Below are 72,089 nucleotides of genomic sequence, written 5' to 3' on the forward strand. Positions count from 1 at the left end.
GACCTGGGTTGAATCGCTGTTGAACCGCTCGGGGTTTCCAATCTTGGGTTCGGAGCAGCGGCTGCAATGACCGGGGCAGGTAACTCGGGGGGCAGGGCTGGTGGGCAGACTGGCTGGGGTCAGGTTGGTGAGGAGTTGAATGATCATGGCGAGTTGTTGTTGCTGCTGCTGGGACTGCTGCTGGTGCTGCTGGAACTGCTGATGCTGTTGGTGGCCGACCTGAAGCAGAGAGGTGATGTCGCCGCTCATGCGGCTAGCTCTCTCTCAGTGTGTTCCAGGCGTAGCATGGCGGTGGGTTGCTCAGGTTCTTCGGTTTCCATGTCGGGGGAAGTGTGCGCTGAGTCCATGATGGTCAGATCGTACTGTCACGGTTCAGACAGACGACAAGAGGACCACAATTGCGTCACACCAGAAAGTTTATTTAAACTTAAGGGGAAAGGGATGTAGGGAGTGAGTGAAGGCTCCAGGGGTTATCCCGTCCGATGTGCTGGGTCTGTGCCTCCCCCCAGTGGCAGCGAGTGCGTCCGATGACGCCCGGTGGTTGGTGGTCCAGAAGTCCTGGGGGGAGGAAACACAGACACAACGAGGGCGGAATGAAACCAGGCAGCAGTACAGTTCAAGGGAAATCCAAAATACGTAGTAGCAAGGCAGAAGGCTGGTCAGAGTTACCGGGATCGAAGAGTAGTCAGGAGTCGTAATGGCAGAAGCAGGTCTGGATCTCCTGAGGCAGAAGAGTATCCAAAAAAACAGGCAGGTCCGGGGTCACAAAACCAGGGGTGAGCCAGAAGCGCGAGCAAACAGGTTCGGGTGTGAGCTTTGCAGACGATCTGACAAAGGAGAGCTGAAAGACAGGGCTATAAATACTGGGAGAGGTTAGTGGGTAATGCAGCGCAGCTGGCAGAGTAATCAGAGCCGAGCAGAGCAGGGACAGGTGGAGCTAGTTAGGCTGAGTAGAGAGAGTGGTGAGCAGAGTGGAAGAAAATTAAGGTGGTAACCCGGTGGAGTGAGAGGCTCATGACATGCACAAGTACAGTGAAATGCCTTTCTTGCAAGAGCTAACCCCAACAATGCAGTAATCAATAACAATGTAGAACAAAAACACACAAGATATAAAAATAAGAAAAACATGATAAAGTAAGTAAGCATACTATATACAGGGTCAGTTCCAATACCATATTTACAATGTGCAGGGATACTGGAGTGATAGAAGTAGATATATATAGGGGTAAGGTGACTAGGCATCAGGATATATGATAAACAGAGTAGCAGCAGGTATATGCTGGTCCAAAAGGCTCCTTAACAGCTTCTACCCCCAAGCCATAAGACTGCTGAACATTTAATAAAATGGCCACCCGGACTATTTACGTTGTTTTTACACTGCTGCTACTCGCTCTTTATTATCTATGCATAGTCACTTTATCCCTACCTACATGTACTAATTACCTCCACTAACCTGTACCCCCGCACATTGACTTTGTACTGGTACCCCAAGTATATAGCCTCGTTATTGTTATTTTATTGTATTACTTTTTATTTTTTACTTTAGTTTATTTAAGGCCCAGTGTGCATAGAGACAGTGCAAAAATAAGAATAAAATATAAAGGTCAACTCAGATAGTCTGTGTAGCTATTTAGTTAGCTATTTAGTTAGCTATTTAGTTAGCTATTTAGTTAGCTATTTAGTTAGCTATTTAGCAGTCTTATGTCATGGGGATAGAAGCTGTTCAGGAGCCTGTTGGTGTCAGACTTGATGGACCAGTAGCGCTTGCCATGCGGAAGCAAAGCGAGAACAGTCTATGGCTTGGGTGGTTGGAGTCTTTAACGATTTTCCGGGTCTTCCTTTCACACCTCCTGATATAGAGGTCCTGGATGGCAGGGAGTTCAGCCCCAGTGATGTACTGGTCAGTCCGCACCACCCTCTGTTGCGCCATGCGATCGAGGGCGGTGCTATTGCCATACCAAGCTGTGATGCAGCCAGTCAAGACGCTCTCAATGGTACTACAGCTGTAGAACCTTTTGAGGATTTGAGGGCCCATGCCAAACCTTTTAGACCTCCTGAGGGGGAAGAGGCGCTGTCGCGCCTTCTTCATGGCTGTGTGCATGTGGACAGTGGCGGCTCCTGAAAAAATTCTCAGGAGGGGCAATTTTTCTGATGATTTAGGTGACCTACACACATTTTAAAAAAGATATGTCCAGCAACAACATGAAGACAGGGGCAGCATATAAGTCAATACCAGAAGCATTTATTGACTGATCTGGGGAGATGGATTCCAGTTTCTGTGACAGATTATAAATAATCTCTGATGCCTTTGTTATATTAGCTTTTGGTTGAATGTACTGTCGTAGTAAATATATAATGTTATAGCTTGGTCTGACTAAAATCTTGTGCATGACCCATTTTGTGTTGGGCGTTTGTTTTCAATCAATGCTGTTCCTATCCTATAACAATGGACAAAAAGAGTCCTATCTTGTCAGCCTTGTCAGCAGGTGGCCAAGGAGTGGTGATCCTAGCTGACCTAAGACAGGACACTTTTAGTTTACTTGCGTGCACGAACGAGTCCGTGCACGCGATTCCAGATATCTTTACCTCTGAATAAACTGCCTTTATTATACCATATCCACCCTGTCCAAAGTCTCTACTTGGTCTCAGTTCTCCAGTAAACTTGTGATTATCAACAGTACACAACGGTAACAAACAATTGGGGAACTCACGGGGCAGATAGTAACCACTTAAAAGGAAGCGATTCCCAAACCTTCCATAACAAAGCCATCACCTACAGAGAGATGAAATTGGAGAAGAGTCCCCTAAGTAAGCTTGTCCTGGGCCTCTGTTCACAAACACAAACAGACCCCACACAGCCCCAGGACAACAACAACAACAACAACACAATTAGACCCAACCAAATCATGAGAAAACAAAAAGAGAATTACTTGACACATTGGAAAGAACAAACAAAAAAACAGAGCAAACTAGAATGCTATTTGGCCCTAAACAGAGAGTACACAGTGGCAGAATACCTGACCACTGTGACTGACCCAAACTTAAGGAAAGCTTTGACTATGTACAGACTCAGTGACCATAGCCTTGCTATTGAGAAAGGCCGCCGTAGGCAGACCTGGCTCTCAAGAGAAGACAGGCTATGTGCACACTGCCCACAAAATGAGGTGGAAACTGAGCTGCACTTCCTAACCTCCTGCCAAATGTATGACCATATTAGAGACACATATTTCCCTCAGATTACAGCGATCCACAAAGAATTCGAAAACAAACCCAATTTTGATAAACTCCCTTATCTACTGGGTGAAAAACCACAGTGTGCCATCACAGCTGCAAGATTTGTGACCTGTTGCCACAAGAAAAGGGCAACCAGTGAAGAACAAACACCATTGTAAATACAACCCATATTTATGTTCATTTATTTTCCCATTTGTACTTTAACTATTTGCACATTGTAACAACACTGTATATATACATAATATGACATTTGAAATGTCTTTATTCTTTTGAAACTTCTGAGTGTAATGTTTACTGTTAATATTTATTGTTTATTTCACTTTTGTTTACTATCTACTTCCCTTGCTTTGGCAATGTTAACACACGTTTCCCATGCCAATAAAGCCCTTAAATTGAATTGAATTGATAGTAAGGTCGCAATGACACAGAAAGCAGTTCAATGTCGGGGTACAGAGTCGCTCTCTTACCAGGATCGCGGTCCGCTCTGACCAGGGTGAAGCCGGCCGCCTCCACTTCTCTGTCCGGGACTCTGTCATCCAGCTAAGTCTCCCAGCTGTATTGGGATTCCGCTGCCAGCAGCGTCATTATTTAGTCCGTTCGTTGCGGGTATGTACACGATCAACAAGATCAGTCCAAAACCAACCACTGGAAATCCATGGTTGGCAGAATGTTTGTAAACTAAGTCTACAAATTAAAAACATAAAATAACGCCACACTGCAGGTCACAACATAGACGCTTCTAGCCGCCATTGTCTTAGTTACGTTCAACGTTACGTCACGTATGACGAAAGCGCGTAAGTGCATGCCCACAGACACCCATAGAGAATGTATTGAAAGCTTTGAAATTTGAAAAAAATAGATTTTACATGACAGGCTATGAGAGACTTCTGGGCGATTTTCAACTTGACTGAAATCGCCCCAAAAACGGGCGGGGCCATTTGAAGCACGACTTTAGCCTGATTTGACATTTAGTGGCTGGCAGATCAGACGTGAACACTGATAACTACTGTTGCCGTGATATAATTGATTAGAAAAAAAATCCCTTCCTTTTCCCGTTTGGCAGTGCGTCGCCCATATCGCCCTATTGAAAGGCCGTCCCTGCATGTGGACCATTTTAAGTTCTTCGTGATTTGGACACTGAGGAACTTGAAGCTCGAGACCCGCTCCACTGCAGACCCGTCAATGTGGATGGGGGCATGCTAGCCCCCGTTTCCTGTAGTCCACGATCAGCTCTCTGGTCTTACTGATGTTGAGGGAGAGGTTGTTGTTCCGACCCCACACTGCCAGGCCACTGACCTCCTCCCTGTAGGCTGTCTCATCGTCGCCGGTGATCAGGCCTACCATCATCGTGTCGTCAGCAAACTTGATGATGGTGTTGGAGTCCTGCGTGGCCACGCAGTCGAGGGTGAACAGGGAGTACAGGAAGGGACTAAGTGTTGAGGGTCAGCGTGGCGGAGGTGATGTTGCCTACCCTCACGCCTGGGGTCAGCCCGTCAGGAAGTCCAGTTGCAGAGGGAGGTGTTCAGTCCCAGGGTCCTAAGCTTGGTGACGAGCTTGAAGGGGACAATGGTGTTGAACGCTGAGCTGTAGTCAATGAACATCATTCTCACATAGGTATTCCTCTTATCTAGGTGGGTGAGGGCAGTGTGGAGCGCAATTGAGATTGCGTCGTGTATGGATCTGTTGGGGCGGTATGCAAATTGGAGTGGGTCTAGGGTGGCTGGGATGATGGAGTTGATGTGTGTTATAACCAGCCTCTCAAAGCACTTGATGATACATTAATCATATTAAAGAGAACTCATTAACTTGAATCAGCTTCATCATTGGGGGGTTGGGGGGTGTGTGGGGGGTGTTTGTGGTAAGATACTGAGTGTCAGTTCCTCAGCCTTTTACATTACTCGTCTGATGTCCTGGCCCCAATCTATAGCTCTGTAGAAAGGGTTGAATAAGTATCAGCAACAAGGTGAAAGATGCTCTTATATTTGACCCTCAACACAGAGATCCACAGAACATTTAAACACAGCAGCTATAAAGCAATAGAGTATATCACTTTATAGTACAAATGGCACCCTATTCCCTACACAGTGCCCTGGTCAAAAGTAGTACACTATATAGGCAATAGGGGTGCAATTTGGGATGTGGAACAAGTATCTGTAGAGCCAGTTAGGATGTTGTTCCACTTTCCTGCCACTAGAGGTCACAGGTCTCCTCTGATATTGGGCTCTTGTCAAAGATGGTAGTTCTGTAGATAAGGAATAGGCTGCCATTTGGGACGACCTGAACATGGGCTCCTCATGAGGTCACTGAGACAGAGGCCAGTCTGGGAAGACTATGTTTATCTATGCATCACCATTGGGTATTTATATCCCACACCACCTGTGTGCTATGTGTATGTGTGTGTGAGTGCACATCTACAAGTGTGTGTGTGTTTATGCATATCTGTGTGTGTGCGTGCGCGTATGTGTGTGTGTGTGAGAGAGCGCGTGTGTGTGTGTGTGTGCCTGATAGTACTTGCGTGAGCGAGCAGCCATGCCCTGAGGCCCTATTTTAACCCATCTCCTCAGTCTCATTGTCTGTCACAGTTCCAGCCCCTCAAATCATTAATGTCTGAATCAGCTGGAGACTGGGAGGAGGAGAGGAGAGGAGGAGGTGGGGGGGGAGAAGTGAAGAGAGGTGTGAATGGAAAGAGAAGAGAGTGATAGTAACTTAAATTGAACCCACTTGTCATAAGGACTACATAACACTGTCATAACACTGTCATAACACTGTCATACCAACAATATAAAGATGTTATAAACAATTATAGAGCTTTAGCCTTTGGTTCCCCTGCTTCAAATACGATTTGTGTCTGTATAGTGATCTAGTGTGTGTGTGTGTGTGTGGACTTGTGTCTGTGTGCGTGTCTGTGCGCGTGCCTGCATATATATACCTACAGGTGGGTGGTCTGTCTGTTCTATGTAACAGACTGTGTGTATTTATGGCAGAGAACTGAAACACTGTAGGAGGAGGAGGAGGAGGAGGAGGAGGAGGAGGAGGGTGAGGGGAGAAGAGAGATAAGAGGATGGAAGAAGATGGGAAAGGCGTGGAGAGGATGAGAGGATGAGAGGATGAGAGGTACATAACAGGTCATAAAGTGCAACTGAACAAAGCATCAAACCTCAAGCACCGAATTATAAGGAATCTTTAATAAAAGATAGACGTGTTACACCCTAGCAAAGAGGATACAGACACAGACACATGATGCGCGCGCACACGCACACACACACACACACACACACACACACAGACAGACACACAGATAATGAATGTCTTACTATACTTGTGAGGACTTTTCGGGGACCAACAATTGATTCCCATTCATAATCCTATTTTCCCCTAACCCTAAACCTAACCCTAACTCCTAACCTTCACCGTAACCCTAATTCTAATTCTAAACCTAACCCTTAACCTAATCCCTAAACCTAAAAGCCTTTATTGTAAGTGAGGACCGGCAGCATTTCCTCACTTCCCTGAATTTTAGTTGGTTTACTATTCTTGTACCCACAAGTATAGTAAAACATGACACACACACACACACACACACACACACACACACACACACACACACAACAAAACACTGCTCTAGGAGAGAAGGCAGAGAGCACCAAAGGGACAGAGTTATCATCAAGGCCTTAACAGTCAGAGCTGTAAGACTAGTTTAGGCCTGGATTCAATCCGTGGCGTGCTACACCGCATGTCACTATACAACCAGCAATGCAGCTTTTAAAGGCATTTGCCCCGACATTCACGGAGATCGTATTCATGGTAAACATCTTGTGGGCCTCCATTTTTAAAGATTGTTATAGTGCGTGAAAGGATTGAATCCCAGCCTTAGTCATTTACATATTTGGCAGGAAATGGTGACGGTTGGCTGTGATTGGTTAATGATGCATACAGCATACAGAACTATAGGGTCAGGAATTTTCCTGGTAATGAAGGTCACGTGGTCTAGAAAAACTCCAGGTCCTGATATATGACATCATGACACCCACACACACACAGTAATAATGAAAGGAGAGAGAACCAACAGTGTATTTACAAAACATCGTCATTCTTTTTGGCCTTGATTCAGAGCAGTAAAGCTATAAGTACGTACACCACGCAATAAAGTATGTCAAATGTTGCTATCACGTAATCACCACAGATTTTTGAGTTCTTGAATGTCAAAGAGGGAAAAACTATTCTGATTCGCTGGTCTCTCATGGGTTTTGTTGCTTTATGTGAGGCTACGTTGCTATGTGAACGACCAGTCGCAGTCATAGCCTATCAGACGCTACGCTGGTGATCCACCCGCCCACTTTCACACTCCCCTGTTGTGACTTCCTAGACTTTATTAGGATATAATATCTGTCACTTAGCAGATGCTTTTATGCAAAGCCACTAATAGAACAGTGTCAATGAGTGAATACAGTATGTTTTTAATATGTGTGTATGATCCTTGTGAGAAGTGAACCAGTTACCTTGGATTTGCTAGCGCCACACTCTTACCAACTTTGGGGACGGTGAGGGAGAGGGAGAGGGAGAAGGATGTAGAGAAAACACCTTACAGAACAGAGCTGTGACACCAGGTCAATATCATAGAATTCTACATACAGTTCATCAACGTCATGGCAACTGGATAGAAAAAAGGAGGCAGACAAGAAAGGAGAGGAAAGAAGGGGAGCAGGAGAATAAGGAAGGAAACAAGGAGAGGACGATTAAAGCACATCCCTGTCCAGGAAGCTCAAGAGAATAAAAGAGAGATCAGGGGAGGAGAGAAAAGAGAGGAGGAAGTGGGAGAGCAGGAGAGAAAAATAAGGTTAAAGGTTGAACAGATCAGATCAGGAGCGGATTTAAAAGAAGAGAAGGAATGAGAGGAGGAAGAAAAGCAGACCGGAGGAAGAGAAGGGGTGTGTCCCAATAACCTGTCCTTCTTCCTGAAGTGTGCACTCGTTCACTACTCCCCACAAATGTAAAAGCATTGGAGTAGTGTAGGTGTGGGCTACAAGGAGGTTCCATATACCAATCATTTCATTTCAAATCCATGAAGGGAAGTGAACAAGTGCACACTTCGGGAGAAAGGGGGGATTATTGAGGCGCAACCATGGAGATTGAGTAATAGGAAGGGAGGAGCAGGGTCAAATGTCAGGTCAAAGATGAGAGGTGAGAGATCAGGGGTCAGAGGTTAAAGTGTTCCCTCATCCAGCAGTTTGTTGATCCCGTTGCAGATCTTCCTCAGGTACAGTCTGTACTCCTCTCCGTCGCCGTACAGCTCGGCCAGGAACTCCCCGTGGGCGAAGTGGTTGAACACGTGGTCGATGCGAGTGTGCGACCGCGGGGTCAGGTGCTGCTCCACCAGCGCATGCAGAAGGTCCCGGCATTCCAGCAGCAACTCTGACAGAATGCGGTGGTCGAACGTGTAGTCCACCTCGTAGAAGCTGACCGCCGTCATGGCCGCCTGGTTCATCTTCTTCTTGAAGCGTTCGACCGTGTCCAGTTCGTCTGGGCTGAACTGGTGGTTGCGGTACAGGATGCCGATCTTCAGGGCGATCTTGATGACGTCTTTGACGATCTTGTGGGCCTCCTTCTTGCTCTTGGTGAACTCCCGGCTTGCCTTGTACAGCTCATCCAGGATCTCACTGCTGACGTCGTCCGTCAGGAGGTTGGCCACCACCATGGTCGCCATCTTGGATAGGATCTTCTTCTGCGCCTGGAGGGCCAGGGAGCGGGAGTTGAAACTCTCCTGGCCTGGAGGGGGGAGAGAGGGTGGAGAAGGAGCGGAGAGAGAGGGAGATGGGGAGGAGAGGAGGGTGGGGCAAAGAGGGGTGGGGGAGAGAGTGAAGTAGGGGGGGAGAGAGGTGGGGAGAGGGGGATGGAGGAGGGTGAGGTAAGAGGAAGGAGGAGGAGAGAGGGGAAGGGGGGAGATTGGGGGAGTAATGGGAGAGAGGGAGAGAGAGGTGGAGAGGTGGAGATGAAGGAGAGAGAGAGTTAGTGTTTAGCTCCATAGCCCACCCAGTCAAACACACATTCCTCTCTGTCTTTCTGTTTAAAGTTCTTGTCAAAGAGAAGGACAAATCAGCACCAAACACACAGAGAAGAAGAGATGCTTTATACTAACCCTCCTTTTAAAGTCATAGTCAGGCACTTCTTACAGTGAACACATACTGTAAACTCAGAGTACAGGAGTCAAACTCATAATACTTTGTCACATAGGTCTACAGTTAACTGTGCTTGTCAGACAAGCAGCAATTATATTAGTAGCATTAAAGGGGAAGTCTAAAGAGGATCAGTACCTGGATCAGTAACGGTTAAATTAAGTAGGTACAGTAAATTATCTGGAAAACCAAACCGTCTGAAAGAGGAATTTTCCTTTCCTTCACTTGCAGTGAAATGGCCGACACACACACACACACACACACACACACACACACACACACACACACACACACACACACACACACACACACACAGTGCGATAGTCGTGATAGCTTGGCGTCATTTACCTCTTACATTCTCTAACATAAAAAAAAACATAAAACCTCTCTGGCTATTTTCTCTCCAGTCAAACAACACTTATGTTACATAATCATTCCACTCCTTCATACTACAGTAAAACTACAGTGGTCTGACTGACTGGTAGACTGAGGAGGATAGTGATTGACTGATAGACTGAGGGGGACAATGACTGACTGATAGACTGAGGGAGACAATGACTGACTGGTAGACTGAGGAGGATAGTGACTGACTGATAGACTGAGGAGGATAGTGACTGACTGATAGACTGAGGGGGACAATGACTGACTGGTAGACTGAGGGGGATAATGACTGACTGGTAGACTGAGGGGGATAATGACTGACTGATAGACTGAGGGAGACAATGACTGATTGGTAGACTGAGGAGGATAGTGACTGACTGGTAGACTGAGGAGGATAGTGACTGACTGGTAGACTGAGGAGGATAGTGACTGACTGATAGACTGAGGAGGATAGTGACTGACTGATAGACTGAGGGGGACAATGACTGACTGGTAGACTGAGGGGGATAATGACTGACTGGTAGACTAGAGGGGATAACGACTGACTGATAGACTGAGGGAGACAATGACTGACTGGTAGACTGAGGAGGATAGTGACTGACTGGTAGACTGAGGAGGATAGTGACTGACTGGTAGACTGAGGAGGATAATGACTGACTGGTAGACTGAGGAGGATAATGACCCTGTGACTGAACAAATGAATGAATGAATGAATGAAAGAAAGAATGAACAATAATACATAGATAGATAGATAAATGAATGAATGAATAAATGAATACATAAATACATGAATAAATACATAAATTACTAAATCACATGTGTCACATGTATGAAGAACAGAAGCTATAGCTGGCTTGTAATGAAGAGGAAGACTAGAAACAGACTTCCCTTCAGAGAAATGCCAGCAGGCTAATATATAGCATGTGTTTGAGTTTGTGTGCATGTCAGGCACGCCACACACTGCACACACACACACACACACACACACACACACACACACACACACACACGCAATGGGTTTTATTTTGATCCCACCCAGCACCAAATTACACACCACATATCAACCATTATGATTAAAGATGAGAGAAATGAAAATGCTTTTTTCTTCTTGGCTTTTTCTAGTTTCCCTGAGTAGGAATTTAGCCTGGGGAGGGAGAGAGAGACGGAGAGAGACTGAGAGAGACGGAGAGAGGCAGAGAGAGACGGAGAGAGACAGAGAGAGGCGGAGCGATATAGAGAGGCAGAGAGAGACAGAGAGAGACAGAGAGAGACAGAGAGAGACGGAGCGACAGAGAAAGACGGAGAGAAACAGAGAGAGACAGAGAGAGATTTAGAGATAAGCCTGACATATCCCCTCCTTTCTCTTTTGCTGGCCTGTGCAGTAGCCCCATATCTGCTCTCTTTCTCTCCAACAAGATCTCACAGTTTGACCAATTTGACTTCAGATTCCGACATTTGTCCACGTGTCTCCAAACGTCCAATGTGTTTTGGACATCCTGTGTTGCTCTGCTGCTGTCGCGCGCCTCGCGGCTGGTTAGGTTAGGCAATAACTTCAGGCATAAATAATGAGTGCATGTCACTGGGATTAAGCACGTTTCCCTCGGAGCCGGAGCTCGCAGCTAATATTCTATTTTATTAGAATAGAACATTGTCTGTATCATCAACAGCCTTTCTTTGGAATCGTAAACACACACAAAGTGCACACATACGCAAGCAGGCACACACACATAACTGCTATCTATATCTGTCACAGCCATCGTTTCCCTGTAACTAACATCCCGCAGTTCTGAATCAATCCTTTGTTCTAGTGTGCTTCTCATTTCCCCCAGTCCTCTGGAGGGTTATGTGTCTGTTATGAGGCTCTGACTGCATCTCAAATGCCACCCTATTGCCTATATTCCACTATAGGTCCATAGGGCTCTGGTCAAAAGTAGAGCACTATATAGAGAATAGGTTGCTATTTGGGACGCAGCCTCAGAGTAACATAACATGATAGACAACTTGTTGAAACAATCGTATTTCAAAACAACAGAAATATAATTGTAACACTACTACAAGTTTGACAAATGTCACAAATCCAAAGCAGTGAACCCACACTGTGGTAGGCTATGTTGCCGTTTGATTGAACCCACACTGTGGTAGGCTATGTTGTCGTTTGATTGAACCCAGACTGTGGTAGGCTATGTTGCCGTTTGAACTCTGATGTTTCACACCAAAGATAAAAGAGGAGCAGAGGAGAGAACCTGACAAAAGGAGGTGTGAGAGAAGTGACAGAGTGTGTGAGAGGGAGGAGAGAAGGGGGAGAGAGAGGCAGAGAGCGAGAGAGGGAGAGAGAAGGAGAGGGAGAGAGAAGGAGAGGGAGGGAGAGCGAAGGGAAAGAGAGAGGGAGAGAGGAGGGAGAGAGCGAGAAAGGGGAGAGAGAAGAATAGAGAGGGAGAGAGAAGGAAAGAGAGGGAGAGAGAAAGAAAAGGATGGTAATAGGAGGGAGATAGCTTTTAGCACAGAAGTGAAGAGGGTATAACAGGGAATTGGTGTGTGTGTGTGTGTGTTTGTGTGTGTGTGTTTGTACGTGTGTGTGTGTGTGTGTCCTCTCAGACCTGTAGCTAATGCAGGCAGGGTGGCACAGAGTCCTCACCTCTCTTGTGCTTCTCATAAGCAACTTGATCTCACAAGCCCAGGTCGATATTTGACATTTATCCAACAACTGCAAACCTCTCATCTCCCCATCTGTTGATCATATGGTTGTCTGGAAAGAGAGAGAGAGAGAGATGCCTCTCCTGACCTGAAGTAACACTGTAGCCTTGGCACACAGACACAGACAATATACAGTATACAATATGATACACTCTATTGTTCAAGAGGAAAGTTGTCTTGGACATACCAGACACTGATTACTATCTACACTCTGCTTGTTTTGAAAGATGTGTGTAGTTACAGCAGCTATAAAACAGGCATTATACTCTCTTCCCCACTCTCTCCTTTTATTCCCTCCCTCTTTCTCCTCCTCTCTTTCACTTTTTCGTTCATTCTTTCTCAATCTATTGTTCAGCTGACTGAAGTACGGAGATTCTAGTACAAGAGTGCACACACACAAACACACACTAACACACACACACACACACATGATAGCTGTCACTCAAAATGCCAAAAGTAAAACCAAGTTTAGGTATTAACTACGATTGGTTAAGGTAAAGGGTTAAGGTTTAGCATATTGAATATGCTATCCTCGTAGCAGTGCTGTAGCTCACGGTTTAAGCCTGTCCTCAACCCCAACCCCAACCCCAACCCCAACCCCAACAACATCCCCAACCCCAACAACATCCCCAACCCCAACAACATCCCCAACCCCAACAACATCCACAACCCCAACAACATCCCCAACACCATCGCCAACCCCAACCCCATCCCCAACCCCATAGCTCGTCGCGAGCCTACTAGATGTTAATAAGTGCTTGCGTTGCCCCTAGTGGCCGTTAGGAAATTGCAATGAAAAAAATGACACCCCATGCCATAATTTCACCATTTGATATATGCCAAAATATGCCATAATTCACTAGAGTTTGGCCTGGAATTAGAGCTAGCTAAGTATATCCATCCAACTAAATTAGGTGTTAATCTTATGTTATATGTGACAACTAAATGTTCCATGTCAACGTTTAGTACATGAACTGTCAACCAGCATTGAGGAGATGATAGCTGTGTTAGTAGGTCTAGCCAGAGACTAGATAGCCTGTCTCTAGCTATGTTAGCTGGCTAGCAGAGACTAGATAGCCTGTCTAAATGGCTAAGAGAGCCTGTCTCTAGCTATGTTAGCTGGCTAGCAGAGACTAGATAGCCTGTCTAGCTACGTTAGCTGGCTAGCAGAGACTAGATAGCCTGTCTCTAGCTATGTTAGCTGGCTAGCAGAGACTAGATAGCCTGTCTATAGCTACGTTAGCTGGCTAGCAGAGACTAGATAGCCTGTCTTTAGCTATGTTAGCTGGCTAGCAGAGACTAGATAGCCTGTCTATAGCTACGTTAGCTGGCTAGCAGAGACTAGATAGCCTGTCTATAGCTATGTTAGCTGGCTAGCAGAGACTAGATAGCCTGTCTATAGCTATGTTAGCTGGCTAGCAGAGACAATATGTCTTTGTTCCAACCACTGTTTTCAGAACGCTGAGTCAACACCTTCTGCTGCGTTACATCAGAACACACATCCCCGGAACCCTGCCAGGCCCGGAATGCTGATCTCCGACTCCGGAACGGGCGGTGGAATGGGACGTAAGGTTTGTTTTGGGAAGGTTCCCAAGTCATCATAGGATGGAGTTATTAGAAACAGCAGCTAAGACAAACTAGACTGTTACTGAATAAAGCCCCCAGGCTGGGATGGACTAATTACACTCACGACTGCACTGTCTGTGTGTGTGTGTTTGTGTGTTCTATGTTTCTGTGAGAATCAGTGATGCACCATTAATAGTAACAGAAACATGATCATCCTTCTCCAGGTCCCTTTTGGAAAAAATTGTGTTTGACCAGATACAATGCTATTTTACATTAAACAAATTGACAACAGACTTTCAGCACAGTTATAGGGAAGGAAATTCAACATGCACGGCACTTACACAAATGACTGATGATTGGCTGAGAGACATTGATGATAAAAAGATTGTGGGGGCTGTTTTGTTAGACTTCAGTACAGCTTTTGACATTATCGATCATAGTCTACTGCTGGAAAAACGTATGTGTTATGGCTTTACACCCCATGCTAAATTGTGTATAAAGAGTTACCTGTCTAACAGAACACAGAGGGTGTTATTTAATGGAAGCCTCTCCAACATAATCCAGGTAGAATCAGGAATTCCCTAGGGCAGCTGTCTAGGTCCCTTACTTTTTTCAATTTGAGTAAAGCAAGTGTGTCTACAGTGGGGAGAACAAGTATTTGATACACTGCCGATTTTGCAGGTTTTCCTACTTACAAAGCATGTAGAGGTCTGTAATTTTTATCATAGGTACACTTCAACGGTGAGAGACGGAATCTAAAACAAAAATCCAGAAAATCACATTGTTAATGCATTAATGCATTAATTTGCATTTTATTGCATGACATAAGTATTTGATACATCAGAAAAGCAGAACTTAATATTTGGTACAGAAACCTTTGTTTGCAATTACAGAGATCATACGTTTCCTGTAGGTCTTGACCAGGTTTGCACACACTGCAGCAGGGATTTTGGCCCACTCCTCCATACAGACCTTCAGGTTTTGGGGCTGTCGCTGGGCAATACGGACTTTCAGCTCCCTCCAAAGATTTTCTATTGGGTTCAGGTCTGGAGACTGGCTAGGCCACTCCAGGACCTTGAGATGCTTCTTACGGAGCCACTCCTTAGTTGCCCTGGCTGTGTGTTTCGGGTCATTGTCATGCTGGAAGACCCAGCCACGACCCATCTTCAATGCTCTTACTGAGGGAAGGAGGTTGTTGGCCAAGATCTCGCGATACATGGACCCATCCATCCTCCCCTCAATACGGTGCAGTTGTCCTGTCCCCTTTGCAGAAAAGCATCCCTAAAGAATGATGTTTCCACCTCCATGCTTCTCGGTTTGGATGGTGTTCTTGGGGTTGTACTCATCCTTCTTCTTCCTCCAAACACGGCGAGTGGAGTTTAGACCAAAAAGCTCTATTTTTGTCTCATCAGACCACATGACCTTCTCCCATTCCTCCTCTGGATCGTCCAGATGGTCATTGGCAAACTTCAGACAGGCCTGGACATGCGCTGGCTTGAGCAGGGGGACCTTGCATGGCGCTGCAGGATTTTAATCCATGACGGCGTAGTGTGTTACTAATGATTTTCTTTGAGACTGTGGTCCCAGCTCTCTTCAGGTCATTGACCAGGTCCTGCCATGTAGTTCTGGGCTGATCCCTCACCTTCCTCATGATCATTGATTGCCCACGAGGTGAGATCTTGCATGGAGCCCCAGACCGAGGGCGATTGACCGTCATCTTGAACTTCTTTCATTTTCTAATAATTGCGCCAACAGCTGTTGCCTTCTCACCAAACTGCTTGCCTATTGTCCTGTAGTCCATCCCAGCCTTGTGCAGGTCTACAATTTTATCCCTGATGTCCTTACATAGCTCTCTGGTCTTGGCCATTGTGGAGAGGTTGGAGTGTTTGAGTGTGTGGACAGGTGTCTTTTATACAGGTAACGAGTTCAAACAGGTGCAGTTAATACAGGTAATGAGTGGAGAACAGGAGGGCTTCTTAAAGAAAAGCTAACAGGTCTGTGAGAGCCGGAATTCTTACTGGTTGGTAGGTGATCAAATACTTATGTCATGCAATAAAATGCAAATTAATTACTTAAAAATCATACAATGTGATTTTTTGGATTTTTGTTTTAGATTCCGTCTCTCACAGTTGAAGTGTACCTATGATAAAAAATTACAGACCTCTACATGCTTTGTAAGTTGGAAAACCTGCAAAATCGGCAGTGTATCAAATACTTGTTCTCCCCACTGTATGCATGCAGATGACTCAACACTTTACACGCCAGCTACTACAGCGAGTGAAATTACTTCAACACTTAACAAAGAGCTGCAGTCAGTTTCAGAATGGCTGGCAAGAAGTAAGCTAGTCTTAAATATTTCAAAAACTAGAAGCATTGTATTTGGGACAAATCATTAATTAAACAATAAACCTCAACTAAATCTTGTACTGAATGTGACTAAACTGCTTGGAGTAACCCTGGATTGTAAACTGTCATGGTCAAAACATGTTGATGCAACAGTAGCTAAGATGGGGAGAAGTCTTTCCATAATAAAGCGCTGCTCTGCCTTCTTAACAACACTATCAACAAGGCAGGTCCTACAGGCACTAGTTTTGTCGCACCTGGACTACTGTTCAGTCATGTGGTCAGATGCCACAAAGAAGGACTTAGGAAAATCATAATTGGCTCAGAACAGGGCAGCACGGCTGGCCCTTAAATGTACACGAAGATCTAACATGCTCAAAGTAGAGGAGAGATTGACTTCATTGCTACTAGTTTTTGTAAGAAATATTGACACCAATGCATACCCCACAAGACATGTCACCAGAGGTTTCTTCACAATCCCCAAGTCGGGAACAGACTATGGGAGGCACACAGTACTACATAGAGCCATGACTACATAGAACTCTAATCCACATCAGGTAACTGATGCAAGCAGTAGAATCTGATTTAAAAAACAGATAGAAATACACCTTATGGAACAGCGGGGACTTTCAAGAGACACACACACAGGCACAGACACACGCATACACACACACATGATAACATACGCACTATACACACGTACACATGGATTATGTATTGTAGATATGTGGTAGTAGAGTAGTGGCCTGAGGGCACACGCTTAATGTGTTGTGAAAAGTGTTATGAAATGTAATGTCATGTCATATTTTTTATTGTAGATAACTGCCTTAATGTTGCTGGAAGAGTAGCTGCTGCCTTGGTAGGAACTAATGGACCCCAGGAAGAGTAGCTGCTGCCTTGGTAGGAACTAATGGACCCCAGGAAGAGTAGCTGCTGCCTTGGTAGGAACTAATGGACCCCATGAAGAGTAGCTGCTGCCTTGGTAGGAATTAATGGACCCCAGGAAGAGTAGCTGCTGCCTTGGTAGGAACTAATGGACCCCAGGAAGAGTAGCTGCTGCCTTGGTAGGAACTAATGGACCCCAGGAAGAGTAGCTGCTGCCTTGGTAGGAGCTAATGGACCCCAGGAAGAGTAGCTGCTGCCTTGGTAGGAACTAATGGACCCCAGGAAGAGTAGCTGCTGCCTTGGCAGGAACCACTGGGGATCTACAATAAATACAAATAACACAGCCTGTAGCTCCGTCCCAAAACAGCCCCTAGCCCATACCTCTTTGTTGTGGAGGGAGCCAGCTGCGTAAGTCATTTAGCAGACTATGGTGTGTGTGAGTGAGCGTGTTTGTTTGCACGTACGTGTGTGTGTGTGTGTGTGTGTGTGTGTGTGTGTGTGTGTGTGTGTGTGTGTGTGTATGTGTGTGTGTGTGTGTGTGTATGTGTGTGTAGGCCATCCCTAGCCGTTCCACTCCTCTGTGTGTAGACATGAAAGACATGGGTTTAGTCAAAGCTTTCCACAGTATAGTGGCAAACTGAGTGGTGCTATTACAATACAGTATATATGTACACCCAGACAGTCCCTTTACATCAGCAAAACCAAGTAACCATCATGTTTATGCCTGTACCTGTCTATGTGCCTGAGGGAGGGGTCTGGGAGTTGGGTTATTAAGTTATTGTCTTGTGTGTGTGTGTGTGTGTGTGTGTGTGTGTGTGTGTGTGTGTGTGTGTGTGTGTGTGTGTGTGTGTGTGTGTGTGTGTGTGTGTGTGTGTGTGTGTGTGTGTGTGTTGATGATATTTTGCAGTAGGACATTCATAGACCCTGGTTTCTGCTTACGCACACATCATCGGACAGATGTATCAGGTATCTGGTGTCAACAGAGTACTGACGCTGTTCACACACACACACACACGTAGCTGACACTGTTTGGGGTTACCAGTGACAACAGAACCATGTTTATCAGTGGCCTATCAAGGTCGTCCGCACCTATCACTGGGTTATTGTGGCCAGACACTCATGCACACGTGCACGTGCATGTGCACACACACGCACACGCAAACACACACACACACACACACACAACCTGTGTGTGTCATTTAGAGTGAGCATCAACATAGAGAGAGAATACAAGGTTGTGGCAGCTTGACGTTGAGAAGGTCACCTAGCATCTCTCTCTCTGGGTATCAGCACAGTCTCCTTACTGTGTGTGTGTGTGTGTGTGTGTGTGTGTGTGTGTGTGTGTGTGTGTGTGTGTGTGTGTGTGTGTGTGTGTGTGTGTGTGTGTGTGTGTGTGTGTGTGTGTGTGTGTGTGTGTGTGTGTGTGTGCATGTGTGTGTGTGTGTGTGGTGGCCATCTGTGCATGCGTGTGAGTGTGCATGCCGCTGGGTGTGTATGTCTACACCCAAGTCTGAGACCCATATTTACCTAGTTCTACTCTGCTGACAGCTTGTCAATGGTGTTTCATCCAAACATTATGAGTGTAGACACACCACTAATACAACACAGGTAAAGTCCCACCTGTAGGAAGTTAGCGTTGTTTACTGCTACGCTATATAAACCCCCCCAAGGTGCTCGGAACGTCTCTGTGAAGGACAACTGTCCTGCTGCTCGTTCAGCTTTATAAACACAAAGACAAGCTGTATATCTTTTTATATTGCCTGTTGCTCCCTAATTCTGTATTTTACATAGAGTCTCAGTTTGTTGGAGAAGTGTGGTTGAGTGGAAAGAAACCTGCCTGTTTAGTGTGCTGGACAACTCGCTGTCTGAGATCTTCGTGATTGTTTTGAACATCCCTCGCCAGTCCAGTTGTAACACTGCCATCCAATCTCTTCCCAGCAGATTGGGACCCTGACCTTGGACCACCAACATCATCAGTCGTGTAGTTTAACCTTTGTACTGGACTTTGACGCGCACTGCACCAGATTTTTTTTAGGACGCTTGAGGACTGTATAAGTGAATCTGTATATCACATAACACGTTTGAGAATTGTGTGTGTACTGACTCCAGGATTCAATCAGATTGCGCTTTGTCGGCTATGCGCTATTTAAAGGTGATATCCGATATAGCCGACATATGAAGTGTTTACCGTTAATGCGTTCTTCACGAACACAGGAACATTACCTTTAAGAGGTGTGTGTTAGTCTGTATGTGAGTCTGGAGTTACCAGTAAATATAATAAAAAAAAATAGCCATAGCAGACGTTTATCCAAGCGATACAGTGTTTTGTGTTGGGCCCGGGGATCGAACCACTACCTTGGCATTACAAGCGCCGTGCTCTACCAGCTGAGCTACAGAGGACCACAGAGGACAACAGAACCATGTTTATCAAGGCTTATCAAGATCGTCCTCACATATCACTTGTTTATTGTGGCCAGACACACACACGCACGCACGCACACACTCACACACACAGAGAGAGAAGAGAGAGGACGCAAGTAATATGCAATTGAGAATCTCCCAATGGCTCTCCGTCGCCATTCTATTTCTATAGTGCAGACACACGTGGCTCTGGCCACACCACGGCTAATGGAAGGATAGTGTAAAGGGAAAAGTTGCAAATCTGATGTTGAAGAAAGACAGATCTTACTTCATATATTGTATAAGGCACCTTCTCTGATGCCTTATCAGTCATCCACATGACAGTCAGTGGCCTTTCTCAGAGATGGGAGACAGAAGGCTTATCAACATAAAGAAAATGTCAGCTGAATATAGATTCAGATGGAAACGCTAAGCTATAATAACACAAAAGTACTGACAACTCTCTATTTCCTCTCATCTAGCTATCCTGGCCTTCCACAATGTTCCACCTTTTTGAAAAAGTTTACGAATCTCCACATACCTTCTCAAAGTCTCACAATTTCAAAAGTTTCCCTGACGGCATTTACAAGTGTTAAGGAAAACATTGGTGTGATTCATTCACAGGTAGTATTTGGAGGATTACCAACCCTGATTAGTTGTGTTAAAGGGAAAGTTTGGGATTGTTCAACTTGATGTTACATGGTTCCACACCCTGAATGTAGGAAAACTGTAAATCATAGTTGGATTTTCTTTAAACAGCCACTGTGTCACGGTCGTCTATGTCGTCTAAGTATGACCAAGGCGCAGCGTGTCCAAGAAACATGACTTTATTAATAAACGTTATAGAACTACAAAACAAAAGACGACTCAATGAAGTCCACGGTACACTGACCGAAACGGAACAAAAACCCACGATTCCCACAGGAAAACATTCAGATTAAATATGGCTCCCAACTCAGAGATAACGAGCCGACAGCTGACACTCGTTACCTCCGATTGGGAGTCATAGACCAAACCTAGAAATGAAGCCAACAGAAAAGCAAACATAGAAATACACCCAAACCCAACATAACAAAATACACCCTGGCTCAAATACAAAAGTCCCGGAGCCAGAGTGTCACAGTACCCCCCTAAAAGGTGCGAACTCCGGGCGCACCCAGCATACAGTCTAGGGGAGGGTCTGGGTGGGCGTCTGTCCACGGTGGCGGTTCTGGCCCTGGTCGTGGTCCCCACCCCACCTTAGTCACTATCCGCTCCGTAGCCTCCTCCACATGACCACCCCCAACTAAACCCCACTGGATTAAGGGGCGGCACCGGACTAAAGGGCAGCACCGGACTAAGGGCAGCACCGGACTAAGGGGCAGTACCCGGACTAAGGGGCAGCACCAGGATAAGGGGCAGCACCGGGCTAAGGGACAGCACCGGACTCAATGGCGGATCCTGGCTGGCTGGCTCTGGCGGATCCTGGCTGGACGGCTCTGGCGGATCCTGGCTGGACGGCTCATGGCTGGCTGAAGGATCTGGCTGCTCATGGCTGGCTGACGGATCTGGCTGCTCATGGCTGGCCGCGGATCTGGCTGCTCGCGGCTGGCCGACGGATCTGGCTGCTCATGGCTGGCCGACGGATCTGGCTGCTCACGGCTGGCTGACGGATCTGGCTGCTCATGGCTGGCTGACGGATCTGGCTGCTCATGGCTGGCCGACGGATCTGGCTGCTCATGGCTGGCCGACGGATCTGGCTGCTCATGGCTGGCCGACGGATCTGGCTGCTCATGGCTGGCTGACGGATCTGGCTGCTCGCGGCTGGCTGACGGATCTGGCTGCTCGCTGGCAGGCTGACGGATCTGGCTGCTCATGGCTGGCGGAAAGCTCTGGCTGATCCTGTCTGGCGGACGGCTCTGGCTGATCCTGTCTGGAGCGGAAGGCTCTGGCTGATCCTGTCTGGCGGAAGGCTCTGGCTGATCCTGTCTGGCGGAAGGCTCTGGCTGATCCTGTCTGGCGGAAGGCTCTGGCTGATCCTGTCTGAGCGGAAGGCTCTGGCTGATCCTGTCTGGCGGAAGGCTCCCTGGCTGATCCTGTCTGGCGGAAGGCTCTGGCTGATCCTGTCTGGCGGAAGGCTCTAGCGGCTCCTGTCTGGCGGACGGCTCTGAAGGCTCATGGCAGACGGGGCGGCTTTGCAGGCTCAGTACAGACGGGCAGTTCATGCAGCGCTTGGCAGACGGACAGTTCAGACGGCGTTGGGCAGACAGGCAGTTCAGGCGCCGTTGGGCAGACGGGCAGTTCAGGCGCCGTTGGGCAGACGGGCAGTTCAGGCGCCGTTGGGCAGACGGGCAGTTCAGGCGCCGTTGGGCAGACAGGCAGTTCAGGCGCCGTTGGGCAGACGGGCAGTTCAAGCGCCGTTGGGCAGACGGGCAGTTCAGGCGCCGTTGGGCAGACGGGCAGTTCAGGCGCCGTTGGGCAGACGGCAGACTCTGGCCGGCCGAGACGCACTATAGGCCTGGTGCGTGGTGCCGGAACTGGTGGTCCCGGGCTGAGGACACGCATCTCAGGGCTAGTGCGGGGAGCAGCAACAGGACGCACAGGACTCTGGGGACACACAGGAGGCTTGGTGCGTGGTGTAGGCACTGGTGGTACTGGGCTGGAGCGGGGAGGTGGCGCCGGAAATACCGGACCGTGCAGGCTTACTGGCTCCTTGAGCACTGAGCCTGCCCAACCTTACCTGGTTGTATGCTCCCCGTCGCCCGACCAGTACGGGAAGGAGGAATAACCCGCACCGGGCTATGTAGGCGAACCGGGGACACCATGCGTAAGGCTGGTGCCATGTAAGCCGGCCCGAGGAGACGCACTGGTGGCCTGATGCGTTGGGCCGGCTTCATGACATCCGGCTCAACGCTCAATCTAGCCCGGCCGATACGTGGAGCTGGAATGTACCGAACCGGGCTATGCCTGCGTACAGGAGACACCATGCGCTCTACTGCGTAACACGGTGTCTGCCCGTACTCTCGCTCTCCACGGTAAGTCCAGGGAGTAGGCGCAGGTCTCCTACCTGACTTCGCCACACTCCCTTTAAGCCCCCCCCCAAGAAATTTTTGGGTAGTACCCACGGGCTTCCAGCCTCGACTCCGTGCTGCCTCCTCATACCACCTCCTCTCGGCTTTAGCTGCCTCCAGCTCTTCACGAGGGCGGCGATAGTCTCCCGGTTGTGCCCAAGGACCCTTTCCAGCCAGTATCTCCTCCCATGTCCAAGAATCCTTTGGAGCTGGGTCCTGTTGCCGCTTGACACGCTGCTTGGTCCTCTTATGGTGGGTTTTTCTGTCACGGTCGTCTATGTCGTCTAAGTATGACCAAGGCGCAGCGTGTCCAAGAAACATGACTTTATTAATAAACGTTATAGAACTACAAAACAAAAGACGACTCAATGAAGTCCACGGTACACTGACCGAAACGGAACAAAAACCCACGATTCCCACAGGAAAACATTCAGATTAAATATGGCTCCCAATCAGAGATAACGAGCCGACAGCTGACACTCGTTACCTCCGATTGGGAGTCATAGACCAAACCTAGAAATGAAGCCAACAGAAAAGCAAACATAGAAATACACCCAAACCCAACATAACAAAATACACCCTGGCTCAAATACAAAAGTCCCGGAGCCAGAGTGTCACACACTGCAAACTTTAGCTAACCTTTAAGTCACGTCAATTACTTAATCAGTTGATTTCAGTTGATTTGGCCTTGAAATGTTGAAAATGCAACATTTTCCCATATCACTCCCATTGAACTTTAGCTAGTGGTGGCTAGAGTTAACTGAAGACTATGTTGTGCCACCTGTCGTGTGAGTTTTACAGAGAATGATATATATATCTAGTATTACTAATAATGTAATATAATCTGTAGTGCTTTCTCTCCTTTTCTCTAGGAAACTGGACATGCTGTGTTATGTGTTATGTAAATGTAAATGTGTTATGTTCATCTAAGGACTTTTACTACTGTAGCTGCTGTAAGGAGTTTTATTACTGTAACTGCTGTCAGGAGTTTTACTACCTCAACTTCTGTCAGGAGTTTTACTACTGTAACTGCTGTCAGGAGTTTTATTATTATACCTGCTGTAAGGAGTTCTACTACTGTAACTGCTGTAAGGAGTTTTACTACTGTAACTGCTGTCAGGAGTTTTATTATTATACCTGCTGTAAGGAGTTCTACTACTGTAACTGCTGTAAGGAGTTTTACTACTGTAACTGCTGTCAGGAGTTTTACTACTGTAACTGCTATAAGGAGTTTTACTACTGTAACTGCCGTCAGGAGTTTTACTACTGTAACTTCTGTCAGGAGTTTTATTATTATACCTGCTGTCAGGAGTTTTACTACTGTAACTGCTATAAGGAGTTTTACTACTGTAACTGCCGTCAGGAGTTTTACTACTGTAACTGATGTAAGGAGTTTTACTACTGTAGCTGATGTAAGGAGTTTTACTACTGTAACTGATGTAAGGAGTTTTACTACTGTAGCTGCTGTCAGGAGTTTTATTATTATACCTGCTGTCAGGAGTTTTACTACTGTAGCTGATATAAGGAGTTTTATTACTGTAACTGCTATAAGGAGTTTTACTACTGTAACTGCTGTCAGGAGTTTTACTACTGTAACTGATGTAATGAGTTTTACTACTGTAGCTGATGTAAGGAGTTTTACTACTGTAACTGATGTAAGGAGTTTTACAACTGTAACTGATGTAAGGAGTTTTACTACTGTAACTGCAGTCAGGAGTTTTATTACTGTAACTGCTATAAGGAGTTTTACTACTGTAACTGCCGTCAGGAGTTTTACTACTGTAACTGCTGTAATGAGTTTTACTACTGTAACTGCTGTAAGGAGTTTTACTACTGTAACTGATGTAAGGAGTTTTACTACTGTAACTGCAGTCAGGAGTTTTATTACTGTAACTGCTATAAGGAGTTTTACTACTGTAACTGCCGTCAGGAGTTTTACTACTGTAACTGCTGTAATGAGTTTTACTACTGTAACTGCTGTAAGGAGTTTTACTACTGTAACTGATGTAAGGAGTTTTACTACTGTAACTGATGTAAGGAGTTTTACTACTGTAACTGATGTAAGGAGTTTTACTACTGTAACTGCTGAGGGGAGGTATTTAATATCTGACCAAGGGGCTACGGGTTCGAGGGGCTAGTCTGGTAACACCTGGCTCAGCTGTATACTTCACTTCTGCAGTATCACTTTCAGACACACTCACAAACACACACACACACACACACACACACACACACAAACACACACATCAAAACATGCACACACACACACACACACACACACACACACACACACACACACACACACACACATGCCCAGCTGCACTAACATATGCCAGGGGTGTGGGTATAAGGGACGTCTTTGTCACTTCACATCAGTAACCTCTCTCTCTCTCTCTCTCTCTCTCTCTCTCTCTCTCTCTCTCTCTCTCTCTTTTCTTTTTCTCTCTCTCTCTCTCTTCTTCTCTCTCTCTCTCTCTCTCTCTCTCTCTCTCTCTCTCTCTCTCTCTCTCTCTCTCTCTCTCTCTCTCTCTCTCTCTTGCTCTCTCTCTCTCTTCTCTCTCTCTCTCTCTGTCTCTCTCTTCTCTCTCTCTCTCTCTCTCTCTCTCTCTCTCTCTCTCTCTCTCTCTCTCTCTCTCTCTCTCTCTCTCTCTCTCTCTCTCTCTCTATCTATCTATCTATCTATCTATCTATCTCTCTCTATGTCTCGATGTTCTCTCTCCTACCTATGACGAAATATAGAGAGGAATATGGAGAAAGTTAAAGGAAAGGAAAGGGGGGATACCTAGTCATTTGTACAACTGAATGCATTCAACTGAAATGCGTCTTCTGCATTTAACCCAACCCTCTGAATCAGAGAGGTGCAGAGGGCTGACTTAATCAACATCCTTATTAGTAAGTAAATGAGAGAGAGAATTACATGTTCATGCACCTGGAGTGAAATGACTATAACCCTGAGTGCTGCTTTGGAAAATAAACAAAATTAACTTATTTCATTGCGTTTATGTCTTGTGAAGATACTTTCATTAACTAAAGGCTACGGTACGTCCGGTTTTGTTGACATGGGAGTAGCCTTTGTCCTTGAGATGTCCAGTTTTTAAAAGCAAATACAATATACACTTTACAGGTGTTCATACAAACTGTTGACTGGCTGACTGGTAGACTAGTGCTATACACATATTTCTGGAGGCAGAAAAGTCAGCTGGAGTTTGATAGATCACATAATGTTGACAGAAGTGTTCTCTGCGCTACCTTACAAGGCAGTACTGTACCACCACCAGTACATTTCACAGGTGCAGCCTAGGCGGGATACCTGGAGTAGCACATTCAGTATAGTGCTAATGCACTGTTCAGGTGTTAGATATACAATATAAAATAACCAGCTTCCTTGTAGGTGATTTACATATAATGATAGCATCATCACTGAACCTGTACCAGGTAAACAAATCAGCATACATTTTTGCATAACCAAGTACAGCGATTTAATCTAGGGTTACAATAATAGAGTAACACCAGAGATTCCTATAGACAAATCCATCTGTGGTAACAGTGTGTATTCTAGTGTTAGGGGTTGGGGCTGGGTTTGAGCTGGCTGTATAGGGCTGAAGATTGGGGCTGGGTGGTAGCAGATATTTGTTGTGTCATGGCTGAGACTGAGCTCAGACTGAGAACCCAGGAGAGATTCAAGCATTTAGAAACAACCACTCTCTCTCTCTCTCTTTCTTTCTATCAATTAAATTAAATTTCAATTTCAATTCAAAGGGCCTTATTGGCATGGGAAACATATGTTTCATTGCCAAAGCAAGTGAAATAGATAATAAACAGAAGTGAAATTAACTATTTGCACATAATATGATATTTGAAATGTACTTTTGGTAATGTTCACTTTTTTATTGTTTAAGTACAAAAGGGAAAATAAATAAACAGAAATATAGGTTGTATTTACAATGGTGTTTGTTCTTCACTGGTTGCCCTTTTCTTGTGGCAACAGGTCACAAATCTTGCTGCTATGATGGCACACTGTGGTATTTCACCCAATAGATTTGAGAGTTTATCAAAACTGGGTTTGTTTTCAAATTCTTTGTGGATCTGTGTAATCTGAGGGAAATATGTGTCTCTAATATGGTCACACATTTGGCAGGAAGTTAGGAAGTGCTGCTCAGTTTCCACCTCATTTTGTGGGCAGTGTGCACATAGCCTGTCTTCTCTTGAGAGCCAGGTCTGCCTATGGCGGCCTTTCTCAATAGCAAGGCTATGTTCACTGAGTCTGTACATAGTCAAAGCCTTCCTTAATTTTGGGTCAGTCACAGTTGTCAGGTATTCTGCCACTGTGTACTCTCTGTTTAGGGCCAAATAGCATTCTAGTTTGCTCTGTTTTTGCTTAAAAATTATTTCCAATGTGTAAAGTAATTCTCTTTTTGTTTTCTCATGATTTGGTTGGTTTTAAATGTGTTGCTTTCCTGTGGCTCTGTGGGGTCTGTTTGTTTTTGTGAACAGAGCCCCAGGACCAGCTTGCTTAGGGGACTCTTCTCCAGGCTCATCTCTCTGTAGGTGATGGCTTTGTTATGGAAGGTTTGGGAATCGCTTCCTTTTAGGTGGTTGTAGAATTTAACGGCTCTTTTCTAGATTTTTATAATTAGCGGGTATCGCCTAATTCTGCTCTGCATGAATTATTTGGTGTTTTACGTTGTACACAGAGGATATTTTTGTAGAATTCTGCATGCAGAGTCTCAATTTGGTGTTTGTCCCATTTTGTGAATTCTTGGTTGGTGAGCAGACCCCAGACATCACAACTATAAATAGGCAATGGGTTCTATAACTGATTCAAGTATTTTTTGCCAGATCCTAATTGGTATGTCAAATTCTATGTTCCTTTTGTGTTAGGCCTACTGCTGCTAGGTAGCTCTCTCTCTGCTCTCTCCCTCCCCTCTGTCTGTCCTTGATTGCAGGAGTGAAGTCTGGTGTGCGGGAGTCAGGGTTCCAGCTGCAGCTCATTCACCATAATCACCTCAGCCTTTAAGACCCGGTCAAACTTACCACTCATCGTCAGATCATAGTCAAGACGACCATATATTTGGAACCTGACTCCTGCCTCCGCTTCACTCCTGCCACCACCATCCTGCTCTCCACTACCGGACCTCTCTTTTGGACTCACCACGGACACTAGGACATTACGGTACCACACCTGCCCTGACCTGGATCTGTTACCTCCCTGTAACCTGGACTTGCTCTTCCCCTATTATTGGAAACCTGGACTATTGAACATTTTAAATAAACCTGTTAAACCTTCTCTGGCTTGGTGTACTTGTCTGCATTTGGGTTCTAATACTGGTAAATCATAACAGTATGATCTGACCAAACGATGAACCCAGCAGACAGTAGCTTGGATACCACCCCAGAGTGCACTCAAATTTGGACTGCCATAGCCAATCAGGGCATTTTACTTGGCCAACATGATACCCTGTTTAAGACGATTGCTGAGGACAGTCAGGTGCTGCTTAATCAGGTTCAATTACTCACCAATCAAGTGTCTGCCCTTACTACCCCTTCAGCCCAGATCAGAGAGCCTTTTGTTCCTGCTCCAGAGCGCTATGACGGGAACATGGGAACCTGTGGCGATTTTTGACTCAATGCTCGTTAGTGTTTGAACAACAGCCCCCTCACCTACACCTCAGAAAGAGCCCGTGATTGCCTACCTTATCAACTCTACTAGCGGTTCCGCTCGTGCCTGGGGATCCGCGGTCTGGGAGAGTCAGTCGGACATTTGCAACGCTTTACGTTGCCTTCACCACTGAGATGAGGAAGGTTTTTGACCACCCCGTACGAGGCAAGGAGGCTGCGAAACGGTTGTTTTCTTCGGCAGGGGGCTCGCAGTGTGGCGGAGATGGCAGTGGAGTTTCGGACTTTAGCAGCAGTGAGTGGTTGGAATGACGAGGCATTACAAGGAGTGTTCATCAATGCTTTGTCTGAGACTTTAAAAGATGAATTGGTGTCATATGATGAATCGCCTACGCTGGATAATCTTATTTCACTCACCATCAGGTTGGATAATCGGATTCGGGAGCGCCGCCGGGAGAGGAGTGTTAGTTCCAAGCAACCTGTCTGTCATCAACAAACTCCTCCCCGCATCTTCCCCTACGGAGAAAGCCGTGTCTTCCCGAGTCGATCGAGGAGCACTGAACCCGGCCATGGAGGTGGGTCGTGCACGGTTGTCCTCAGAGGGAGCGTGCACGTCGCATTCAGGCTCGGGTCTGCCTGTATTGTGGAGAAGCTGGTCATTTCGTTCCTTCCTGCCCAGTTCGTCCGGGAAAAGGGCCGGCTCATCATTAATGGGAGAAGTTTTGGTGAGCCGAGCAGCGGATTCTTCCTCTTCTCCCCGCATTCTGCTCCAGGCATCCCTCCAGTGGCAGTTCCAGAATCTCTCTGTTAGTGCGCTGATTGACTCTAGTGCAGACGAAAGCTTTTTGGATAGAGAGTGGGCTCAACAAATGGATTTGGAGACTGTTCCTATGGACTGTCCGCTGCAGGCTAAGGGTCTGAATGGACAATTGTTGACCCATATTACCCATCAGACTGTTCCTGTTTGTCTTAGAGTGTCGGGAAATCATCAGGAGAACATTCAATTCCATATTATCGACTGCCCACAGACCCCTCTGGTCCTTGGTATCCCCTGGCTCATAAGACACAATCCACACATTGATTGGGTGACAGGTAGAATTGTTTCATGGAGCACATTTTGTCATGTGAATTGTTTGTGTTCTGCTCTGACTCCTGCCAGTACTGTGCCTCGACCTCCACTGGAGTCCATGGATCTTTCTAATGTTCCTGACGTGTATCATGACCTGGCATCCGTTTTCTGCAAACACAGAGCTACTTCTCTTCCTCCTCACCGGCCTTACGACTGTGCCATTGACCTCCAGCCAGGAGCCCCGCTCCCCAGCAGTCGCCTGTACAATCTCTCCCGGCCGGAGACGGAGGCTATGGAGAACTACATTCGGGACTCCTTGGCGGCAGGTATTATGCGTCCTTCCTCGTCACCTGTAGGAGCGGGATTCTTTTTTGTTGCTAAGAAGGATAAGACCCTCAGACCCTGTATTGATTACCGTGGACTTAACAACATCACCATTAAGAACAAGTATTCTCTGCCTTTGATTAATTCTGCTTTTCCCCTCCTTCATGGTGCTACCATCTTTACGAAACTGGATCTACGAAATGCGTATCACCTGGTGCGCATTCGTAAAGGTGATGAATGGAAGACTGCCTTCAACACACCCTTGGGACATTTTGAGTATCTGGTTATGCCTTTTTGGGTTGTCTAATGCCCCTGCTGTTTTTCAGGCACTAGTCAATGATGTCCTTCGGGACATGTTGAATCGGTTTGTTTTTGTCTATCTGGATGATATCTTGATTTTCTCAGAGTCCTCCCAGGAACATGAACTGCATGTGCGCCAGGTGTTGCAAAGGTTGTTGGAGAACAAACTGTTTGTGAAGATGGAGAAATGTGAATTTCATGTGTCTGAGACCTCTTTTTGGGTTACATCATCGCTCAGGGGGAGTTGCGGATGGACCCAGCTAAGATCTCTGCTGTCACGGACTGGCCAGCCCCCTCTACCCGCAAACAACTTCAACGATTTCTGGGGTTTGCGAACTTCTATAGGAGGTTCATCAAGGACTACAGCCGCATTGCGGCGCCACTCACCGCTCTCACCTCCATCTCACGACCGTTCGCTTGGAATGAAGGGGCCGAATCAGCGTTCGAAGAACTGAAACATCGCTCGCTCGGCTCCCATTCTGATGCAGCCGACCCCGACCGCCAGTTTGTCGTGGGAGGTGGATGCATCCGACACTGGGGTAGGTGCGGTGTTGTCACAGCGTTCTCCTGAAGATAACAAACTGCATCCCCTGTGCTTTTCTCTCAAGGAAACTTTCTCAGGCAGAGAGGAATTATGATGTTGGCAATCGTGAACTGCTCGCCGTTAAGCTGGCTCTCGAGGAGTGGCGACATTGGTTGGAGGGGGGCGGAACAACCCTTCATCGTTTGGACGGATCATAAGAATCTGGCTTACCTCCAGTCAGCGAAGCAGCTCAACCCCCGTCAAGCCAGGTGGGCACTATTTTTGGGAGATTCAATTTTTCTCTGTCTTACCGTCCTGGGTCACGCAACGTCAAGCCTGACGCCCTGTCTCGTGTTCATTCGGCTGTTGATACTGGTAGTAACCCTGAACCCATTTTGCCTCCTACCTGCAGTATTGCGGTCGTCACATGTGACATCGAGGGGGATTGTTAGACAGGCTCAACATCATCAAGCTGACCCTGGGAGGGGTCCTCCTAACCGGATGTTTGTCCCTGAGTCTGCTCGCTCCCAGGTACTTCAGTGGGCTCACTCGTCTCCCCTTACCTGTCACCCTGGAGTTTGCGGACCCTTGACTTTGTGCGACGGAAGTTCTGGTGGGCCACGATGGAGGCGGACACTCGAGCCTTCATTGCTGCTTGTACGGTATGTGCACGAAGTAAGAACTCCACCCAGGCCAGCGCTGGTCATCTACGACCTCTACCTATACCCAGCGGCCCTGGTCGCATATCGCTATGGATTTTGTCACTGGACTTCCCCCCTCGTCTGGAAAGACTGTAATTCTTACGGTGATTGATCGTTTTTCGAAGTTCGCTCATTTTTTGGCCCTACCTAAACTGCCCACTGCCAGAGAGACGGCTGATATTTTGGTTGAACATGTGTTCCGCTCTCATGGTCTACCCACGGATATTGTCTCTGACAGGGGTCCCCAGTTTGTCTCCCAGGTGTGGAAAGCTTTCTGTAAAGCTTTGGGCATTACATCCAGCCTGTCCTCTGGATATCACCCCCAGACCAACGGGCAAGCCGAGAGAGCGAACCAGGAGATGGAGACCGCTCTTCGCTGTGTCACAGGGTCTAACCCTGGGTCATGGAGCTCCATGCTCCCCTGGGTGGAATATGCTCATAACACCTTGACTAACGCTTCCTCTGGTTTGTCTCCTTTTTGTGTGCTCTGGGTTATCAACCTCCCCTGTTCCCTTCTCAAGAGAGGGAACTGGCGGTACCTCGGTGCAGTCCCACATGCGCCGCTGCTTCAAGGTCTGGAGGAAGGCCAGGGTAGCTCTGTCCCGAGCTTCGGCGTACATGCAGAGGCAAGCCAACCGTCACCGGTCCCAGGCTCCCGGTTACTCTCCTGGTCAAGAGGTATGGCTGAAGTCACGGGACCTTCCATTGAAGGTGGAGTCTAAGAAGATGGCGCCTCGCTTTTATAGGACCGTTCAAGATACTGTCTATTGTTAACCCCTGCGCGGTTAAGCTACAGCTTCCTGCCTCCCTACGGGTTCATTCCACCTTTCATGTTTCCCAGATTAAGCCTGTGTCGGTTAGCCCTCTGTGCCCGCCTCTCGTCCCCCTCCTCCGCCCAGGATCGTGGGTGGGGGTCCGGTCTACACTGTCCGGCGACTTCTGGATGTTCGCCGCCGGGTCGTGGTTTCCAGTACCTGGTGGATTGGGAGGGTTATGGTCCTGAGGAACGCTTCCTGGGTGCCCAGGAGCTTCATTGTGGATCCTGCTCTGGTCCAAGAGTTTCATAGGTTACATCCCGATAAACCCCGTCGGCCGCCAGGTGGCGTCCGTAGAGGGGGGTACTGTTAGGCCTACTGCTGCTAGGTAGCTCTCTCTCTGCTCTCTCCCTCCCCTCTGTCTGTCCTTGATTGCAGGAGTGAAGTCTGGTGTGCGGGAGTCAGGGTTCCAGCTGCAGCTCATTCACCATAATCACCTCAGCCTTTAAGACCCGGTCAAACTTACCACTCATCGTCAGATCACAGTCAAGACGACCATATATTTGAACCTGACTCCTGCCTCCGCTTCACTCCTGCCACCACCATCCTGCTCTCCACTACCGGACCTCTCTTTTGGACTCACCACGGACACTAGGACATTACGGTACCACACCTGCCCTGACCTGGATCTGTTACCCTCCCTGTAACCTGGACTTGCTCTTCCCCTATTATTGGAAACCTGGACTATTGAACATTTTAAATAAACCTGCTAAACCTTCTCTGGCTTGGTGTACTTGTCTGCATTTGGGTTCTAATACTGGTAAATCATAACATTTTGATGGCATAGAAGGTCTTCTTGCCTTGTCTCTCAGATCATTTACAGCTTTGTGGAAGTTACCTGTGGCGCTGATGTTTAGGCCGAGGTATGTATAGTTTTTTGTGTGCTCTAAGGCAACGGTGTCTAGATGGAATTTGTATTTGTGGTCCTGGCAACTGGACCTTTTTTTGGAACATCATTATTTTTGTCTTACTGAGATTTAATGTCAGGGCCCAGGTCTGACAGGTCTGTGCAGAAGATCTAGGTGCTGCTGTAGGCCCTCCTTGGTTGGGGACAGAAGCACCAGATCATCATCAAACAGTAGACATTTGACTTCAGATTCTAGTAGGGTGAGGCCGGGTGGTGTTGACTGTTCTAGTGCCCTCGCCAATTCGTTGATATATATGTTGAAGAGGGTGGGGCTTAAGCTGCATCCCTGTCTCACTCCACGGCCCTGTGGAAAGAAATGTGTGTGTTTTTTGCCAATGTTAACCGCACACTTGTTGTTTGTGTACATGGATTTTATAATGTCGTATGTTTTTCCCCCAACACCACTTTCCATCAATTTGTATATCAGCCCCTGATGCCAAATTGAGTTGAGAGCTTTTTTGAAATCAACAAAGCATGAGAAGACTTTGCCTTTGTTTTGGTTTGTTTGTTTGTCAATTAGAGTGTGCAGGGTGAATACGTGGTCTGTGTACGGTAATTTGGTAGAAAGCCAATTTGACATTTGCTCAGTACATAGTTTTCACTGAGGAAATGTACGAGTCTGCTGTTATTGATAATGCAGAGGAATTTCCCAAGGTTGCTTTTGACGCATATCCCACGGTAGTTATTGGGGTCAGATTTGTCTCCACTTTTGTGTATTGGGGTGATCAGTCCTTGGTTCCAAATATTGGGGAAGATGCCAGAGGCTAACGAGGATGTTAAAGAGTTTAAGTATAGCAAACTCTTTAACATCTCTCTCTCTCTCTCTCTCTCTCTCTTTTTCTCACTCTGGGACTATCAGTAATGGCAGCAATCAGTCTGAGATGGTGGCTTGTCAGTAGAGAGAGAGAGAGAGAGGAGAGAGAGAGGAGGAGAGAGAGGAGAGAGAGAGAGAGAGAGAGAGAGAGAGAGAGAGAGAGAGAGAGAGAGAGAGAGAGAGAGAGAGAGAGAGAGAGAGAGAGAGAGAGAGAGAGAGAGAGAGAGAGAGAGAGAGAGAGAGAGAGAGAGAGAGAGAGAGAGAGAGAGAGACAGAGGGCGAGACACTAATAGCATGTCACAGCTGCCCTTGGTCCTCACCTCTAAGATCAACTCACTCACGTACTCCGACACAGAGAGAAAAAAAGAGAGTAAGAGACAGTGGAAGCTGCTGAGGGGGAGGACAGCTCATGAATGGCTGGAATGGAGTCAATGGAGTGGTATCAACCACATGAAAACTACGTCTTTGATACCATTCCATTTACTCCATTCCAGCCATTATTATGAGCCGTCCTCTCCTCAGCAGCCTCCACTGGGAAGAGTGATAGGGAGAGAAATGGGGAGAGAACTGTGACCTCTGATTGGAACATTCACCCTCTTTGTCTTTTCTTGTCTAACCTCACCTTCTCTGTCCTCTCCAGAGAAAGGAAGAGATGGAGGGGAGAGACTCAAAGGCTCGTGTAGGACTAGTGTGTGTGTGTGAGTTTGGGTGAGTGTGTGTGTGTGTGTGTGTGTGTGTGTGTGTGTGTGTGTGTGTGTGTGTGTGTAAACAAGCTTCAATAATGCACAATGGAATATGCTGGGGGCTCTCACCCCTGCCTGCCTGCTCTCCTCTTCTGGGAGTATGTCTGGAAAATGACTTAGTTGAGTTTATATCTTTACTGTGTCTATTTACACTGGATTAGTAAGTTACTATGCTGCTTTGATAGTCAGGTAGGAATTAGCTGAGATCTGATCTACACTGTTCATGGTGTATAGATGTCCATAAGTGTGTGTGTGTGTGTGTGTGTGTGTGTGTGTGTGTGTGTGTGTGTGTGTGTGTATGTGTGTGTGCGCGCGCATGAGTTTGTGTGCGTGTGTGTGTAAGCTGTAATGATAAACTGTGATGGACACTAATAAAAACAGCGGGGTATAAAACGCTAGGCTTCCCTCCCTCCTCCCCCCTTCTCCTCTCCTCTCCTCCTCTCCTCTCCTCTCCTCTCTCTCCTCTCCTCTCCTCTCCTCTCCTCTCCTCTCCTCTCCTCTCTCCTCCTCTCTCTCCCTCTCTTCCCATCCACTCCTCTCCTCTCCTCTCTCTGGCCTGGAACACAAACAGAGAACAGTTTTTCCAAATTTTTTCCAAACTGTCCCTTCTCTATAACTGTGAAGGGAAAGAGAGATAGATAGGAGAGAGAGAGATAGAGAAGGATGGGGGGGGAGAGACAGAGAGAGAGGGAGAGTAGAGAGAGAGGGAGAGTAGAGAGAGAGAGAGAGAGAGAGAGAGAGAGAGAGGGACAGAGAGAGAGAGAGAGAGAGAGAGAGAGAGAGAGAGAGAGAGAGAGAGAGAGAGAGAGAGAGAAATAGAAAGGGAGGTTTTTGTTTATTATCTATTTCACTTGCTTTGGCAATGTAAACATATGTTTCCCATGCCAATAAATCACATTTAAATTCAAATCAATTAAAAGAGAGATTGAAAAGGAGAGAGAGAGTGATGGAAAGGCAGATGAATGAAGACAGTGATGGAAAGAGAAAGAAATGCAAAGTGATAAAGAGAGAGAGACATACCAATTAGGATCTGGCTAAAAATACTTGAATCAGTTATAGAACCCATTGCCCTTTTATGGTTCTGAGGTCTGGGGTCCGCTCACCAACCAAGAATTCACAAAATGGGACAAACACCAAATTGAGACTCTGCATGCAGAATTCTGCAAAAACATCCTCCGTGTACAACGTAAAACACCAAATAATGCATGCAGAGCAGAATTAGGCCAATACCCGCTAATTATCAAAATCCAGAAAAGAGCCGTTAAATTCTATAACCACTTAAAAGGAAGCGATTCCCAAACCTTCCATAACAAAGCCATCACCTACAGAGAGATGAACTTGGAGAAGAGTCCCCTAAGTAAGCTGTCCTGGGGCTCTGTTCACAAACACAAACAGACCCCACACAGCCCCAGGACAACAACAACAACAACACAATTAGACCCAACAAATCATGAGAAAACAAAAAAGAGAATTATTGACACATTGGAAAGAACAAACAAATAAACAGAGCAACTAGAATGCTATTTGGCCCTAAACAGAGAGTACACAGTGGCAGAATACCTGACCACTGTGACTGACCCAAACTTAAGGAAAGCTTTGACTATGTACAGACTCAGTGAGCATAGCCCTGCTATTGAGAAAGGCCGCCGTAGGCAGACCTGGCTCTCAAGAGAAGACAGGCTATGTGCACACTGCCCACAAAATGAGGTGGAAACTGAGCTGCACTTCCTAACCTCCTGCCAAATGTATGACCATATTAGAGACACATATTTCCCTCAGATTACAGCGATCCACAAAGAATTCGAAAACAAACCCAATTTTGATAAACTCCCTTATCTACTGGGTGAAAAACTACAGTGTGCCATCACAGCTGCAAGATTTGTGACCTGTTGCCACAAGAAAAGGGCAACCAGTGAAGAACAAACACCATTGTAAATACAACCCATATTTATGTTTATTTATTTTCCCATTTGTACTTTAACTATTTGCACATTGTTACAACACTGTATATATACATAATTTGACATTTGAAATGTCTTTATTCTTTTGAAACTTCTGAGTGTAATGTTTACTGTTAATATTTATTGTTTATTTCACTTTTGTTTACTATCTACTTCACTTGCTTTGGCAATGTTAACACATGTTTCCCATGCCAATAAAGCCCTTAAATTGAAATTGAATTGAAATTGAGAGAGTGAGAAAAAAGAGCGAGAGAGAGATGGAAAAGAAGGGGACTGGAGACAGTGAAGGAAAGAGAAAGAAAAGGAAAGTGAGAAAGAGAGAGAGTGAAAAACAAGAGAGCGAGAGAGAGATGGAAAAGGCAGATGAATGAAGACAGTGAAGGAAAGAGAAAGAAAAGGAAAGTGAGAAAGAGAGAGAGTGAAAAACAAGAGAGCGAGAGAGAGATGGAAAAGAAGGGGACTGGAGACAGTGAAGGAAAGAGAAAGAAAGGGGTGATAAAAATGGATAAGGAAAGGAAAGGAGAGAGTGAGAGAAAGAAGGGAAGGAGAGAGGTATGCAGAGAGGAATGAACTAGCTCTCTTTAGCATTGAGTATTCTGTCCTGCAGTCTGTGTCTGTCTAAAATCTATATGGGGTCATTGAGGTCAGGCTGTCTGTAATTCTCTCTCTCTCTCTCTCTCTTTCTGTCTTTCTCTCATCTCTATTTTTCCCTCTTCTCTCTTCCCCTTCTTCTCTCTCTTTTTTTTCTCTCTCATTTTCTTAACCTTTCTAATCTCTCTGCATTCTAGGTGCCCCAGCATGTGAGCTTTCTCTCCTTCAGATACATAGAAGACGGAGAAGGAGACATGGGGAAGGAGGGCAAAAGGAGAGAGTGACACATAATGAAAGCGAGAGAGTGAGAGTATGAAAGAAAGAGGTTTTCCGGTTCCTTCTCTAGTCTCCTCAGCCAAGACTCAGCATGGAGTGGCATCATTGACCAAAGCACTGCCAACTCCTCTCTCTCTCTCTCTCTCTCTCTCTCTCTCTCTCTCTCTCTCTCTCTCAATTCAATTCAATTCAAAGGGCTTTATTGGCATGGGAAACATGTTTTTACATTGCCAAAGCAAGTGAAATAGACAATACACCATAATGAAATAAACAATCATAAATAAAGTAAACATTACACTCACAAAAGTTTCAAAGGAACAGAGACATTTCAAATGTTATTATGGCTATGTACAGTGTTGTAACAATGTGCATATAGTTGAAGTACGAAAGGGAAAACAAATAAACAGATAAATATAGGTTGTATTTACAATGGTGTTTGTGCTCCACTGGTTGCCCTTCTCATATAGCAACAGGTCACAAATCTTGCTGCTGTGATGGCACACTGTGCTATTTCACCTAATAGATATGGGAGTTTATCAACATTTGATTTGCTTTCAAATTCTTTGTGGGTCTGTTTAATCTGAGGGAAATATGTGTCTCTAAGATGGTCATACATTTGGCAGGAGGTTATGAAGTGCAGCTCAGTTTCCACCTCGTTTTGTGGGAAGTGGGTACAAAGAGAGCCAGGTCTGCCTACGGTGGCCTCTCCCAATAGCAAGGCTATGCTCACTGAGTCTGTACATAGTCAAAGCTTTCCTTAATTTTGGGTCAGTCAAAGTGGTCAGGTATTCTGCCACTGTGTACTCTCTGTTTAGGGACAGATAGCATTCCAGTTTGCTCTGTTTTTTGGTAAATTCTTTCCAATGAGTCAGGTAATTATATTTTTGTTTTCTCATGATTTGTTTGGGTCTAATCGTGTTGCTGTCCTGGGGCTCTGTTGGGTCTGTTTGTGTTTGTGAACGTAGCCCCAGAACCAACTCTCTCTCTCTCTCTGTCTCTGCCAACTCTTCCCCATAACCTTGGCCCCTTTGTTTGTTTATTAGTTCATTCAGAGAGTTGAGGTAAAAGAGAAGAGCTAAGTGAATCTAAAACCAGTTAGAGTACTTCACATTGTCTCAGACACATCCTGGTCTAAAAGGCCCAGTGACTTGAATGCAGTGGCGGCTCCTGAAAAAATTCTCAGGAGGGGCAATTTTTCTGATGATTTAGGTGACCTACACACATTTTAAAAAAGATATGTCCAGCAACAACATGAAGACAGGGGCAGCATATAAGTCAATACCAGAAGCATTTATTGACTGATCTGGGGAGATGGATTCCAGTTTCTGTGACAGATTATAAATAATCTCTGATGCCTTTGTTATATTAGCTTTTGGTTGAATGTACTGTCGTAGTAAATATATAATGTTATAGCTTGGTCTGACTAAAATCTTGTGCATGACCCATTTTGTGTTGGGCGTTTGTTTTCAATCAATGCTGTTCCTATCCTATAACAATGGACAAAAGAGTCCTATCTTGTCAGCCTTGTCAGCAGGTGGCCAAGGAGTGGTGATCCTAGCTGACCTAAGACAGGACACTTTTACTTTACTCGCGTGCACGAACGAGTCCGTGCACGCGATTCCAGATATCTTTACCTCTGAATAAACTGCCTTTATTATACCATATCCACCCTGTCCAAAGTCTCTACTTGGTCTCAGTTCTCCAGTAAACTTGTGATTATCAACAGTACACAACGGTAACAAACAATTGGGGGAACTCACGGGGCAGATAGTAACCACTTAAAAGGAAGCGATTCCCCAAACCTTCCATAACAAGCCATCACCTACAGAGAGATGAAATTGGAGAAGAGTCCCCTAAGTAAGCTTGTCCTGGGCCTCTGTTCACAAACACAAACAGACCCCACACAGCCCCAGGACAACAACAACAACAACAACACAATTAGACCCAACCAAATCATGAGAAAACAAAAAGAGAATTACTTGACACATTGGAAAGAACAAACAAAAAAACAGAGCAAACTAGAATGCTATTTGGCCCTAAACAGAGAGTACACAGTGGCAGAATACCTGACCACTGTGACTGACCCAAACTTAAGGAAAGCTTTGACTATGTACAGACTCAGTGACCATAGCCTTGCTATTGAGAAAGGCCGCCGTAGGCAGACCTGGCTCTCAAGAGAAGACAGGCTATGTGCACACTGCCCACAAAATGAGGTGGAAACTGAGCTGCACTTCCTAACCTCCTGCCAAATGTATGACCATTTAGAGACACATATTTCCCTCAGATTACAGCGATCCACAAAGAATTCGAAAACAAACCCAATTTTGATAAACTCCCTTATCTACTGGGTGAAAAACCACAGTGTGCCATCACAGCTGCAAGATTTGTGACCTGTTGCCACAAGAAAAGGGCAACCAGTGAAGAACAAACACCATTGTAAATACAACCCATATTTATGTTCATTTATTTTCCCATTTGTACTTTAACTATTTGCACATTGTAACAACACTGTATATATACATAATATGACATTTGAAATGTCTTTATTCTTTTGAAACTTCTGAGTGTAATGTTTACTGTTAATATTTATTGTTTATTTCACTTTTGTTTACTATCTACTTCCCTTGCTTTGGCAATGTTAACACACGTTTCCCATGCCAATAAAGCCCTTAAATTGAATTGAATTGATAGTAAGGTCGCAATGACACAGAAAGCAGTTCAATGTCGGGGTACAGAGTCGCTCTCTTACCAGGATCGCGGTCCGCTCTGACCAGGGTGAAGCCGGCCGCCTCCACTTCTCTGTCCGGGACTCTGTCATCCAGCTAAGTCTCCCAGCTGTATTGGGATTCCGCTGCCAGCAGCGTCATTATTTAGTCCGTTCGTTGCGGGTATGTACACGATCAACAAGATCAGTCCAAAACCAACCACTGGAAATCCATGGTTGGCAGAATGTTTGTAAACTAAGTCTACAAATTAAAACATAAAATAACGCCACACTGCAGGTCACAAACATAGACGCTTCTAGCCGCCATTGTCTTAGTTACGTTCAACGTTACGTCACGTATGACGAAAGCGTAAGTGCATGCCCACAGACACCCATAGAGAATGTATTGAAAGCTTTGAAATTTGAAAAAAATAGATTTTACATGACAGGCTATGAGAGACTTCTGGGCGATTTTCAACTTGACTGAAATCGCCCCAAAAACGGGCGGGGCCATTTGAAGCACGACTTTAGCCTGATTTGACATTTAGTGGCTGGCAGATCAGACGTGAACACTGATAACTACTGTTGCCGTGATATAATTGATTAGAAAAAAAATCCCTTCCTTTTCCCGTTTGGCAGTGCGTCGCCCATATCGCCCTATTGAAAGGCCGTCCCTGCTTGAATGGCTTTTTGTGAAACTAAAACATTTGTCAGTGTCAATGTGCATTTGATTACTTTTTTGGGAGGCCTAAATGTGAAAGGGCTGGACCTACTATTATATATATCTCTCTCTCTGTGTGTCTGTGTGTCTGTGTGTCTGTCTGTCTGTCTGTCTGTCTGTCTGTCTTTCTCTCTCTCTCTCTCTCTCTCTCTCTCTCTCTCTCTCTCTCTCTCTCTCTCTCTCTCTCTCTCTCTCTCTCTCTCTCTCTCTCTCGCGCGCTCTCTGTGTGTGTCTTTCCATCAGAGTGTGTTGTAGACTGACAGCTGGTGAGAGCCTCAGGAGAGACTGGCATCATCCCTGACCATGAGCTCTGTGAAGGACAGACACACACACACACACAGCCTGGGGCCTGTCAGGGTCTATTGAGTTCCTCTGATGTGTATGTTAACCACATAGTGAATCTGAGAGAGGAGATGAGAGGAGACAAGAGAGTTCCAGATCCAACGGTATACGTTACTGTAGTGATCTTAGCAAACAGTGACAGTGCAACGCCCTTTGCGGGTCTCCAACCCCGGTTTCCCAGCCCATATAGGCAGACACGCTAACCACTGCTCCAATAAAGGTTAACGATTTAAAAGCCTACCGAGGCAAGGTTCAGTACAACACAATAGTCAGTAATATAGTTGTGTGAGTGATGATTTAGTAATATACTGTAGTGATCATAGTTGTGCCCCCAAATGGCACTCTATCCCCTTCATAGTTTACTACTTTTGACCAGAGCACTTTGACCAGAGCACTTTGACTAGAGCACTTTGACTAGAGCACTTTGACTAGAGCACATTGACTAGAGCATTTTGACTAGAGCACTTTGACTAGAGCACTTTGACCGGAGCACTTTGACTAGAGCACTTTGACCAGAGCATTTTGACTAGAGCACTTTGACTAGAGCACTTTGACCAGAGCATTTTGACTAGAGCACTTTGACCAGAGCATTTTGACCAGAGCATTTTGACCAGAGCACTTTGACCAGAGCACTTTGACTAGAGCACTTTGACCACTTTGACCAGAGCACTTTGACCAGAGCATTTTGACTAGAGCACTTTGACCAGAGCATTTTGACTAGAGCATTTTGACCAGAGCACTTTGACTAGAGCACTTTGACTAGAGCACATTGACTAGAGCATTTTGACTAGAGCACTTTGACCAGAGCATTTTGACTAGAGCATTTTGACCAGAGCACTTTGACTAGAGCACTTTGACTAGAGCATTTTGACTAGAGCACTTTGACTAGAGCACTTTGACCGGAGCACTTTGACTAGAGCACTTTGACCAGAGCATTTTGACTAGAGCACTTTGACTAGAGCACTTTGACCAGAGCATTTTGACTAGAGCACTTTGACCAGAGCATTTTGACCAGAGCATTTTGACCAGAGCACTTTGACCAGAGCACTTTGACTAGAGCACTTTGACCACTTTGACCAGAGCACTTTGACCAGAGCACTAGTGGATCAGTCAGTCTATGCTTACAGGCATCAATCGTATCAGGCATCAGGCATCAGGCATCAGGTCTACTCCAGTGTTGGTTTGGGACTGCTGCTATAATCAGCCTGGCTGCCATACCACTGACTAACCAACTACACTAGGGCTGGAGGAAATGACTGTGGTTCACACACACGCACATACACTCACACACACCCAAACGCACAGCCACACACACTCACAAAGAGATTACTGCGGTTCCATTGGACCGCCCTGCTCCGGGTGAGAAAAGCAAGATCGGTGTTTCCTGTGACCTATAAGTGAAGATTAATTCCATGTTTCAGTAAAGGGTCTACCTCTTTAAACTGAATAAGAGGGGGGATTCTAACTGACTCAGACGGTTCTATAAACACCATGGAATGCATAGACAGAGACACACACACTTCAGGCCCTGCTGCGAGGTGCGCTGGTGTTCATGACTTAAACTCCTCTTTTACTGCAACTAGAGGAAAAAATCACTTTCTCCTGAGTCGTCTTTTCCAGTCAGGGCCTCCCTCCATCTCTCTTTCTTTTCCTCCCTCCATCTCTCTTTCTTTTCCTCCCTCCATCTCTCTTTATTTTCCTCCCTCCATCTCTCTTTCTGTTCCTCCCTCCATCTCTCTTTCTTTTCCTCCCTCCATCTCTCTTTCTTTTCCTCCCTCCATCTCTCTTTCCTTTCCTCCTCCATCTCTTTATTTTCCCTCCCTCCATCTCTCTTTCTTTTCCTCCTCCATCTCTCTTTCTTTTCCTCCTCCATCGCTCTTTCTTTTCCTCCCTCCATCTCTCTTTCTTTTCCTCCCTCCACTCTCTCTTTCTTTTCCTCCCTCCATCTCTCTTTCTGTTCCTCCCTCCATCTCTCTTTATTTTCCTCCCCTCCATCTCTCTTTCTTTTCCTCCCTCCATCTCTTTATTTTCCTCCCTCCATCTCTCTTTCTTTTCCTCCCTCCATCTCTCTTTCTTTTCCTCCCTCCATCTCTCTTTCTGTTCCTCCCTCCATCTCTCTTTCTTTTCCTTCCTCCATCTCTCTTTCTTTTCCTCTCTCTCTCTCTCTCTTTTCCTGAGTTTGAAAGATTTTCCAGCTTCTGGATTTTGGCAATGTGTGTGCGTGTGTGTTCAAGGGTGTAAGGTTGTGTTTGTAGGAAGGGAGTAGAGTGTTTGGGCTGCAAGAGGGATAATGTGTGTGAGGGGCAGTAAATGGGTGTGTGCCATGGGAAAGGTATGAGAGAGAGAGAGAGAGAGAGAGAGAGAGAGAGAGAGAGAGCCAGGGCAGTGGAATGAGTTTACAGGGCCCAGGAGAGTAGATAGGAGTCAATGGACCACAGAAAGATAAATATTCCACAGCTATGACCATACCCAGAACCAAACATGTCCTCCCCTCCCCTCTCCTACAGACAGTATGATAGTCGTGTTTGAGTAGTCCTGTATTGTAGCTTTGCTGAGGCAGAATTCCCTCTAGAAGAGACGCATATGAATGAAAGATCACAGCTTTAGACCCAAGCCTCTGCTTTGAGCAAGATTAAAATGCCATCGAGAGAGATAGATAAAGAGAGGGGGGATGAGATGGGGGGAGCGAGAGAGAGATAGAAAGAGAGAGACAGGAGACAGGAGACAGGGGAAAGAGCGTTAGAGAGATGGGGGGTAGAGAGAGTGTCACTAAAGAGAGAGGAGAGAGAGAGAGTCAGTGAGAAGGGGAGAGCGAGAGAAAAAGTGACTAAAGAGAGAGAGGAGAGAGAGAGAGAGTCAGTGAGAGAGGGGGAGAGTGAGAGAAAGAGTGACTAAAGAGAGAGAGGAGAGAGAGTCAGTGAGGGGGAGAGTGAGAGTGCTGTGAGCTTTAAGGATTTCCTAATGCCTCCACCACAGTAAGCCTCTCTGTCTCCCCAAACCATTTTAAATGCCAGAGCAGACGTAAACACGGCCCTTCACACAGGGCTCAGAGGGGTTAGGGGGTCCTGTGACTGAAGGCAAATCACGACATTAGAGATATGGTAGAGAAAAGAGGACTTTCAGACATAGGGAGTTATACTGACAACACCACCTCGTGTTGTATATTACAGCATGTGCTAGCATTACTATGAAAACATGCCTTTAGAAAGTATTCCTATGATTAATGCTACCAGCTCTCACAGTCTCACGTCAGAATTAGACGTCCATCCATGTTTCTCAAACATCAAATTTGGAAGTTGTTCCAAACGTCAAATTTCAAAGTGTTTAAGGTTTAGTTTATTCATTAACTCAGAATTGTTAAGGTTAGGGTTAAATTCAGGCATGAACTCCACATTCTCAAGGTTAGGCATTAACTCTGAATGGTTAAGGTAAGTGTTAAGGTTTGGGATAAAAATATATACAAAAAAACAACTTTCTATCGCTGGATTCAAACTCTTGGAATCAGAGGCAGATGCTTACGCCCATCCGCAATCTGCCATCCCCGTCCACAACACCCTAGCAAAACACTCACTGTTGCCCCTAGTGGCCGGATTCCACGTCATCTCCTGATATCCTCAGACATGGATGGACATCGAATACTGACTTGTGTCACGAGTGACCTGGCTGGATTAATGATGGGTTGGATGTCTGTGTGTGTGTGTGTGTGTGTGTGTGTGTGTGTGTGTGTGCCGTTGGACACTTCTGAAGACAGTTTAATTGCCTGAGTGGAATTCTCTGTAGGATCACAGCTACTTTATAAATAGCCATAAGGAATGCTGGAAAACATACAACCAGAACCTGTCAACCAGGAGCACAAACATTCTCCTTTCACTGCCACAATCAAGTCTTGCCCCTGGACTTTCCAACCATAAAACTTTCATAGATACACAATACAGATGTAGGCTCTTAATTTGAGCCAGTTTGATACACCAGGAAAATAATCCTGCAGTAACAGGAAATATGAATTATTATGTGGGTTATAATTAATGGACATTTTTTGTAGAGGTTGATACATTTTTCGTTAGGGCAAATCAAGTCTGAAATTTTTAAGTGGAAATTACAAACTTTAGAAGCCTTTTTAAACCTTGAATACACTACAAGTTTAAATTCTCAGCAACAAAAGATGGATTTAATTAAGATCCTACATCTGTAAGTGTGCATTCCAAATGGCACCATAGTCCCATTTTAGTGCACTTCTTTTGATCAAGGCCTATATAGCTCTGGTCAAAAGTAGTGCGCTATATAGGGAATAGGGTGCCATTTGGGACGCAGATTATGTCTAAACATTGATCTCTCTATTGGAACGTAAGACGAGAGCCACACTGTGTCCATGTAGTCAGACAGAACCTGTGTTAGTTTGAGTCCCAGACATCTTCTTTGTAAATATTGATGTATCCTCTGAGAGGATGACTTGAGGGGAGAGTACAGAGGAGGTCCCTAGTAGTTAAATGTGTTGATTAGTATAAAATCTAATAGCTTGACACACACACAATCATGTACACACAGGCACGAATGTACGTACACACACACTCACTGACACGCACACACACACACGTACACAGACACACACACACACGTGTCTCAGCTTGCCTGGCCTGCTAATCATGGCTACGGCTAACACACTGAGCCGGCTTACAGACACACACACAGAGCGGAAGGCAGGCTGCCACTCCGCATGTACAGATCAGAGGTGAGTAAACAAACTTACACACACACACACACACACACACACGAAAGATCACAGTCCAATCCTAACCCTTTAACCATTAGGGGAAACCTCTACCTACTACAAGATAGTATAGATACAAGTTAGCATAGATACACACACACAAACACACACACAAACAAAATATACACACAGGCACATACACACGCACACATACACATACACATACACACACACACACACACACACACACACACACACACACACACACTAGCAAGTGATCTTACCTGGAGAGAGATCTCCCTCACTCTGCTCCCCTGAGTCGGAATCCATTTTCTCCTCCTAAACTCTGGACAGAGAACCTCTTATTCTCTCTCTCTCTCTCTCTCTCTCTCTCTCTCTCTCTCTCTCTCTCTCTCTCTCTCTCTCTCTCTCTCTCTCTCTCTCTCTCTCTCTCTCTTTCTTCCACAGCGAGTTAGCTATTTTCCCCTCTCTCTCTCTTTCTCTCTTTTTTTGTTTCTCTCTCTCTTTTCAGAGGCGGTGAAGCTCTCCTCTCTGGCTAGAACACAGCAGCTAAGTAGGGAATAGCTGTGACTGGCTGAAAGCCCTGATTTGCTGAGCTCTACCTCTTTTGCTCTTTATTTTTCTCACTTTCTTTCTTTCTCTCTTCTCCCTGGCTCCCTCCCTCACTCGCTAACTGTGCTGACTCCTTCAATATCTCTCTTCTCTACTTTCTCCTCTACTTTCCTCCTCCCGTCCCTCCTCCCTCCGTCATTCTGGTCAGTCCCTCCCTCTCTCGCTCTCTCCCTTTCCTTCCCTCCCTCCCTTTCTCTCTGTGCTGTCACTCTCTTGCGCTCTCCCTCAGCGCTCTCTATATCTGTTTTTATTTTCTGTCACACTCTCTTTCTCTCCTCCTGCGCTCACTCTCTCCCTCTCTAGAAGTGCTATCCCCCTCTCTCTACATTAAGTATCTCTCTCTCTCTCTCTCTCTCTCTCTCTCTCTCTCTCTCTCTCTCTCTCTCTCTCTCTCTCTCTCTCTCTCTCGCTCTCTCTCTCTCTGAGCATTAAGTTGTGGGTGTGTTTCACTTTGGGAGAGGAGAAACTGAAGCCAGTAGCAGCAGTAGCTAGTTTTTTCACCACCAGCTCAATCCCCTGACTCCCCTCTTTCTCCCCCTCCTCCTCCCTCCTTCCTCCTCGTTAACGGCTCATAGTCAGTCATAAGAGAACCCTGTACTGCTCTGACTCACCATGACCAGACGTCTATAGCTTGGCTCTAGGGTTAAGTTTCCCTTATGTACAGATCTAGGCTCAGTTTCCCCTTCCCACATCCTGACCTTAATCATTAGTGAGGAACATGCCAAACTGACCCAAGATCAGCATCTAGGGGCATTTTCACCCTACTAAGTCTCTACTGGAAATTCTTATTTTCTATAGCCTGTCACCCTGGCTGAATAAGACAAGTTTCTACAAAAACTGGCTTATTTTCTATGGCCTACCAGCCTTTGCCCTGCCTGGTTGGTTGGTTGGTTATCTGGCTGACTGTCTGATCACATGATCATGGTGTTCAGCACTTCTCGTGGCCCACACTGAGACCGCATCCTAAATGGCACCCTATACCCTATACAGTGCACTACTTTTAACCAGAGCCATACATCAGTCCCATTGAAAATGGTAGGTCTGTGTGTGTGTGTGTGTGTGTGTGTGTGTGTATACCTGCAGGTGGTTGTATTTTTAGGCTACCTCAGCAGGACCCCTGAGCAGCAGATGGGCCTCTTTCCCCACAGGCAGTGTTATTATAACACATCATCACACACCATAATGTGTCTGTGTGTGTGCCTGTGTGCCTGTTTGTGTGTGTGTGTGTGTGTGTGTGTGTGTGTGTGTGTGTGTGTGTGTGTGTGTGTGTGTGTGTGTGTGTGTGTGTGTGTGTGTGTGTGTGTGTGTGTGTGTGTGTGTGTGTGTGCATGTCTGTGTATGTATGAGTGCATATTACAGTATAATACACACATTATTATTTTATTTAACCATTATTTTAACAGGGAGTCATGCTGAGACCAAGGTCTCTTTCACAAATGAGCCCTGTATTCACATCAATACACATCAATATACATTAATACACAAATGAATGTGTCAGCAGTACTTTATTAATTAGGATCTTGGCAGTGTCTAGTTAGGCCTGACACCTTAGTGATGACATACAACACACAGCTAGTTGAGGTCAGTCAGTCTGTCTCTAGTGGGAATAGGGAAACACACAGCTAGTTGAGGTCAGTCAGTCTGTCTCTGGTGGGAATAGGGAAACACACAGCTAGTTGAGGTCAGTCAGTCTGTCTCTGGAGGGAATAGGGAAACACACAGCTAGTTGAGGTCAGTCAGTCTGTCTCTGGAGGGAATAGGGAAACACACAGCTAGTTGAGGTCAGTCAGTCTGTCTCTGGTGGGAATAGGGAAACACACAGCTAGTTGAGGTCAGTCTGTCTCTAGTGGGAATAGGGAAACACACAGCTAGTTGAGGTCAGTCTGTCTCTGGAGGGAATAGGGAAACACACAGCTAGTTGAGGTCAGTCAGTCTGTCTCTGGAGGGAATAGGGAAACACACAGCTAGTTGAGGTCAGTCAGTCTGTCTCTAGTGGGAATAGGGAAACACACAGCTAGTTGAGGTCAGTCTGTCTCTGGAGGGAATAGGGAAACACACAGCTAGTTGCGGTCAGTCAGTCTGTCTCTGGAGGGAATAGGGAAACACACAGCTAGTTGAGGTCAGTCAGTCTGTCTCTAGTGGGAATAGGGAAACACACAGCTAGTTGCGGTCAGTCAGTCTGTCTCTGGTGAGAATAAGGAAACACACAGCTAGTTGCGGTCAGTCAGTCTGTCTCTGGTGGGAATAGGGAAACACACAGCTAGTTGAGGTCAGTCAGTCTGTCTCTGGAGGGAATATTGAAACAAGCACACAGCGCTAGCCAAAACTCTTGTTGATCACCAAAACACTTTCTATCCCACACACACACACACACACACACACACACACACACACACACACACACACACACACACACACACACACACACACACACACACACACACACACACACACACACACACACAAACACAGTGGTATTATCACCCAAACAAGAGAGGACGGTCATGACATTTTGGGAGATAACACTGTTCCAAAACTGGCGTGGCCGTCCTACCCCGCTCTGTGTTCCTCCCTGAGCTACGAGGTCATTTGTCAAATTCAGTCTTTAACGAGACATCAATTAAATAATGGAAATTAATTAGTGTAGGGAGGTCTCTTCTAACGAGGAAGGTCACAGTTAACAAGCTTTAATAAAGTAAATGTCTGTCTGTCCCAGGGACTAGGAGCTAACTATAGCTACACAGAGGAAATGACCGCCAGACCTACTCAAGGTCTACTGAAAGTATGTGTGTGTGTGTGTGTGTGTCTGTATGTCTGTGTGTGTGTGTGTGTCTGTATGTCTGTGTGTGTCTGTGTGTTTGTGTGTGTCTGTGTGTGTGTGTGTTTGTTTGTGTATCTGTGTGTGTGTGTTTGTGTGTGTGTGCCGTCTGCGAGGATGTGTGTGCCCACGTGTGTGTGTGTGTGTGAGACAGTGTGTAAGGTCAAGAGAAGAACAGACATGGCCAGATCACTCTGTAACAATAGCTCAGTATTGTGATTATAATATTTAAAATAATCACCACTGTACCCATCTGACCATATTGGCTTGATGTCTGTCATCCCTGTCTTCGATTCAAGCAGCGTTGAACGTTTGTTGTTGCAGATAAAACCAGAAGATAATTGAAAATCAGAGGAGTTTCTGTGTGTGCAGCTCTGAGAAACAATCTGCTCTGGCCTTGTGGCCTGAAATACTGACGCCTTTACAAATCTATCACCATGCACAGGTCGAGATGATTGTGGATGACAGGATAAAGAAGAGGACCAAGCACGCCCCCATTCTCATCGACGGGGCTGTAGTGGAGCAGGCTGAGAGCTTCAAGTTCCTTGGTGTCCACATCACCAACAAACTAACATGGTCCAAGCACACCAAGACAGTCGTGAAGAGGGCACGACAAAACCTATTCCCCCTAAGGAGACTGAAAAGATTTGGCATGGGTCCTCAGATCCTCAAAAGGTTCTACAGCTGCACCATCGAGAGCATCCTGACTGGTTGCATCACTGCCTGGTGTGGCAACTGCTCGGCCTCCGACCTCAAGGCACTACAGAGGGTAGTGCGTACGGCCCAGTACATCACTGGGGCCAAGCTTCCTGCCATCCAGGACCTCTATACCAGGCGGTCAGAGGAAGGCCCTAAAAAGAGCTCCAACCACCCCTAGTGATAGACTGTTCTCTCTGCTACCGCACGGCAAGCGGTACCGGAGCGCCAAGTCTAGGTCCAAGAGGCTTCTAAACAGCTTCTACCCCCAAGCCATAAGACTCCTGAACATCTAATCAAATGGCTACCCAGACTATTTGCATTGACCCCCCACCCTCTTTTACGCTGCTGCTACTCTCTGTTTATTATCTATGCATAGTCACTTTAATAACTCTACCTACATGTACATATTACCCCAGTTACCTCGACTAACCGATGCCCCTGCACATTGACTCGGTACCGGTACCCCCTGTATATAGCCTCAGTATTGTTATTTTTACTGCTGCTCTTTAATTATTTGTTACTTTTATTTCATATTATTTTATATAGTAATTTTTGTGTGATTTTTTTTGGTATTCTTTCTTAAAACTGCATTGTTGGTTAAGGGCTTGTAAGTAAACATTTCACTGTAAGGTCTACACCTGTTGTATTCGGTGCATGTGACAAATGAAATTTGATTTGATTAGGATTTAATCCAAGCCTTAGACGCATTGACTACATTACTGACTATTTACAGTTTCTTTATTTTTTTAATACACTTTAACTGACTGCCTAATAGAAAGCATCTGCTTGTTGTTTCTTAAGTACTCTTTAGAAGAAAGGCCTCTATGTTCCTCTAATGCTCTATGAGAAATGAATGAGCTGTGTTTTACCACATCAAAAGGCCCTGGAATCAGAGCTGGTGTTTGATCCGGTCCATTTGCTGGCTGAGATCCAGTCCTGGGTTTCACGGCAGGGCCTGCCCCCGTGTGTGTGTGTGTTTGTGAAGCCTGGCCAGTGAAAGAGCTTACAGTTTTCCCCAATTGTTAACATACGTTTGCTGAAACTACATCTCAGGTACTCAAAACTCTAAACACAAAACACAAAACAGTTAGCCAATTTCCCTCAAACCCCACAGACATCTTGCAAAATATCAAAATATCAAAATAATGTACTCCCTGCTCAAAATGAAACTCGGCATTCAAATGAGACACATACACACATCAAATGAATCTAATTAGTGACAACAGAGATCACACTAATGTGACATATTCAAAACACTACTATTAGAACCTATTTCAGTGTAAAGACTAAGATTTTGTTGTTATACAATCAAATCAAATCAAATCAAATCAAATTTTATTGGTCACATGCGCGAATACAACAGGTGCAGACATTACAGTGAAATGCTTACTTACAGCCCTTAACCAACAGTGCATTTATTTTAAACAAAAAAAGTAAGAATAAAACAACAACAAAAAAAGTGTTGAGAAAAAAGAGCAGAAGTAAAATAAAGTGACAGTAGGGAGGCTATATATACAGGGGGGTACCGTTGCAGAGTCAATGTGTCGGGGCACCGGCTAGTTGAGGTAGTTGAGGTAATATGTACATGTGGGTAGAGTTAAAGTGACTATGCATAAATACTTAACAGAGTAGCAGCAGCGTAAAAAGGATGGGGTGGGGGGGCAGTGCAAATAGTCCGGGTAGCCATGATTAGCTGTTCAGGAGTCTTATGGCTTGGGGGGTAGAAGCTGTTGAGAAGTCTTTTGGACCTAGACTTGGCACTCCGGTACCGCTTGCCGTGCGGTAGCAGAGAGAACAGTCTATGACTAGGGTGGCTGGAGTCTTTGACAATTTTGAGGGCCTTCCTCTGACACCGCCTGGTATAGAGGTCCTGGATGGCAGGAAGCTTTGCCCCAGTGATGTACTGGGCCGTACGCACTACCCTCTGTAGTGCCTTGCGGTCAGAGGCCAAGCAGTTGCCATACCAGGCGGTGATGCAACCAGTCAGGATGCTCTCGATGGTGCAGCTGTAGAATTTTTTGAGGATCTGAGGACCCATGCCAAATCATTTTAGTCTCCTGAGGGGGAATAGGCTTTGTCGTGCCCTCTTCACGACTGTCTTGGTGTGTTTGGACCATGATAGTTCGTTGGTGATGTGGACACCAAGGAACTTGAAGCTCTCAACCTGTTCCACTACAGCCCCGTCGATGAGAATGGGGCGTGCTCAGTCCTCTTTTTTTTCCTGTAGTCCACAATCATCTCCTTTGTCTTGGTCACGTTGAGGGAGAGGTTGTTGGCCTGGCACCACATGGCCAGATCTCTGACCTCCTCCCTATAGGCTGTCTCATCGTTGTCGGTGATCAGGCCTACCACTGTTGTGTCGTCGGCAAACTTAATGATGGTGTTGGAGTTGTGCCTGGCCATGCAGTCATGGGTGAACAGAGAGTACAGGAGGGGACTGAGCACGCACCCCTGAGGGGCCCCCGTGTTGAGGATCAGTGTGGCAGATGTGTTGTTACCTACCCTTACCACACAAATGCAAAAATGTACGTTTATATTTCAACATGACTCAATACATGTCAAACAGCATACTGTAAGCACACATACAGTTGAAGTCGGAAGTTTACATACACCTTAGCCAAATACATTTAAACTCAGTTTTTCACAATTCCTGACATTTAATCCTAGTAAAAATTCCCTGTCTTAGGTCAGTTAGGATCACCACTTTATTTTAAGAATGTCACGCCCTGACCTTAGAGATCACCTGTATTCTCTGTTTGGTTAGGTCAGGGTGTGATTTGGATAGAATCTAGTGTATTCTCTTTCTATGTTGGCCGGGTGTGGTTCCCAATCAGAGGCAGCTGTCCATCGTTGTCTCTGATTGGGGATCATACTTAGGCAGCCATTTTGCCTACCTTTAGTTGTGGGATCATGTGTCTGTTTCAGTTTAGGCTTGTTGCTGTTAGCCTTTAGAACGTCACGTTCAGTTGCTTTTGTTATTTTGTCAAGTGTTTATTTAATAAATTAAACATGTACGCATACCACGCTGCACCTTGGTCCAATCCTTTATACAACGAACGTGACAAGGAATGTGAAATGTCAGAATAATAGTAGAGAGATTTATTTCAGCTTTTATTTATTTCATCACATTCCCAGTGGGTCAGACGTTTACATACACTCAATTAGTATTTGGTAGCATTGCCTTTAAATTGTTTAAGTTGGGTCAAACGTTTCGGGTAGCCTTCCACAAGCTTCCCACAATAAGTTGGGTGAATTTTGGCCCATTCCTCCTGACAGAGCTGGTGTAACTGAGTCAGGTTTGTAGGCCTCCTTGCTCGCACACGCTTTTTCAGTTCTGCCCACACATTTTCTATAGGATTGGAGTCAGGGCTTTGTGATGGCCACTCCAATACCTTGACTTTGTTGTCCTTAAGCCATTTTGCCACAACTTTGGAAGTATGCTTGGGGTTATTGTCCATTTGGAAGACCCATTTGCGACCAAGCTTTACCTTCCTGACTGATGTCTTGAGATGTTGCTTCAATATATCCACATAATTTTCCTTCCTCATGATGCCATCTATTTTGTGAAGTGCAGCAGTCCCTCCTGCAGCAAAGCACCCCCACAGCATGATGCTGCCACCCCTGTGCTTCACGGTTGGGATGGTGTTCTTCGGCTCCAAACATAACGATGGTTATTATGGCCAAACAGTTCTATTTTTGTTTCATCAGACCAGAGGACATTTCTCCAAAAATCTTTGTCTCCATGTGCATTTGCAAACCGTAGTCTGGCTTTTTAATTGCGGTTTTGGAGCAGTGGCTTCTTCCTTGCTGAGTGGCCTTTCACGTTATGTCGATATAGGACTCGTTTTACTGTGGATATAGATACTTTTGTACCTGTTTCCTCCAGCATCTTCACAAGGTCCTTTGCTGTTGTCCTGGGATTGATTTGCACTTTTCGCACCAAAGTACGTTCATCTCTAGGAGACAGAACGCGTCTCCTTCCTGATCGGTATGATGGCTGCTTGGTTCCATGGTGTTTATACTTGCGTACTATTGTTTGTACAGATGAACGTGGTACCTTCAGGCGTTTGGAAATTGCTCCCAAGGATGAACCAGACTTGTGGAGGTCTACCATTTTTTTTCTGAGGTCTTGGCTGATTTCTTTTGATTTTCCCATGATGTCAAGCAAAGAGGCACTGAGTTTGAAGGTAGGCCTTGAAATACATCCACAGGTACACCTCCAATTGACTCAAATGATGTCAGAAGCTACTAAAGCCATGACATCATTTTCTGGAATTTTCCAAGCTGTTTAAAGGCACATTCAACTTAGTGTATGTAAACGTCTGACCCACTGGAATTGTGATACAGTGAATTATAAGTGAAATAATCTGTCTGTAAATAATTGTTGGAAAAATTACTTGTGTCATGCACAAAGTAGATGTCCTAACCGACTTGCCAAAACTATAGTTTGTTAACAAGAAATGTGTGGAGTGGTTGAAAAATGAGTTTTAATGACTCCAACCTAAGTGTATGTAAACTTTTGACTCCAACTGTACAGTTAAAATGCAAACATATAGTAAATATAGTTTGCATATGCAAAGGAAGAAAAATAGGCGTATTTGTACTACTGTACTGTACATTAGATCAATTGTACGGAATAGATAAAGAAACTGTCAAAATACAGTAAAATCAAAATCATAAGTCAAGAGACAAATACTCCATTGCGAAATCAAAATCTGTCATATCTGTTGTTGTGGTCCGGCCACAGATTTTCATCAACATCACAGGCAATATTCTCCTTGGCCAGACAGCGGGGGAAATATCTTCTGGCATGACGCATCCACCCCTGACAGGACTGGAATTACATTTACATTTACATTTACGTCATTTAGCAGACGCTCTTATCCAGAGCGACTTACAAATTGGGATGTCACCACAGGCCTCCTACATTGCCTGGAGAACGGCCATACGTTCATGGGGTTTGCTATCATACACCTTCCACCGCCATGTTGAAAACAACTCCTCAATGTGGTTGAGAAATGGGGAATATGGTGGGAGATAGAGAATTGTAAACCTGGGATGGTCATGGAAGCAGTTGCGGACCTGAGCAGGCCGATGGAAACTCACGTTGTCCCAAATTAGAACATACATTTGCTGCTCAGGATCACCTGGCCCGCTCTGCTCTGGCTGAAAAAAGATTGTCATGTAAGGTGTTCAGGAAATTAAGGAGATGGGCAGTGTTGTATGGTCCAAGGGTGGCATGGCAGTGGAGGACCCCCATTGTGGATCATAGCTGCGCATATGGTGACATTTCCTCCGTGCTGGCCAGGTACCTCAATGATGGCACGTTGACCAACAATGTTCCTTCCTCTCCTCCTCGTCTTTTCTAAATTGAATCCAGCCTCATCTATGAATATGAGTTCCTGGGGGATGGGACTTGCATCCAACTCCATGATTCTCTGAAATGACAGTAAATACTGTAATGGCTGTATAGTAAAGTTCACTGGCAACATCAATGAGTCGCTAATGTTTCAAGAGTGTAATACTACTACATTGCTTACTTGCACATATTCGTACCGTTTATCCTTCACTCTTTGGGAATTCCTTTCAAATGGGACTCTGTAGATTTGCTTCATCCGGAGATGGTGTTTCTTAAGGATGCAGGCTATGGTTGATAAGCTCACTCTAATGTTATGGAAGATGGCAGGGCTTTCAATAATCTGTTGTTGGATTTCCCACAGTCTTATGGCATTATTTTCAACTACCATTTGCACAATGGCAGCCTCCTGTTCGTCTGTAAATAGACACGTTCTACCACCCCGTGGTGGTCGTCTTTCAGTTCTACAAAAACAAAATAGCATGCAGTACAGTAAACACTACAGTAATACAGTATACAAGATAAACATGTTACAAAGTAGTATCGCTCCCAGTTTTCATACATTTACTTTGTTTCCCCTTACAGTATGTTTTGGAATGTACAGTCTTTACTGTGCTTTATGTTGTTCTACTTTCAAGTGGTAAAAGTAGTAGATACAGTGCCTTGCAAAAGTATTCATCCCCCTTGGCGTTTTTCCTATTTTGTTGCATTACAAACTGTAATTTAAATGGATTTTTATTTGGATTTCATGTAATGGACATACACAAACTAGTCCAAATTGGTGAAGTGAAATGAAAAAAATAACTTGTTTCAAATCATTCTAAAACATTTATAACGGAAAAGTAGTGCGTGCAGATGTATTCACCCCCTTTGCTATGAAGCCCCTAAATAAGATCTGGTGCAACCAATTACCTTCAGAAGTCACATAATTAGTTAAATAAAGTCCACCTGTGTACAATCTAAGTGTCACATGATCTCAGTATATATACACCTGTTCTGAAAGGCCCCAGAGTCTGCAACATCACTAAGAAAGGGGCACCACCAAGCAAGCGGCACCATGAAGACCAATGAGCTCTCCAAACAGGTCAGGGACAAAGTTGTGGAGAAGTACAGATCAGGGTTGGGTTATAAAAAAATATCAGAAAGTTTGAACATCCCACGGAGCACCATTAAATCCATTATTAAAAAATTGAAAGAATATGGCACCACAACAAACCTGCCAAGAGAGGGCCGCCCACCAAATCTCACGGACCAGGCAAGGAGGGCATTAATCAGAGAGGCAACCAAGAGACCAAAGATAAATTGAAGGAGCTGCAAAGCCCCACAGCGGAGATTGGAGTATCTGTCATTAGGACCACTTTAAGCCGTACACTCCACAGAGCTGGGCTTTACGGAAGAGTGGCCAGAAAAAAGCCATTGCTTAAAGAAAAAAATAAGCAAACACGTTTGGTGTTTGCCAAAAGGCATGTAGGGAGACTCCCCAAACATATGGAAGAAGGCACTCTGGTCAGATGAGAATAAAATTGAGCTTTTTGGCCATCAAGGAAAACGCTATGTCTGGCGCAAACCCAACACCTCTCATCACCCCACATTGAAGCATGGTGGTGGCAGCATCATGCTGTGGGGATGTTTTGGGGGGTTATGGACGCTCAAGTTTTCAGTTTTTTGGTCTTATTTCTAGTTTGTTTCACAATAAAAAATATTTTGCATCTTCAAAGTGGTAGGCATGTTGTGTAAATCCATTTTAATTCCAGGTTGTAAGGCAACAAAATAGGAAAAATGCCAAGGGGGGTGAATACTTTCGCAAGCCACTGTAGGTCCCATGTCTGCAGTACATACCTATTCTCATTTTGGAACGTCTGGATGATGGATGCTCTACCTCCATCACCTCCACCTCTACCTCCACCTCCACCTCCACCTCCACCCCACCTCCACCTCCACCCACCTCACCTCTACCTCCACCTCTACCTCACTCTGCCAAGTTTGCTTCCATTGTTTTCCAAACACAGGAGTACTCACCTGTGGCCTTTTTATCCATACCAAAGGTCTGATTGCAAAGTGAACATTTACGCAATTAGTGTTTGCACATATCAAGAGAGAAAGTGATGAATTGGTAATTGAGCTTATCTTTTTGAACAGTGTTGCTTTTCATTTGCACCCAATACATTTTAGTTGTGAAGGTTGTGTGAAAGGTAGGGAAGTGTGTGTTGTGTTTTGCCAAATGTTTGTTATAGAATTGCAATCTGAGTGTAAAGCAAAACATATGCCAGTAGTACTGCAGATTTGGTGTATGGTTCTGCTAAATGAGTTACAGGTTAGGGTCATTGTGCCTCATGGGCCAGTTTTAGTGTGTAAACAATTGGGGAAAACAGTAATGTTTCTCTTGTTTCAGTGGAGTATCTACAAAAGGAGTATGATTCTGAATAACTCTGAACTTTTATTAATTCTAGGGATAATGTTTAGGGATAATGTTTAGGGATAATGTTTAGGGATAATGTTTAGTGATGATGTTTAGGGATAATGTTTAGTGAAAATGTTTAGGGATAATATTTGCAGATAATGTCTAGTGATAATGTTTAGCGATAATGTTCTGTAATAATGTTTTGTGATGATGTTTAGTGATGATGTTTAGTGATGCTAGTGATGATGTTTAGTGCTAATGTTTAGTGATGCTAGTAGTAATAATGCTCAAGAATAATGTTTAGGGACAATGTATAGCGATAATGTTTAGTGATAATGTTTTGCAATAATGTTTTTGCATTATGAACTAATCATAAATGATCAACATGAAGGTCATTGCCATTGACGCAGCTCTCTCAACAATAAGCTAGACGTTCCCATAGCAACCCCTGCCTTGTCTTGTTGATGAAGAGCTAAATATCAACAAGGGAGATGATGCTGCCACAGGCTATAAAGAAATATTAGCAGGAACAACATGTCACAATCAATTAGTGTGTGTATGTGTGTGTGTTTACACTCTGCCTTCAACCATGTCAGTTTGAGAGAAGACACGAGCCTGTTTCATTTTGAAAGATACAGAAACACAACGAGAGAGAAAAGAGAAATGTCATCTATTTGTGTATTGACTTTGTTCCAAGACTAAAAAGGTCTGATGGTTCTATTGCAATGTTCATGAATGTATTCTTTTATCTATAACAGCTGTACGTTAGGGAGACATTTACTCCGTAAGGTGAAAATCTCAGACAGTGAGATTGCATGACAGAGAGATCCAGGGTTCTCTATTGATTTGCTTAAAATAAGTACAGTGCTTTTTCTGCCGTGGAAACATGAAAACACATCTTTTCTCAGAACTGCACTCAGCCAAGGAGTAAGTTTGGGCTTCATTTGTGCTAAATCAGTATTTCCCTCTTATGAAACCTAATATCATCTAACACATGCATGCGCGCCTGTACGCTCACACATACACTCACACACACGCATGCACGCAGACACATGCACACATCACACACACACACACACACACACACACACACACACACACACACACTCAGAACCAACCCCAATAGAATGTGGTTACTCCTGATCTATCTAACAGATCTCTGATCTCATACAGTAGACTGTAGAGTTGGAATAGGGACAGCACAACATCACATTCACTATCTGAGAGATGCAATGATACTGTCAAGTCTTATTCCATATGGAGTGAATTGACACTCACTTTATTTACTTTTTATCAGTTGAGATGTGGAGAAAGTTCACTTTTCAATGCAATAATTTTGTTTGTAATTATAAATGTTGTTTCTCTCTATTTCTCTCTCTTATAGCACAGTTCTTCTTTCATCCTCTTTTTCCTTCGCCCTCATCCTCCTCCTCCTCTCATTCTGCCTCTTTACATCTCTCTTTTTCTTCTCTCCCTCCTGTCTTCCCCTCTCCTCCTCCTCCTCCTATCGCTTCCCTCCTCCTCCTCCTCCTCTTCCTCCTCCTCTTCCTCTCTGTCTCTCCATCTATATAGTGTCCGCCCCTCTCCCTCCTGTCTTTACCCTCATCCTTCTTCCTCTCCTCTTCTTCTCTCTGTCTCTATCTCTCTGTTCCAACTAGCTCTCACAGTCTCCCTGCAGAATTAGACGTTATTCCACATTCTCCAAACATAAAATTTAGAAGTTAAGGGTTAAGTTTAGTCACTCATTCTGAATGGTTAAGGTAAAGGTTAAGGTTTTGGATAGGGTTAAAACATTAAATGATAGCACTCACTGTTGCCCCCAGTGGCAGGTTCCGAAGGCATTTCCAGATGTCCTCAGGATGGATAGACGTCCAATTTCGATGGCAATCTTGAACGACCTGGCTGCTCTGTGCCCCCTTTCCCTTCTGTCCTCCTCTCCTCCCTCCTCCTCCCTCTCCTCCTCCTCTCTCTCTCCTCCTCTCTCTCTCCTCCTCCCTCTCCTCCTCTCTCTCCTCATCTCTCTCTCCTCCTCCTCTCTCTCCTCCTCTCCTCCTTCTCTCTCCTCCTCTCTCTCCTCCTCCCTCTCCTCCTCCTCCTCCCTCTCCTCCTCTCTCCTCCTCTCCTCCTCTCTCTCTCTTCCTCCTCTCTACAGTGCCGTGAAAAAGTATTTGCCCTCTTTCAAATGTTCTCTACTTTTGCATATAGTTGATACTGAATGTTATCAGATCTTCAATCAAAACCCTAATATTAGATAAAGGGAACCTAAGTGAACAAATAACACAACAATTACATACTTATTTCATTAATTTCATAAATAAAGTTATGCAACACCCAATGCCCCCGTGTGAAAAAGAAATTGCCCCCTTACACTCAATAACTGGTTGTGCCACCTTTAGCTGCAATGACTGCAACCAAACACTTCCTGTGGTTGTTGATCATTCTCTCACGTCGCTGTGGAGGAATTTCAGCCCACTCTTCCATGCAGAAGTGCTGTAACTCAACAACATTTGTGGGTTTTCAAGCATGAACTGCTCATTTCAATTCCTGCCACAACATCTCAATTGGGATTAGGTCTGGACTTCAACTAGGACATTCCAGAACTTCAAATGTGTTGCTTTTTAGCCATTTTCGTGTAGACTTGTTTGTGTGTTTTGGATCATTGTCTTGCTGCATGACCCAGCTGCGCTTAAGCTTCAGCTCACAGACGGATGGTCTGACATTCTCCTGTAGAATTCTCTGATACAGAGCAGAATTCATGGTTCCTTACTGTGGAATGCAGTGTTTGGTTTTCGCCAGGCATAATGGGACCCATGTCATCCAAAAAGTTATACATCTGTCCATAGAACATTCTTCCAAGAGTCTTGATGATCATACAGGTGCTTCTAGGTGCTTTCTGGCAAACTTGAGTCAACTTTTTGGACGACATGAATCCCATTATGACAGGTGAAAATCAAATACTGCATTCCACTGTAAGAACCTCATACCAAAAGTCAAGCATGGTGGTGGTGGTGTGATGGTTTGGGGATGCTTTGCTGCCTTGGGACCTGGACAACTTGCCTCAATAGAAGGAACCATGAATTCTGTTCTGTATCAGATAATTCTACAGGAGAACGTTAGACCATCCATCAGAAAAAACAACAACAACTGTATGGCTCTCTCCATCTCTCTCCCCTCCTCCTCCTCCTCCTCCTCCTCCTCTCTCCCTGATGTTGATAGGAGATGACAATGCTCTGTACTGTGGTGAGAGACCATTCACAGAGAGGTGTCAATTAACGTCACACACACACACCGCACACACTCTGCATACACACACAGCACACACACACACACACACCGCACACACACACACACTGCATACACACACACACACACACACACCGCACACACACAAATGCATAAGCACACGCACATATAAACACAGGCAAAGAAGTGACAGTCACGTCATAGACAAATATAATCACATAGACAAAGACAACAAGCCTCACTATGGTCTGCAGAGGTCAAAGGTGAAGAAGTGGAAATTGGAAAACGATCAAAAGCAAAACACGTTAAGCTGAAGTGATGTACTTAAACAGAAAATACACAAAGATTAAGTTATTGAAATATTCTTACATCACAGCGTTCCCATTGGGTGTGTCATAAGAAGCCCCACTCGTGACTGGCCGGCAGGTCAGCGATGTCAGCCAATGCTGTCAGGATTTGGAAGTGTTTATCTGATGGAGCTCAGCTATTCTGAGAGTCATTACTATGGAGACGCGCTGGGAGAAACAGACGTATGATGCTATCTAACAGCAAATGGCCTTCTTAACTACTAACCCAAGGCTCTTTCTCAATTCATCTTTACTTGATTCCTCACATCTCTCTGCTCACCTCCTTCTCAAAACACATTGGACAAGAAGATCTGAGAGGGGGGAGGGACCATGGACCTTCACCTCCAATAAGGTTGAGGGAGGAAATGAGGCGATAGCGTGTCAGAAATCGCAGAAAGATGAATTAGGAGTCCAACTCTTACCTTTTTTATCCTAACCCCTTACCCCTGGACTATAAAGCTAATGCTTCACAAAGAACAAGTAGCTTAAGTACACTGCTCAAAAAAATTAAGGGAACACTAAAATAACACATCCTAGATCTGAATGAATGAAATAATCTTATTAAATACTTTTTTCTTTACATTGTTGAATGTGCTGACAACAAAATCACACAAAAATTATCAATGGAAATCAAATTTATCAACCCATGGAGGTCTGGATTTGGAGTCACCCTCAAAATTAAAGTGGAAAACCACACTACAGGCTGATCCAACCCAGATGTGCTCAATTGGATTCAGGTCTGGGGAACGGGCGGGCCAGTCCATAGCATCAATGCCTTCCTCTTGCAGGAACTGCTGACACACTCCAGCCACATGAGGTCTAGCATTGTCTTGCATTAGGAGGAACCTAGGGCCAACCGCACCAGCATATGGTCTCACAAGGGGTCTGAGGATCTCATCTCGGTACCTAATGGCAGTCAGGCTACCTCTGGCGAGCACATGGAGGGCTGTGCGGCCCCCCAAAGAAATGCCACCCCACACCATGACTGACCCACCGCCAAACCGGTCATGCTGGAGGATGTTGCAGGCAGCAGAACGTTCTCCACGGGCGTCTCCAGACTCTGTCACGTCTGTCACGTGCTCAGTGTGAACCTGCTTTCATCTGTGAAGAGCACAGGGCGCCAGTGGCGAATTTGCCAATCTTGGTGTTCTCTGGCAAATGCCAAACGTCCTGCACGGTGTTGGGCTGTGGAGCACAACCCCCACCTGTGGACGTCGGGCCCTCATACCACCCTCATGGAGTCTGTTTCTCACCGTTTGAGCAGACACATGCACATTTGTGGCCTGCTGGAGGTCATTTTGTAGGGCTCTGGCAGTGCTCCTCCCTGCTCCTCCTTGCACAAAGGCGGAGGTAGCAGTCCTGCTGCTGGGTTGTTGCCCTCCTACGGCCCTCCTCCACGTCTCCTGATGTACTGGCCTGTCTCCTGGTAGCGCCTCCATGCTCTGGACACTACGCTGACAGACACAGCAAACCTTCTTGCCACAGCTCGCATTGATGTGCCATCCTGGATGAGCTGCACTACCTGAGCCACTTGTGTGGGTTGTAGACTCCGTCTCATGCTACCACTAGAGTGAAAGCACCGCCAGCATTCAAAAGTGACCAAAACATCAGCCAGGAAGCATAGGAACTGAGAAGTGGTCTGTGGTCACCACCTGCAAAACCAGTTCTTTATTGGGGGTGTCTTGCTAATTGCCTATAATTTCCACCTGTTGTCTATTCCATTTGCACAACAGCATGTGACATTTATTGTCAATCAGTGTTGCTTCCCTAAGTGGACAGTTTGATTTCACAGAAGTGTGATTGACTTGGAGTTACATTGTGTTGTTTAAGTGTTCCCTTTATTTTTTTGAGCAGTGTACATGTACATCAACAAGTCTGATGTCACTCCTGTTCTTCCCTGCATGGCCAGGCCATCTAGTGACTACTAGTGACTAATACTATTTAACAGAAGAGCAGCTGTTCTTCCTGCATGGCCAGGCCATCTAGTGACTACTAGTGACTAATACTATTTAATAAAAGAGCAGCTGTTCTTTCTGCATGGCCAGGCCATCTAGTGACTACTAGTGACTAATACTATTTAACAGAAGAGCAGCTGTTCTTCCTGCATGGCCAGGCCATCTGTCAAGGCTGAGGTGTATGATGTGTGGAAGTCAGGCGCAGGACACCGAGCTTAGTCCAACAACGTTTACTGAAAAACCACCAGGCAAGGATACAGTAAACGGCCTCAAAACAAAAAAGAGAGTGAGCAAGTACGCAAACCATGCGTATAACAAATAACAAAGAAACAGAATAGAAAAACACGCAGCACTACGGACAGGCGAAAAACAACACACAACCTAACCAATACAACACAGGCAACTTATAGAACACGTAATCAGACACAAACGGACACAGGTGTGACAGACAGGCAAAGCAATCACACATAGAAACATTCAACGGTGGCAGCTAGTACTCCGGGGACGACGAACGCCGAAGCCTGCCCGAACTAGGAGGAGGAGCAGCCTCGGCAGAATCCGTGACAGTACCCCCCTTGACGCCGCGGCTCCAGCCGTGCGCCGACCGGCCTCGGGGACGGCCAGGAGGACGCGGACCCGGGCGTGTGGGATGCCCACGGTGGAACTCCGTCAGAGGGATGGATCTAGGATGTCCCTCCTAGGCACCCAGCACCGTTCCTCCCGGACCGTACCTCCCACTCCACGAGATACTGGAGACCACCCATCCGGCGCCTCGAGTCCAAGATGGTCCGGACTCTGTACGCGGGGCCCCCTCGATGTCCAAAGGGGCGGAGGGGTCTCTCCTATCTCATGTTCTTGGAGTGGGCCAGCTACCCCGGCCTGAGAAGAGACACATGGAACGAGGGGTTAATATTCTTGTACTCACAGGGCAATTGTAACCTGTAACACACCTCGTTCAATCTTCTCAGGACTTTAAAGGGCCCCACAAACCGCCGACCCAGCTTCCCGGCAGGGCAGGCGGAGGGGCAGGTTTCGAGTCGAGAGCCAGACTCGATCTCCCGGTGCGTATACCGGTCCCTCACTGCGGTGGCGATCGGAGCTCGCCTTTTGTTGACGGATGGCCCGCTGCAGATGGACATGGGCAGCGTCCCACGTCTCCTCCGAGCGCCGAATCCACTCATCCACCGCAGGGGCCTCGATCTGGCTCTCGTGCCATGGTGCCAGGACCGGCTGATAACCTAAAACACACTGGAAAGGTGTTAAATTGGTGGAGGAGTGGCAAGAGAGAGTTCTGGGCCATCTCTGCCCAGGGGGATATACCTAGACCACTCCTCCGGCCGGTCCTGGCAATAGGACCTCAGAAACCTACCCACATCCTGGTTGACTCGCTCAACCTGCCCATTGCTTTCTGGGTGGTACCCCCCGAGGTAAGGCTCACCGAGACCCCCAAGCGTTCCATGAAGCCCCAGACTCTGGAGGTGAACTGGGGACCTCGGTCAGACACAATATCCTGGGGACCCCATAGTGCCGGAACACGTGGGTAAATAGGGCCTCAGCGGTCTGTAGGGCAGTAGGAAGACCCGGCATTGGGAGGAGACGACAGGCCTTGGAAAACCGATCCTACAACGACTCAAAATGGTGGTATTCCCCTGGGAGGGGTAGGTCGGTCACAAAATCCACCGAGAGGTGGGACCATGGTCGTTGTGGAACGGGCAGGGATGTATTTTCCCCTGGGCAAATGTCTAGGCGCCTTTACACTGGGCGCACACCGAGGCAGGAGGAGACATAAACCCTCACATCCCTAGCTAACGTTGGCCACCAGTATTTCACGCTAAGGCAGTGCACTGTCCGGCCAATACCTGGATGTCCAGAGGAGGGTGATGTATGAGCCCAATAAATAAGGCGATCACGCGAACCTCGGGACCGGAACGTACGTCCACCCCACAGGACACTCGGGGGAGTAGGGTCGGTACGCAGTGCCCGCCGATCTCCGTATCGACCTCCCACACCACCGGAGCCACCAGACAAGAATCCGCAGTATGGGGAGTAGGCTCAATGGACCTCTCCTCTGTGTCATACCGCCGGGACAGGGCGTCTGCCTTACCGTTCTGGGACCCTGGGATGTATGTGATCTTAAAAACAAACCGGGTTAGGAACATGTTCCACCCTAGCCTGACGAGGGTTCAATCTCCTAGCTGCCGGATGTACTCCAGGTTACGGTGATCAGTCAGAATGAGGAAAGGGTGTTGAGCCCCCTCAAGCCAATGCCTCCACACCTTTAGGGCCTGGACTACAGCTAACAGCTCCCTGTCCCCCACGTCATAATTACGCTCCGCCGAGCTGAGCTTCTTAGAATAGAACGCACAGGGGCGGAGCTTAGGTGGCGTGCCGGACCCGTTGCGACAGGACTGCCCCAATACCGGCCTCGGACGCGTCTACCTCTACTTGGAATGGTAAAGAGGGATCCGGATGCGCCAGCACCGGAGCCGAGGTGAACAGGTTTTTCAGTTTGACAAATGCCCTGTCCGCCTCAGCTGACCACTGCAAGCGAACCGGACCCCCCTTTAACAGGGGACGTAATGGGGAGCTGCAACCTGTCCAAAGCCGGATAAACCTCCGGTAGTAATTAGCAAAACCCAAAAACTGCTGCACCTCTTTTACAGTGGTTGGAGTTTGCCAATTACGCACGGCCGACACACGGTCAACCTCTATCTTCACACCAGACGCGGACAACCGATAACCCAAAAAGGAGACGGACTCCTGGAAGAACAAGCATTTCTCTGCCTTGGCATACAAGTCATGCTCAACAGTCTCCTCAACACTCGGCGCACCAGGGCTACATGCTCGGCTCGTGTAGAAGAGTACACTAGGATGTCGTCGATGTACACTACCACACCCTGCCCATGCATGTCCCGGAAAATCTCAGTCAACAAAGGATTGGAAGACTGAAGGGGCATTCATTAACCCGTATGGCATGACTCGAGATACTCGTAATGACCCGAGGTGGTGCTAAATGCTGTTTTCCATTCATCCCCCTCCCTAATGCGCACCAGATTGTACGCGCTCCTGAGATCCAACTTTGTGAAGAACCGCTCCGTGTAATGATTCCGTCATAAAGTCGCAATCAGTGGAAGAGGGTAACTGTACTTAACCGTGATCTGATTGAGACTACGGTAATCAATACACGGGCGCAAACCCCCCCTTCTTCTTCACAAAAAAGAAACTCGAGGAAACCGGGAAGTGGAGGACCGTATGTATCCCTGTGCCAAGGACTCGGCTATGTAAGTCTCCATAGCCGCTGTCTCCCTCTTGAGACAGGGGATAGCACACGGCTCCGCGAAGTGCCGCTCCTGTTTGGAGATCTATCGCACAATTCCCCTGTCTATGAGGTGGTAGCCGTGTTGCCTTCGTTTTGCTAAACACAAGTGCTAAATCCTCATATTCAGGGGGAATGCGCATTGCGGGCACTTGGTTCGGACTCTCTACCGAGGTCGCCCCTAAGGAAACACCTAGACATCTCCCTACACACTGGGCAGACCACTCCATAGAGCCCTCTGTTGCCACGCAATGGTAGGATCATGGGCGCTTAACCAGGGAAGCCCCAACACCACGGGATACGCAGGGAGAGTCAATCAGATAAAACTGAATGATCTCCTCAGACCCCCCTGTGTCGTCATCTTAAGTGGTGCTGTGACTTCTCTGATCAGCCCCGACCCCCAACGGCCGGCTGTCTAGGCGTGAACAGGAAAGGGGCTTCTACCGGCCGAAGGGGGAATTCCTAACCTATAACAAAATGTCACGATCAACAAAATTCCCAGCTGCGCCTGAATCTACTAGCGCCTTATGCTGGGAATGAAGTGCCACCTGTGGAAATCTCACAGGTATACTCATGTGACCAACAGAGAGCTCTGGGTGAAGGGCGCCTACTCACCTGGAAATGACTCCCCAGTGCGTGACCTGTTGTCCCCCTCTCCCAGGAGACCCTCCCAGCACCTGGCCGCGGTGTGTCCTCCACGGCCACCAGTTGGTGCAGGGGATGGCCCTCGGGTTCTCTCTCCTCCTCTCTCTAGCGCCCAGCACCCCGAGCTCCATGGGAATCGGCTCGGAGGTGCTGGAGGGTGGAATGAACGACCCCCACTCGGGACGTCCGCGGGTAGCCAGCAGGGTGTCGAGACGGATGGAGATATCCACCAACTGGTCGAAGGGATAGGTTGGTGTCCCTGCAGGCCAGCTCCACGACGAACGTCCTCTCGTAGGCTACACCGGTAATGGTCGATGAGGGCCTCTCTCACTCCACCCCCGCATCCGCCGCTAGAGTCCCGGAACTCCAGGGCGAACTCCTGTGCGCTCCTCTTCCCCTGTCGGAGGTGGAACAGACGCTCCCCGCCGCCTTCCCCTCAGGTGGGTGATCGAAGACAGCCCTGAAGCGGCGGGAGAACTCCGCGTAGGTGATGGTAGCGGCGTCTATTCCCCTCCATTCGGCGTTGGCCCACTCCAACGCCTTGCCGGATAGACAGGAGATGAGGGCGGAGATGCCTCTCGTATCCCGAGGGCGCTGGGTGTATGGTAGCCAGGGAGTTTCCACCTTCAGGAGGAACCCTTACACCCGGCTGCAGAACCGTCATATTCCCTCGGGAGCGAGAGCCGTATGCCACTGGGTTCCGGTGCTGAGAGAGGAGGACGGGCCGTTGGTGATGGGATGGTGTGAGAAGGCGTGGGCACTCTCCCGTAACCAACCAATCAATTTTAATCAATCAATTTTATTTTATATAGCCCTCTTAGCATCAGCTAATATCTCGAAGTGCGTGTACAAGAAAATAGCCCAGCCTAAAACCCCAAACTGGAGAGTTTATAAGGAGTTGAAGAGAGAATATCGAACAGTTGAGTTTTTTTCAGTTTTGATAAGCATCATTATCTACTAATCTAAGCTTCTTTCCCATGCTCTCTCTCTGCAGTTGTGTTAACAACAGTGGCTTTCCCATAGAGGGCACCTGAGGTCTGAGTCATCACTAGGCTAAACAGACACCCACTCTATCAGTGACAGTGTCTTTAGAGAGAGGAGGGAGGAAGAGAGGGGATAGGCAGAGAAGGAGAGGGAGAGAGTGAGGGGAAGTAGAGAGGGAGGAGAGAGAGAAGGGGCGAGGGAGAGGGGGAGAGGGAGAGAGAGAAGGAAAGAGAGAGGGGGAGAGGGAGAGAAGGGAAGGGAGAGGGAGAGAGAAGGAAGGGAGAGAGAAGGAGAAAGAGAGAGAAGGAGAAAAGAGAGGGGAGAGGGAGAGAGAAGGAGGGAGAGAGGAGGGAGAGAGTGAGTGAGGGGAAGTAGAGCGGGAGAGAGAAGAGGGGGGAAGGAGAGGGAGAGAAGGAGAGGCAGCGAGAAGGAGAGAGCGATAGAGAGAGGGGAGAGAAGGAAAGAGAGGGGAGAGGGAGAGAGGGAGAGGGAGAGAGAAGGAGAAAGAGAGGGGAGAGGGAGAGAGAGAAGGAGAGAGGGAGAGAGAAGGAGAAAGAGGGGAGAGGGAGAGAGAAGGAGAGGGAGAGAGAAGGAGAAAGAGAGGGGAGAGGGGAGAGAGGGAGAGAGAAGGGAGAAAGAGAGAGGGGAGGAGAGAGAAGGAGGGAGAGAGGAGAAAGAGAGGGAGAGAGAAGGAGAAAGAGAGGAGAGAGGGAGAGAGAAGGAGAGGGAGAGAGAAGGAGAAAGAGAGGGAGAGGGAGAGAGAAGGAGGGAGAGAGGAGGGGAGAGAGGAGTGAGGGGAAGTAGAGCGGAGAGAGAGAGAAGAGGGAGAGAGGGAAGGAGAGGGAGAGAGAAGGAGAGGGAGAGAAGGAGAGGCAGCGAGAAGGAGAGAGCGATAGAGAGAAGGGGAGAGAGAAGGAGAAAGAGAGGGGAGAGGGAGAGAGAAGGAGAGGGAGAGAGAAGGATAAAGAGAGGGGGAGAGGGAGAGAGAAGGAGAGGGAGAGAGGAAGGAGAAAGAGGGGAGAGGGAGAGAGAAGGAGAGGGAGAGAGAAGGAGAAAGAGAGGGGAGAGGGGAGAGAGGAGGGAGAGAGAAGGGAGAAAGAGAGGGAGGGAGAGAGAAGGAGGGAGTGAGGAGAAAGAGAGGGGAGAGAAGGAGAAAGAGAGGAGAGAGGGAGAGAGAAGGAGAGAGGGAGAGAGAAGGAGAAAGAGGGGAGAGGGAGAGAGAAGGAGAGGGAGAGGAGGGAGAGAGAAGGAGAAAGAGAGGAGAAAGAGAGGGAGGCTTTGCTTTGGTCCAAGCTCTCTGCAGGTCATTCACTAGGTCCCCCATGTGGTTCTGGGATTTTTGCTCACTGTTCTTGTGATCATTTTGACCCCACGGGGTGAGATCTTGCGTGAGCCCCAGATCGAGGGAGATTATCAGTGGTCTTGTATGTCTTCCATTTCCTAATAATTGCTCCCACAGTTGATTTCTTCAAACCAAGCTGCTTACCTATTGCAGATTCAGTCTTCCCAGCCTGGTGCAGGTCTACAATTTTGTTTCTGGTGTCCTTTGACAGCTCTTTGGTCTTGGCCATAGTGGAGTTTGGAGTGTGACTGTTTGAGGTTGTGGACAGGCGTCTTTTATACTGATAACAAGTTCAAACAGGTGCCATTAATACAGGTAACGAGTGGAGGACAGAGGAGCCTCTTAAAGAAGAAGTTACAGGTCTGTGAGAGCCAGAAATCTTGCTTGTTTGTAGGTGACCAAATACTTATTTTCCACCATAATTTGTAAATAAATTCATTAAAAATCCTACAATGTGATTTTCTGGATTTTTTCTCTCTTATTTTGTCTGTCATAGTTGACGTGTACCATGATGAAAATTACAGGCCTCTCTCATCTTTTTAAGTGGGAGAACTTGCACAATTGGTGGCTGACTAAATACTTTTTTCCCCCACTGTATGTTTCCATGCCAATAAAGCCCTTTGATTGAATTGAATTGAGAGAGAGAGAGAGAGAGAGAGAGAGAGAGAGAGAGAGAGAGAGAGAGGGAGAGGAGAGAGAGAGGAAGAAGGGTAGAGAGAGAGAGAGCGATTGAAACCTCTCTTTTGTGTCAGTGATGTATATCAGACAGCTGATTTCACAACAGGAGCCACACAGCACTCTTCCAATAAGGGTTTTAATTGAAGGTTGACTTTAGGATGTGCTATGTTATCCCTCATCTGTATTATCGAAGCTATATAACAACATTACTACAATGTTACTCCAGTGAGCAGTAAGCATATTATTGCGCTTAAAGGACTGTAGTGAAACGACTCCATCTTGTGGCTGTACACTGACATAGAAAACCTGTCTTCACTGCTGCTGGTCAGATTGTCTGAAAACTATAATAATAATATATAACATGCCATTTAGCAGACGCTTTTATTCAAAGCGACTTACAGTCATGCGTGCATAAATTTTTGTGTTTGGGTGGTCCCGGGGATCGAACCCACTACCTTGGCGTTACAAGCGCCGTGCTCTACCAGCTGAGCTACAGAGGACTACAGGTAACCAGTGCTTGACTTGGACTGAAATAGGTGCCGGTACTCATTTTGGGTGCCAGTACTGTTTATATTAATGTGCAGGAGCTCCACAATACTTTTGAATTAATATTCTATAACAGGTGCAGGAGCTAAAGTACAACATTTGAGGTGCCGGTCCTCAGCTCAGGGGAGTTCCTGTCCAAGTCAAGCACTGCAGGTAACTGCCAAAATAATGGAAACACTTGAGTAAACAAGAGGGATACAAAGTATATTGAAAGCAGGCACTGTACGTCCACACAGGTGAGGTTCCTGAGTTAATTAAGCATCCCATCATGCTTAGGGTCATGTATAAAATGCTGGGCAGGCCATTATTTTGGCTACCATAGCTATACCCCCATAGGATGAATAACCCCATCCACAGGGCACGAGTGATCACTGAATAGTTTGATGAGCATGAAAAGATGTAAACCATATGCCATGGCCGTCTCAGTCACCAGATCACAACCCAATTGAACACTTATGGGAGATTCTGGAGTGGCGCCTGAAATAGCATTTTCCGTCACCATCAATAAAACACAAAAATTATGGAATATCTTGAGGAAGAATGGTGTCGCATCCCTCCAATAGAGTTCCAGACACTTGTAGAATCTATGCCAAGGCGCATTGAAGCTGTTCTGGCCCAACGCCCTATTAAGACACTTTATGTAGGTGTTTCCTTTATTTTGGCAGTTACCTGTACATTACTGACACTGAACTGATTGTTCAATTCAAATCAAAGTGTACTGTCATATGCACAGGATACAGCGTAGTGTACACAGTACAATTACATTATTTATTGAAAGCTCTCCTTGTAGTTCAACAGCAAAAAAAAGAGATCAACAAAAATATAGTAAGAAACATAATCATGCAGGACAGTAATTATTGTTATAGTAAGTCATGTAATAATCTAATTTCAGGGGCTTACTGAAAATATAACAATGCAACTACTGTTCCTGTTGCATTTATTGGACTGTTTTTATTCTTCCCAATGTCATGTTATTCAGGAAGAAGAATTTGGATCTCGTCCACTAAGGTGATATGGTCCACAGAGCTAGATGAACAGGTAGGTCTTCTTGGATTACATTATGAAGAAGACGACCAGCACTGGCAAACTGGTTTAATATGTTAACACCAGATTTTTTTTCCCTTAGGGCGGCAGGTAGCTTAGTGGTTAAGAGTGTTGTGCCAGTAACCGAAAGGTCGCTGGTTCCCTTAGGGCGGCAGGTAGCTTAGTGGTTAAGAGCGTTGTGCCAGTAACCGAAAGGTCGCTGGTTCTAATCCCCGAGCCGACTAGGTGGAAAATCTGCGTG

General features: G+C 46.2%; 1 protein-coding gene across 2 annotated transcripts; it reads right to left on the bottom strand.

The window, feature by feature from the left end:
• Window positions 1-7,588: 7,588 nt before the first annotated feature.
• On the bottom strand, window positions 7,589-46,261 carry LOC121579646 (tumor necrosis factor alpha-induced protein 8-like protein 3). Of its 2 annotated transcripts, XM_045217026.1 has the most exons (3): window positions 46,126-46,193; window positions 12,424-12,534; window positions 7,589-9,000 (listed from the first exon to the last, which is right to left on the bottom strand). In XM_045217026.1, exon 3 carries the CDS (start codon window positions 8,936-8,938, stop codon window positions 8,438-8,440), a length of 501 nt encoding a protein of 166 aa, XP_045072961.1. In that variant the 5' UTR covers window positions 8,939-9,000; window positions 12,424-12,534; window positions 46,126-46,193; the 3' UTR covers window positions 7,589-8,437. The 2 variants fall into 2 exon arrangements, with proteins under 2 accessions (XP_045072961.1, XP_041750359.1); XM_041894425.2 differs by lacking the exon at window positions 12,424-12,534 and having other exon boundaries at window positions 46,126-46,261.
• Window positions 46,262-72,089: the final 25,828 nt, after the last annotated feature.

This window comes from Coregonus clupeaformis, unplaced genomic scaffold, assembly GCF_020615455.1.
Source record: "Coregonus clupeaformis isolate EN_2021a unplaced genomic scaffold, ASM2061545v1 scaf0895, whole genome shotgun sequence".
NCBI classification, from domain to species: Eukaryota; Metazoa; Chordata; class Actinopteri; order Salmoniformes; family Salmonidae; genus Coregonus; species Coregonus clupeaformis.

Excerpts from the sequence above, each read along its gene's own strand:
- LOC121579646 (XM_041894425.2), bottom strand. The coding sequence starts at position 46,171 with ATGGATTCCGACTCAGGGGAGCAGAGTGAGGGAGATCTCTCTCCAG. Across the intron at positions 9,001-46,125 it reads TGAGGGAGATCTCTCTCCAG|GCCAGGAGAGTTTCAACTCC; the intron begins GTAAGATCACTT and ends TCCCCCCTCCAG.